General features: G+C 36.7%; 6 protein-coding genes across 8 annotated transcripts; 3 read left to right on the forward strand and 3 right to left on the reverse strand.

The window, feature by feature from the left end:
• Window positions 1-24,414: 24,414 nt before the first annotated feature.
• On the reverse strand, window positions 24,415-28,364 carry LOC110605285. The gene is made up of 2 exons (XM_021743735.2): window positions 27,840-28,364; window positions 24,415-24,942 (listed from the first exon to the last, which is right to left on the reverse strand). Exons 1-2 carry the CDS (start codon window positions 28,200-28,202, stop codon window positions 24,730-24,732), a joined length of 576 nt encoding a protein of 191 aa, XP_021599427.1. The 5' UTR covers window positions 28,203-28,364; the 3' UTR covers window positions 24,415-24,729.
• A 7,926-nt stretch (window positions 28,365-36,290) lies between these two features.
• On the reverse strand, window positions 36,291-40,064 carry LOC110608847 (MA3 DOMAIN-CONTAINING TRANSLATION REGULATORY FACTOR 2). Its single transcript, XM_043954490.1, has 4 exons — window positions 39,628-40,064; window positions 39,111-39,212; window positions 37,170-38,988; window positions 36,291-36,428 (listed from the first exon to the last, which is right to left on the reverse strand). Exons 1-3 carry the CDS (start codon window positions 39,876-39,878, stop codon window positions 37,176-37,178), a joined length of 2,166 nt encoding a protein of 721 aa, XP_043810425.1. The 5' UTR covers window positions 39,879-40,064; the 3' UTR covers window positions 36,291-36,428; window positions 37,170-37,175.
• Window positions 40,065-44,086: 4,022 nt separating this feature from the next.
• LOC110602999 (tRNA pseudouridine(38/39) synthase) lies at window positions 44,087-52,852 on the forward strand. Of its 2 annotated transcripts, none has more exons than XM_021740639.2 (15): window positions 44,087-44,316; window positions 44,453-44,512; window positions 44,604-44,682; window positions 45,774-45,846; window positions 46,318-46,363; window positions 46,624-46,734; window positions 47,948-48,035; window positions 48,817-48,910; window positions 49,003-49,063; window positions 49,194-49,324; window positions 50,142-50,259; window positions 50,981-51,104; window positions 52,182-52,307; window positions 52,387-52,458; window positions 52,614-52,852. In XM_021740639.2, the coding sequence occupies exons 1-15, from the start codon at window positions 44,248-44,250 to the stop codon at window positions 52,667-52,669; spliced, it is 1,308 nt and encodes a 435-aa protein (XP_021596331.1). In that variant the 5' UTR covers window positions 44,087-44,247; the 3' UTR covers window positions 52,670-52,852. The 2 variants fall into 2 exon arrangements, with proteins under 2 accessions (XP_021596331.1, XP_021596339.1); XM_021740647.2 differs by having other exon boundaries at window positions 44,133-44,316; window positions 44,449-44,512.
• Window positions 52,853-56,389: 3,537 nt separating this feature from the next.
• Window positions 56,390-62,144, forward strand: LOC110609564 (probable F-actin-capping protein subunit beta). The gene is made up of 8 exons (XM_021749225.2): window positions 56,390-56,749; window positions 57,671-57,741; window positions 58,427-58,540; window positions 58,928-59,013; window positions 59,092-59,165; window positions 59,301-59,420; window positions 61,375-61,470; window positions 61,700-62,144. The coding sequence occupies exons 1-8, from the start codon at window positions 56,621-56,623 to the stop codon at window positions 61,778-61,780; spliced, it is 771 nt and encodes a 256-aa protein (XP_021604917.1). The 5' UTR covers window positions 56,390-56,620; the 3' UTR covers window positions 61,781-62,144.
• A 144-nt stretch (window positions 62,145-62,288) lies between these two features.
• On the forward strand, window positions 62,289-65,208 carry LOC110606279 (pentatricopeptide repeat-containing protein At1g34160). Its single transcript, XM_021745030.2, has one exon. It carries the CDS (start codon window positions 63,373-63,375, stop codon window positions 65,089-65,091), a length of 1,719 nt encoding a protein of 572 aa, XP_021600722.1. The 5' UTR covers window positions 62,289-63,372; the 3' UTR covers window positions 65,092-65,208.
• Window positions 65,209-65,594: 386 nt separating this feature from the next.
• On the reverse strand, window positions 65,595-70,503 carry LOC110608482 (very-long-chain aldehyde decarbonylase GL1-9). 2 transcript variants are annotated; one of them, XM_021747723.2, is made up of 3 exons: window positions 70,357-70,503; window positions 69,436-69,793; window positions 65,595-66,439 (listed from the first exon to the last, which is right to left on the reverse strand). In XM_021747723.2, the coding sequence occupies exons 2-3, from the start codon at window positions 69,664-69,666 to the stop codon at window positions 65,897-65,899; spliced, it is 774 nt and encodes a 257-aa protein (XP_021603415.1). In that variant the 5' UTR covers window positions 69,667-69,793; window positions 70,357-70,503; the 3' UTR covers window positions 65,595-65,896. The 2 variants fall into 2 exon arrangements, with proteins under 2 accessions (XP_021603415.1, XP_021603414.1); XM_021747722.2 differs by having other exon boundaries at window positions 70,168-70,503.
• Window positions 70,504-71,282: the final 779 nt, after the last annotated feature.

Below are 71,282 nucleotides of genomic sequence, written 5' to 3' on the forward strand. Positions count from 1 at the left end.
ACCATACCCCGGGTATTCGATGGGAAGTACATCGGATTACCCCAGTTTTAATCATTACCCTTCTCACATGCCATACCCACCTTTCTACCCACAGTATCCACAGTACCCTATGTACCCACCTCCATCCTTCCATCCAGGCACGGCAAACCCTATCCCAGGGGATGTCGCACCACCACCACCAGCAGAACCCACAGTTCCAGAAACCCAAAGACCTCAACCTACCTCATCTAGAGGGAGCAAGGCCAAGATGACCGACTACATGAAGTTGGGTGCTCCCCAGTTTGATACAGGTGATGATCCGTTTGTGTACCTGGAGAAGGTCAAAACAATTACAGATGAGATAGGTGCTGATGACAGCAGAGCCATTCAGATGGCTGGTTTCACCCTGAAATGCAAAAAGGCCCGTGAATGGTTCAAGGGCTATGTGAAACCGAGGGTGGACAATCTTTCATGGGAGGAGTTCGCGACTGAGTTCGCAGGTTGGGCTTTCCCTGACAGTTCAAGGGAGTTGAAGATGATTGAGTTTGAACAGCTGAAACAGACAGATGAGATGGGTGTCGATGAGTACACCGATAGATTCTTAGAGTTGTTGCCGTTTGCTGGGCAACATCTGGACACAGATTCGAAGAAGTCGAGGAGGTATACCATGAGGCTCAATTCCAGGTATTCCTCTTTGATTCAGTCAGCCGATAGAGAAAGTTTCCATGCCATTATAGACATGGCCAGGAGAATGGAGGCTAGTGCCGTAATAGAGGGAAAAGTTAAACAGTCAGTGGCACAACCTTCTGGTTCTAAGACCCCAGGTGGGGGAAGGATAGATCCTTCATCCTTGAGTTCAGCTAGTAAGAAGTGGAGCAGTACCACTAAGAAACCAAAGAAGAATAAGTTCTGGAGCAAGATCAAATCAGGTCTGGGACTAGGAAGTGGCTCAAGCTCTGGTGCTGATAATGCAGTGTGTGCACGGTGTGGTAAGCTACACAGAGGGGTATGCCGTTTTGGGACAACAGCCTGCTACAGGTGTGGGCAGGAGGGACACATGTCCATGGAGTGTCCTAGAGCAGTTCCTATGGCACGGCCCCAGCAGACTACTTCGGGTAGTGTGGCACAGCCAGCAGCTTCAGCCGCGACACAGGCCAGTGGCAGAGGCCGAGGGAGAGGGTCAGCCTCTTCTTCATCAGCTTACAGAGGGGAAGGTCCGTCAGCTCCAGCACGGATCTTCACTATGACACAGCAGGAGGCAAACGCATCCAACACCGTGGTGTCAGGTAATATCATCATTGGTTGTTCAGATGCTTATGCCTTAATGGACCCGGGTGCATCCCATTCTTTTGTTTCTCCGAGAGCGGTCGAGAGGTTGGGTTTGATGGTCTCTGGGTTAGAGTGTCCCCTATGGGTTAGTGGACCCAAGTGTGACCCGTCAGTGGCGGAGTCAGTCTGCCAGTACAGTCCAGTTTTCATAGAGGGAAGATGCCTATCCGCCGACCTTGTGGTTCTAGACTTGACAGATTTTGACGTCATTCTAGGGATGGATTGGCTATCTACCCATGGTGCTACCTTGGATTGCAGAGACAAGGTAGTTAAGTTCAGATGTCAGGATGGGTCAGAGGTTGTCTTTAGAGGAGACAGGGGGAGTACACCTAGAGGTTTGATATCAGCCCTACAGGCTCGTAGGCTGCTCAGGAGGGGTTGTCAGGGTTATCTAGCTCATGTGAGAGAGCTAGACAGAGATGTCAGAGAGCCCGCCTCAGTGCCTGTGGTTAGAGAGTTCTTAGATGTCTTCCCAGACGAACTGCCAGGTTTACCGCCTCCTAGGGAGATAGAGTTCGAGATAGAATTGATGCCAGGAACCAGACCGATCTCTATCCCTCCCTACAGGATGGCGCCAGCAGAGCTGAAAGAGCTTAAAGAACAGTTGCAGGAGCTGGTAGATAAGGGTTTCATCCGACCGAGTACCTCACCCTGGGGTGCTCCAGTGTTGTTCGTGAAAAAGAAGGATGGATCCCTTAGACTTTGTATCGACTACAGACAGTTGAACAAGGTCACTACCAAGAACAAGTACCCGTTGCCTAGGATCGATGATCTATTCGACCAGCTAGCAGGAGCAGGTTGTTTCTCCAAAATAGATCTGAGATCTGGGTATCATCAGCTGAGGATCAGAGATGAGGACGTGCCGAAGACAGCTTTCAGAACCAGATATGGGCACTATGAGTTCCTAGTGATGCCGTTCGGGTTAACAAACGCCCCTGCAGCATTCATGGATCTCATGAACAGAGTATTTAGCCAATACCTGGATCACTTCGTTATTGTCTTCATAGATGATATCTTAGTGTATTCCAGGAATGCAGAAGAGCATGCCCATCATCTGCGGTTGGTCTTGCAGACTTTGAGGGAACATGGCTTGTATGCCAAGTTCTCTAAATGTGAATTCTGGCTGAGGAGCATTTCGTTCTTGGGGCATGTAGTGTCAGAGAATGGTATTGAGGTGGACCCCAAGAAGACAGAAACTGTGGCTAACTGGCCTAGACCCACTTCAGTGACAGAGATTAGAAGTTTCTTGGGTTTGGCTGGTTACTACAGGAGGTTCGTTCAGGACTTCTCAAAGATAGCAGCTCCTCTGACCAGGTTAACCAGGAAGAATCAGAAATTTCTGTGGACCGACCAGTGCGAAGAGAGTTTTGAAGAACTTAAGAAGAGGTTGACTTCAGCACCAGTTTTAGCTCTGCCATCTGGTGATGAGGACTTTACAGTCTTTTGTGATGCGTCCCGTGTGGGACTGGGTTGTGTACTGATGCAGAATGAGAGGGTGATTGCTTATGCTTCTAGGCAGCTGAAGAAGCATGAGTTGAATTACCCCACACATGACCTTGAGATGGCAGCAGTAATCTTTGCACTCAAGATGTGGAGGCACTACCTCTATGGGGTAAAATGTGAGATCTTTACAGATCATAAGAGCCTGCAGCACATCCTGAGTCAAAGAGATTTGAATTTGAGACAGAGAAGATGGGTAGAACTGCTCAGTGACTACGATTGCAAAATCCAGTATCATCCGGGTAAGGCTAATGTAGTAGCTGATGCCTTAAGCCGGAAATCACTCGGCAGTCTATCCCACATCACGGCAGAACGAAGACCAGTAGTAAAGGAGTTCTACAAGCTCATCGAAGAAGGGCTACAGTTAGAGTTGTCGGGTACAGGTGCCTTGTTGGCTCAGATGAAAGTGACACCCGTGTTCCTTGAGCAAGTTGCTCAGAAACAGCATGAGGACCCCGAGTTAGTGAAGATTGCCAGGACTGTTCAGTCAGGCAATGATAGTGAGTTCAGATTCGACAGTAAAGGGATCCTCCGCTATGGGAGTCGATTATGTGTACCAGACGACATAGGGCTAAAAGGAGACATTATGAGAGAGGCTCATAATGCAAGATACAGCATTCACCCCGGAGCCACCAAGATGTATCAAGATTTGAAAAAGGTTTATTGGTGGCCAGCAATGAAGAAAGAAGTGGCACAGTTCGTGTCAGCCTGCGAAGTGTGTCAGAGGGTGAAGCTGGAACATCAGAAGCCAGCTGGAATGCTTAACCCGCTACCTATTCCAGAATGGAAATGGGAAAATATAGCTATGGACTTCGTAGTAGGGTTACCAGCGGCGTCCAACAGAGTGGACTCCATATGGGTGATTGTGGACAGACTCACCAAATCTGCTCACTTCATTCCTGTCAGGAGTGGCTATTCTGTGGACAAGTTGGCGCAGGTGTATGTGGACGAGATCGTCAGGCTGCATGGGGTTCCCGTTTCGATAGTGTCAGATAGAGGGCCCCAGTTCACCTCCAGGTTTTGGCGGAGTCTGCAGAATGCCATGGGTACTAGGTTGGATTTCAGTACTGCCTTCCACCCCCAGACTGATGGACAGTCAGAAAGGACCATCCAGACTATCGAGGATATGCTCAGAATGTGTGTGCTGGACTTTGGCGGTTCTTGGAGGCAGCATCTACCTTTGGTGGAGTTTGCCTACAATAACAGCCATCATGCTAGCATCGGGATGGCTCCATATGAAGCTTTGTACGGAAGGAAGTGCAGATCACCTGTTTGCTGGGAGGAAGTTGGAGAGAAGGCCTTGGCAGGGCCTGAGCTAGTAGAGATTACCAGCAGGGTGGTACCCATAATCAGAGAAAGAATCAAGACTGCTGCAAGCAGGCAGAAGAGTTATACAGACTACCGCAGAAGGCAGTTAGAGTTTCAGGAGGGGGATCTGGTATTGCTCAAGGTGTCTCCAATGAAGGGAGTGGTTCACTTCGGGAAGAAAGGTAAACTAGCCCCACGATACATCGGACCCTTTGAAATCTTGCAAAAGATTGGGAATGTGTCGTACAAGCTAGATTTACCTGCTTCAATGGCAAGAATCCATCCGGTCTTCCATGTTTCGATGTTGAGGAAGTTTGTGTCAGATCCGAGCAAGGTTCTTAGTGAGCCTGATGTGGAGGTCCAAGAGGATCTCACCTATGTTGAACAGCCAGTACGGATCATAGACACGCAGATCAGAAAGTTAAGAAACAAGGAAATCCCGATGGTGAAAGTCCTGTGGAACCACCACAACTTGGAAGAGTGCACTTGGGAGACACGGGAGTCTATGCTCCAGCAGTACCCTCAGCTCTTTTAAGGTTAGATCCCTATGTGTTGATGTGCTTAGTATGTATGTTATATGTTTGCCATGTTATGTGTTGTTTGGTGAACATTCGGGGACGAATGTTCTTAAGGGGGGAAGAATGTAATACCCGGCTAGACTCCGGTATCGGAATTCCTACCGTCCGGTGGAATCTCGGATGTCGGAAACCTCTAGAAGGGTAAAACCATGTTTTATGAAATGTTTTTAATGTATTTTATGTTTTAAACAAAAAGGAAATTGAGTTTTTGAATGAAAAAGACCAAAGGAGGCTTTGCCAGGTTCGGCCGCCGAAAGTGAGGTTCGGCCGCCGAACATGGTGGGGTTTTGGGAGCGCTTTAGGCCTCCGAAAGCCTTGTTTGAAAGACTCAAGGTTCGGCCGCCGAACCTCATGTTCGGCCGCCGAACATGCATGAGATGTGGGGGCACGTTAGGCCGCCGAAAGGTGACAGAACCTGCCCTATAAGAGACCCCGTGACCGAAACAGGCGAGGTTTTCTCTCCCATTTCGGCCGACGGTAAGCTTTAGCCCTCCTATGATCATTTTAAGTGTTTTCCCTCAAATCCTTTAGATCTTAACAAGTTACATCTTGTTTTTGAAGAGTTTTAAAGTTTAAGCAAGTTTTGGAGCTTTGAGGTTCAAGAACTCGAATCTCCCCATCTTCGAGCTAGGATCGTTTCTCTCTCGATCTTCAAGAGGTAAGAGCCGATCTCTAGTTCTATATGTGTTTTAAGTAAGTTTTATGCAAGTTTTTGGGGTAGAAATGCATGAGTAGGCTTGATGAGTTTTTATGAAAAATCCATGGTTTAATGTGTGTTTATGTGCAATGTGGCTTGCTTGTGTGTTGTAGTTGGGGTTTAAGCTTGTTGGAGGCCCCTAGGAGTTTGTATGCTTGAGTATGATTGTTGTAGAATAGGTTTATGCATGATTGGTTGTGTAGGGGGTTGTTTTGGGCAAGAGGAACCAAGTTTCTGCCCTTTGGCAGAAACCAGGTTCGGCAGCCGAAGGTACTTTCGGCCGCCGAACCAGCGTGGGAGGCAGCTTTAGGCTGCCGAAGCCTGCCCCCGAAAGTTTGAGTTTCGGCTCTGTCCGAGACTTTCGGCCGCCGAAGGTGCCGCCGAACATGCATGAGTTTCGTCTCTGTCTGGGAGTTTCGGCCGCCGAAGGTGCCGCCGAACCTGCCTGACTTTCGGCTCTGGAGGGACTTCCGGCCGCCGAAGGTGCCGCCGAAAGTGCCCTTCCCAGCCTTTTCTTGCATGTTTTCTAGGGATGTTTTGAGGTGTTTTTAGGAAGTTTTTGGGGGTATGTTTAGAGTTATGTTCTTGTTGTTTGGTGCCTCATTTGAGTCCACCTGTGTAGGTTCGGACCCGAGGACCCGAGACCCCCGGTTGTGAGATAGTCTTTCAGAGTCCGTCGTTAAAGCTTCGGTCACCAGGTGAGTGGGATTATTCCCTAAGTTTTTAAGTAATGAATGAATGAACAAATGAATGAATCTGATAGCATACTCATGCATCATTAATGCCATGTGATGTTCAGGATGTTTGCATTAGAAATTCACGAATATGTTGCATTGCATAATTTGATGTTGATGTGGATGGTTATTGGGTGATCCATAGTCCTCTAATGTTATGTTATGATGATATGTTATGGAAGACCAGTGAGGCCCATTCTACGCCCCTGGCACTATGTAAGAGAAAGACCAGCGAGGCCCATTCTACGCCCCTGGCACTTTGGAATGTTATGATATGTATGTTATGTAAGAGAAAGACCAGCGAGGCCCATTCTACGCCCCTGGCACTTGGAGATGTGAGGACTAATGGTGACAATACCATCCTTTATGTGATTAAATGTGATGTGTTGCATTTCATGAAAGCATGTGAAGTAAAAGTTAAGTTATTTAATGTTAATAATAAAATGAATAATAATATACCTAAAAAGTGTGGAACTAAATCAAATGATAATAATAATAAAATTAAGAATAAAATACCTAAAAAGGGAGGAATTAATATCATGTTTTTTACTTTTTACTCACTGGGCTTTTTAGCTCACCCCTCTCCCCTAACCCCAGTCTTGCAGGTACTGTGTAGATAGAGAAGTCAGCAAGAGTAAGAGAAGTCTCTGTAATAGCATAGAAGTGGACATGGTTTATTCATAATGTAAAAGTATGTTATGTAATGTAATGTAAGTTATATAGTGTGCTTGACTAGAGTCTGTTGTAATCCCTTGAATACATGAGATAAATGTTTTATGATGTTTATGTAACCCAAGCCTGATATATGTTATGTACCCCATTGGAGTATTTGTTGAGAACTCCAATGAGGGGTTTATGTTATGGTTATGCTTGCACAGGCTAGGCTGGGTAAAGAAATGTTTAAATGAAAGAAAAGTTTTAATTTTTATGTATGTTTTGGTTCATGTATGGGATTGAACAGGTTCACAGGATGTATGTTTGGCTTGCTACGGGTTCCGGCGGCCTTAAGCCGACCTGAATCCTAGCGCCGGTAGCGGTCCGGTTTCCGGGTCGTTACATAAGTCATCCGCTGATAACTTGTCTTTTGTCAAGAACCTACATATTGGAGTCATCCATGTGTCTACTGCCTCAATTGGCATGATCTCTTCTTATTCCATTGTTGGAGTGTATAATACCTCAATTGGCACAAGCTGGGTCAAATGTTGCTCTCCTGCCACTGGAATCTTTGCCAGAGAGTTGGTGTCTCTATTTTCTCCCCTGGCTACTTGGCGGAGCTCACAATCTCCCTGCCTATTCTCGATTTTGGTCATTAGAGTTTGGACTTTTTCCTCATATTTAACGAGACTCAGATCTCGAACCTTGAATTATCCCTAGCACTAATTAACGACTAACTGAGTCATTATAAATAATTGAGTTGCATATATTTATTTCTTTAATGATTATGAGTGCCATGATCACTGCCTCATACTCAGCTACATTGTTCATAGTGTTAATGCGAGCTTTGCTGCGTACCGCAATTTAATTCCCGTATGGCTTTGCAAAAGTACTTCGATCCCAGAACCTCTAGCTCCACAGGCTCCGTCTGCCCATAAATGCCATTCATCTATTGTGGGTTCGGAAACTTCAAGCGATGGAGTCATTTCTACTATAAAATCAGTTAAGGCCTGGGCTTTCATCGCACTTTTCGGAACGCACCTAATGTCATACGCTGATTAACATGACGACCCAAGTGGACAGTCGCCTTGAGAGTTTTGACCTGTGGAGCACCTTTCAAAGAGAGAAATTTTTCCTTACCTTGATAGTGTGGGACTCAAAATAAGGTTGTAGTTATATAGTCGACATTATGACTGTGAAAGCCAACTTCTCTAGAGGGGAGTAGTTGAACTTTGCCCCTTTTAAGACTTAACTGGCATAGTAGACCAGACTCTACTCTCCCTTGTCTTCTCGTACAAATATTGAGCTTATTGTTTTCCGCGTTATAGACAAATACAAAACCAAAACATCGCCTTCAATAGGCTAGCTTAGGGAAGGGATGACAAAAAAAAAATTTCAAATTTTGAAATGCTCTCAACACACTCCCCCCCCCCCACCACAAATTTATTTTTTCCTTTTAATGCTATAAAGAATAGGAAAAACCTCTTGGCAGATCATTATATGAACTGCCCCAAGGTTGTGACCCACCCATTTAATTTTTGAATATCATTTACGCACTTAGGTGCCTCCATGACTTATATTGCTTTAATTTTCTCAGGATTAGTCTCTATGCCTCTTTTAAAAATTATATATCCTAAGAATTTACTAACTTTTACCCCAAAAATGCATTTTTTCAGTATTGAGTTTTATATCTACTTTATTCAGTACATCGAAAACCTACTAAATGTCGCCTGGGTGGTCTTTCAAGGTTTGACTTTTTACCACCATGTCATTAACATACACCTCAATCATGGTTCCAACCAAATCTTTAAAAATTCCGAACACAAGCCTCTAATATGTTGCCCTTGCATTCTTTAACCCAAAAGACATTACCTTATAGCAGAAGTCTCCTTCATCTATGATGAAGGCGGTCTTCTCTGCATCTTTAGGATATCTATAAGGATATGGTGATATCCTAAAATGATATCAAGGAAAGAAACCACTGCATGACCTGAGGTAGAATCTACTATAGGGCCGGGCAATACGAAGTCCTATGGTGCCCATAATAGGGCCGGGCATGGAGTTGAGGGATTTTTGAATCAGTCCATCCGTGGTGTGATTTGTTTGCGCAGTGACGCATTTCATGATAGCATGTTTTAAATATTCCTTTTTATAGTTCTACTCACTGGGCATCTAGCTCACCCCTCTCCCCTAACCCCCAGGTTTGCAGGTACGGGATAGATAGAGAAGGCAAGAAGAGAAAAAGAAAGTCATATGCATGTAATAGTTAGATTGTGGACATGATAATTGTATTATGATGAAATGTAAAAATATTCAGTATGTTATGTAATGAGGTTATTGAGGATAGAGTTGTGCTTGACCATAGTATATTGTTAATCCCTTTTGTATGTACATGATCTTATGTTATGATGTTTATGTAAACTAACTCAACACAGGTTGTTTTGCCTTTAAGGCTTGATGAGATCCCACAGAGGGACTATGTTATGTATATGTTCAGAGTATGCACAAGTTGAGTTAGTTGGTGACAGTATGTGTGAAGAAAAGTTTTAACTTTTATGCATGTTGTTGATCATGTATGGGATTATACGGGTTCACAGGTTTATGTCAGGCTTGCTACGGGTCCCGGCGGCCTTAAGCCGATCTGGATCCTAGCGCCGGTAGCGGTCCGATTTTCGGGTCGTTACATGGATAATGATCCTTTGGGCATACTTTATTTAGGTCGGTGATATCTAAACACATTCTCCAATTTCTGTTTGACTTCTGAACCAGTGCCACGTTGGCAAGCCATATGGAGTACTGGACCTCTTTTATAAGACTTGCACTTAGGAGTTTGTTAACTTCTTCCTTAATTATCTACTATCTCTCAGGACAAACTTCCTCTTCTTTTGTTAGACTGGTTTAACTGAATCTTCTATGGACAACTTGTGGGTTATTAAGGTTAGGTCTCACTTGTTACATCTTCTGAATACCATGCAAAGGTTGTCATTCTGCATTTCAGTAGTTTAACCAATTCATCCTTTACTATATTATTTAATGCATTCCTAAATCGTAGCTTTTTATCTGCCTCTAGAAGGACCTCTTCCAGTAGGTCTACTAGTTCTGATTTTGTGTGGGAATCTGGTTTTTCCAGTAAATGAATTGGTATTGTTGCTTTTTCGAGGCTTTTGGTAAAGTGTTTATAGTACTCTTGCACCGACTTTTGACTTCCTCATACCACCCCAATCCACCTGGAGCTAGCAAATTTAAATACAAGAAGCCCATGTTAATTACAATCTTGGGGAAGTTTAGGACCGGGTGCCCAAGTATAACATTGCAAACCAGTGAGATACCTATCATTACAAACTTTGCATATATTTTTCGCTTGTGTTTTTCATCCTCTAACACAAGAGGGAGGTTTATGGTGCTAAAAACTACCACAATTTTGTCTCCTAATCCCACTAATGGGTAGGAGACTTTTGTCAGATTATTTTTATTTAGGCCTAACTTATTATATACTTCAAGAGTAAGAAGGTTGATGGAACTACCTTTGTTTGCAAGAACTCACATCATACATGTTTAACCAGATGCTTATTACCAGCGGGTCATTGTGCAATGTTTCAGTCATCCTGTCCCCTTGTTCAAATTTCACCTCCTACCTCGTCCATAGCCCTGGCTCCACAGATAGAATGTCTTCAGAGGTATGCTTGTTCTTTCCTTTGCAATCACTTAGTGCCCTTATGGTCACATGTATGACCCCAATATGTACATTTTCATTAGAGTTTTTCGGTTTCTTATCTCAAGTTTGGGCCTCCTGTCTTTTCTGAAAAACTTTTAAAGGGTGTCATTGTAACGACTCGAAAATCGGACCGCTACCGGCGCTAGGATCCAGGTCGGCTTAAGGCCGCCGGGACCCGTAGCAAGCCTAACATTCATCCTGTAAACCTGTTTAATCCCATACATGATCAGCAACATACATAAAAATTTAAAACTTTTCCTTCAAACATCCAACTCAACCTGAACATACATGTACATAGTCATGATCATAATCATGATCCCTCTGTGGTATCTCAACAATGCCCCAATGGGCGATACAACATGAGATGAGTTGGCTTTCATGAACATTATAAAACATTTTTTATCATGTAATAAAAGGGATACCTCATACACAATGTCAAGCACAATATCTAATCCTCAATACCATTACATGACTGAAACTGTACTTTTACATAACATTAATACATTTATCATGTCCACACTATCTATTACATACATCAGACTTCATTACTCTTGTAAACCTCCTGGTCTACCCTGTACCTGCAAACCTGGGGAAATTGGGAGAGGGGTGAGCTACTAGAGCCCAGTGAGCAGAATAATAAAAACATTTAAATCATATGGATCATGGAATGCATCACATCACAGCTAATCACATCAAGGATGAACTTGTCACCAATAGCCCTCTACATGGTCCAACTGTGCCAGAACGTAGAATGGGTCCTGGTCTTTCCCTTACATATCATAACATAACAGTGTCCAACTGTGCCAGAACGTAGAATGGGTCCTGGTCTTTCTCTTACATATCATAACATAACAGTGTCCAACTGTGCCAGAACGTAGAATGGGTCCTGGTCTTTCTCTTACATAGTGCCAGCGAACGTAGAATGGGTCCCACTGGTCTTACTTTCCGTACCGTACATATCACATCATCATATCATAGATCGAGGGCTATGGATCATCCAACATTCATCCACATCAACATAAAAATATGAAATGCAACATATTCGTGAATTCTAATGCAAGCAACCTAATTCATCACATGGCATTCATGATGCGTGAAACATGCTAAAAAGTTCATTCTTTGCTTTAAAACATAATAAGTTATTCCACTCACCTCTGGATAGCTCTGACCAGACACTGGGGCAACAGACTCACTGCTGGGGTCCTCGGTTCCTCGGGTCCGAACCTACACAGGTGGACTCAAATGAGGGACCAAACATACATGAACATAACTCTAAACTATCCCCCAAAAACCCCCTAAAACATCATAGAACAATCATAGAAAAACATGCAAGAAAGAGCTGGACAGGGCACTTTCGGCGGCCGAAAGTCCCTCCAGAGCCGAAAGTCAGGCAGGTTCGGCGGCACCTTCGGCGGCCGAAACTCCCAGACAGAGGCGAAACTCATGCATGTTCGGCGGCACCTTCGGCGGCCGAAAGTCCTAGACAGAGACGAAAGTCAACTTTCGGGGGCAAGCTTCGGCAGCCGAAGGCTGCCTCCACAAGCATGTTCGGCGGCCGAAAGTTCCTTCGGCTGCCGAACCTGGTTTCGCCCAGAATGGCAGAAACTCAGCTCCCCTATGCATTTATGCCTCCAAAACTAACCAATCATGCATAAACCTATTCTACAACATTCCCAAGCATACATAAGCAAACATACAAGTTCCTAGGGGCATCAAACCATCAAAAACCCCAACTACAACACACAAGCAACTCACATTGCTCAAAAACACATATAAAACCCATAAACCTAACTATGAGCTAAACATGCATTCTACCCCATAGATCTTGCATAAAACTTACTTTAAACATAAAATGAGCTTAAGATCGGCTCTTACCTCTTGTAGATCGAGGGAGAGACGTCCTAAACTCGGAGGTGGGAGGTTTTGAGTTCTTGAACCTCAAAGCTCCAAAACTTTGCTCAAAGCTTGAAAATCTTCAAAACCAGATAAAAACTCATGAAAATCGAGTAAGATGGGAAGGAAAGAACTCAAGATCGGTGAGGGGCGGCGGAGAGCTCACCTTGGCCGGAAATGGGGAGAAAGCTCGCCCATTTTCGGCTAAGGGACCCTTTTATAGTGGCTGGCCAGGCCACGTTCGGGGGCCGAACGTGCCTCCGCATGCATGCCATGTTCGGCGGCCGAACTTGAGGTTTGGCGGCCGAACCTAGACTTCCCTCACTTGTGCTTTCAGGGGCCTAAAGGCGCTCCCGAAGGCATGCATGTTCGGCGGCCGAACTTGAGGTTCGGCGGCCGAACTTGAGGTTCGGCGGCCGAACCTGAGTTTTCCTTCAAGGTTGTTTTCATGCAAAAACTCATTTCCACTTTACTTAAAACCATGAAATACCTTAAAACATTTTATGAAAACATGATTCTACCCTACTAGAGGCTTCCGACATCCGAGATTCCACCGGACGGTAGGAATTCCGATACCGGAGTCTAGCCGGGTATTACATTCTCCCCCCCTTAAGAACATTCATCCCCGAATGTTCCTCAACTAGCACATAGCATGGCATAAAACATAACACACATACAAAGCACATAAACACAAGGAGATCTAACCTTAAAAGAGATGAGGGTACTGTTGGAGCATGGACTCCCGTGTCTCCCAAGTGCATTCCTCCAAGTTGTGGTGGTTCCACAAGACTTTCACCATCGGGATTTCCTTGTTCCTTAACTTTCTGATCTGGGTGTCTATGATCCGTACTGGCTGTTCAACATAGGTGAGGTCCTCTTGGACCTCCACATCAGGCTCACTAAGAACCTTGCTCGGATCTGACACAAACTTCCTCAACATTGAAACATGGAAAACCGGATGGATTCTTTCCATCGAAGCAGGTAAATCTAGCTTGTACGACACATTCCTAATCTTTTGCAAGACTTCAAAGGGTCCGATGTATCGTGGGGCTAGTTTACCTTTCTTTCCGAAGCGAACCACTCCTTTCATAGGAGACACCTTGAGCAATACCAGATCCCCCTCCTGAAATTCTAACTGCCGTCTGCGGATGTCTGCATAACTCTTCTGTCTGCTGGCAGCAGTCTTGATTCTCTCTCTAATTATGGGTACCACCCTGCTGGTGATCTCTACTAGCTCAGGCCCTGCCAAGGCCTTTTCTCCAACCTCTTCCCAGCAAACAAGTGATCTGCACTTCCTTCCATATAAAGCTTCATATGGAGCCATCCCGATGCTAGCATGATGGCTGTTATTGTAGGCAAACTCCACCAAAGGTAGATGCTGCCTCCAAGAACCGCCAAAGTCCAGCACACACATCCTGAGCATATCCTCTATGGTCTGGATGGTCCTTTCTGATTGTCCGTCCGTCTGTGGGTGGAAGGCAGTACTGAAATCCAACCTAGTACCCATGGCGTTCTGCAGACTCCGCCAAAATCTGGAGGTGAACTGGGGCCCTCTATCTGACACTATAGAAACAGGAACCCCATGCAGCCTGACGATCTCATCAACATACACCTGCGCCAACTTGTCCACAGAATAGCCACTCCTGACAGGAATGAAGTGAGCAGATTTGGTGAGTCTGTCCACAATCACCCATATGGAGTCCACTCTGTTGGACGCCGCCGGTAACCCCACTACGAAGTCCATAGCTATATTTTCCCATTTCCATTCTGGAATAGGTAGCGAGTTAAGCATTCCAGCCGGCTTCTGATGTTCCAGCTTCACCCTCTGACACACTTCGCAGGCTGACACGAACTGTGCCACTTCTTTCTTCATAGCTGGCCACCAATAAACCTTCTTCAAATCTTGATACATCTTGGTGGCTCCGGGGTGAATGTTGTATCTTGCATTATGAGCCTCTCTCATAATGTCTCCTTTTAGCCCTATGTCATCTGGTACACATAGTCTGCTCCCATAGCGGAGGATCCCCTTGCTGTCGAATCTGAACTCACTGTCATTGCCTGACTGAACAATCCTGGCAATCTTTACTAACTCTGGGTCCTCATGCTGTTTCTGAGCCACCTGCTCCAGAAACACGGGTGTCACTCTCATCTGGGCCACCAAGGCACCTGTACCAGACAACTCCATCTGTAGACCTTCCTCAATGAGCTTGTAAAACTCCTTCACCACTGGCCTCCTCTTTGCCGATATGTGGGATAAACTACCGAGTGATTTCCGGCTTAAGGCGTCTGCCACAACATTCGCCTTACCCGGATGGTACTAAATCTTGCAATCATAGTCACTCAGTAGCTCCACCCATCTCCTCTGTCTCAAATTCAAATCTCTTTGACTCAAGATGTACTGTAGGCTTTTATGATCTAAAAATATCTCACATTTTACCCCATAGAGGTAGTGCCTCCACATCTTGAGTGCAAAGATTACTGCTGCCATCTTCAGGTCATGTGTGGGGTAATTCAACTCATGCTTCTTCAGCTGCCTAGAAGCATAAGTGATCACCCTCTCATTCTGCATTAGTACACAACCCAGTCCCACACGGGATGCATCACAAAAGACCGTAAAGTCCTCATCACTGGATGGCAGAGCTAACACTGGTGCTAAAGTCAACCTCTTCTTAAGCTCTTCAAAACTCTCCTCGCACTGGTCGGTCCACATAAACTTCTGATTCTTCCTGGTTAGTCTGGTCAGAGGAGCTGCTATCTTTGAGAAGTCCTGAACGAACCTCCTGTAGTAACCTGCCAAACCCAAGAAACTTCTAATCTCTGTCACTGAAGTGGGTCTAGGCCAGTTAGCCACAGTTTCTGTCTTCTTGGGGTCCACCTCAATCCCATTCTCTGACACTACATGCCCCAAGAACGAAATGCTCCTCAGCCAGAACTCACATTTAGAGAACTTGGCATACAAGTCATGTTCCCTCAAAGTCTGCAAGACCAACCGCAGATGATGGGCATGCTCATCTGCATTCCTGGAATACACCAAGATATCATCTATGAAGACAATAACGAAGTGATCCAGGTATTGACTAAATACTCTGTTCATGAGGTCCATGAATGCTGCAGGGGCGTTGGTTAACCCGAACGGCATTACAAGGAACTCAAAATGCCCATATCTGGTCCTGAAGGCTGTCTTCGGCACATCCCCATCCCTTATCCTTAGCTGATGGTACCCCGATCTTAGATCTATTTTGGAGAAACAACCCGCTCCTGCTAGCTGGTCGAATAGATCATTGATCCTTGGCAGAGGGTACCTATTATTGGTAGTGACTTTGTTCAACTGCCTGTAGTCGATACAAAGTCTGAGGGATCCATCCTTCTTCCTCACAAACAAGACCGGAGCACCCCAAGGTGAGGTACTCTGTCGGATGAAGTCCTTTTCTACCAGTTCTTACAACTGCTCCTTCAACTCTTTCAACTCGGCTGGGGCCATCCTGTAGGGAGGGATAGAGATCGGTCTAGTTCCAGGTACCAACTCTATCTCGAACTCTATCTCCCTAGCAGGTGGTAAACCTGGAAGCTCGTCAGGAAAGACATCCTGAAACTCTCTGACAACTGGCACTGAGGCAGGCTCCCTGACCTGACTACTAAGCTCTCTCACATGAGCTAAGTACCCCTGACATCCCTTCCTAAGCAACCTACTAGCCTGAAGAGCTGATATCAAACCTCTAGGTGTGCCCCTCTTGTCTCCCCTGAAGACGACCTCTGACCCGTTCTGATCTCTGAACCTGACTACCTTGTCCCTGCAGTCCAAGGTAGCACCATGGGTAGATAGCCAATCCATCCCTAGAATGACGTCAAAGTCTGTCAAATCTAGAACCACAAGGTCGGCGGAGAGGCACCTTCCCTCAATAAAAACTGGACTATACTGGCAGACTGACACTGCCACTGACGGGTCACACTTGGGTCCACTGACCCAGAGGGGACACTCTAACCCAGAGACTATCAGACCCAACCTCTCAACGGCTCTCGGAGCAATAAATGAATGAGATGCACCCGGGTCCATTAATGCATACACATCAGAACACCCAATGACGAGATTACCTGACAGCACGGTGTTGGATGTGTTAGCCTCCTGCTGAGTCATGGTGAAGATCCTGGCTGGAGCTGATGGACCTTCACCTCGGGAACCAGAAGAAGAGGCTGCCCCTCTCCCTCTACCTCTGCCACTGCCCTGAGTTGTGGCTGGAACTGCTGGCTGTGCCACACTACCGGAGGCTGTCTGCTGGGGTTGGCCCATAAAAGGCGCTCTAGGACACTCCCGAGCTATGTGTCCCTCCTGTCCACATCTGAAACATGTATTAGTCCCAGCTCGACACACTCCCCTGTGCGGCCTTCCACATCTCTGACATTCTGTACCATCTGAGCCTGAGCTCGAGCCACCGCCAAATCCCAGACCGGATTTCAGCTTATTCCAAAACTTATTCTTCTTCGGCTTCTTGGTGGTGTTATCCCACCTCTTCTTACTTGAGCTCTGAGAAGAGAAACCTGGTCCTCCTCTGCCTGGGGTCTTAACCCCTGAAGACTGGGTCACTGACTGCTTCACTGACCCCTCAACTATAGCACTCGCGTCCATCCTTCGAGCCATATCCACCACAGTGTGGAAACTTTCTCTCTCAGCTGACTGAATCAACGAGGAGTACCTGGAATGTAGCTTCATAACATACCTCTTGGCTTTCTTCGTACCTGTATCTAGAGCTTGCCCTGAAAAAGGCAATAGCTCCAAGAATTTATCCGTGAACTCCTCTACACCCATGTGCTCTGACTGCCTCAGTTGCTCAAACTCAATCATCTTCAGTTCTCTGGAACTGTCTGGAAAAGCCCATCCAGCGAACTCATTCACAAATTCCTCCCATGTCATGCCGTCTAGTCTCGGGTCCACATAACACTTGAACCATTCCCGTGCCTTCTTGCACTTTAAAGTGAACCCTGCCATCTGAATGGCCCTGCTATCATCCGCCCCTAGCTCATTAGTTATTGTCTTCACCACTCTCAGATACTCAAAGGGGTCATCCCCTGACTTGTATTTGGGAGCATCCAGCTTAAGGTAATCTGTCATCTTTACTTTGCTCCCACCGGCTGAGCTAGGTCTGGGAGGTTGAGTAACTGGGGCTGCTGGTTCTGTAGGTGGTGGAGGTGGGGGTGCAGCATTCCCCGAGGTGGGGTTTGCCGGGTTTGGATAGAAGGGTGAGGGTGGATAAGCTGGGTACTGTGTATAAGGTGGATAGAAAGGTGGATAAGGCATGTAGGTAGGGTAGGGGTTAAAGCTGGAGTAATCCGATGTACCTCCCATCGGATACCCTGAACCCTGTGGAAAGGGTGGATAATGGGGTGGAAAACCATACCCCGAGGCCTGAACGCCTCCCTGAGACTCCCCTGTCCCTTCTTCCTCCATGCTCACATCCAAGTTCCCATCCCTCCTCTAATCCTCTTCCATAACCTCCCTCACATCTGCCGAACTTCCTCCTCTATCTGTCCCCCTTCTACTAGCATCAAAAGACCTTCTAGGGTCCCTTGACACTCTTTCTCTGTTGGCTCTACATGACATTGCCCTAGGCAATGTAGGAGGACGGGCGCTCGTGCCCTCATCCTCAGGTGGCACTCCAGTCAATCGTGCAGATCGACGAGTTCCTCTCATCCTGTTTTTCTGAAAAACAGTACACATCATACAAACATTAGCATCATATGGTTCATGTGGGCACACATGAACCCTCATCACTTATACATCATTCATATCATAGCATTAATGCACATGTATACAATCATGGCATTTCACATCATCATACAAGACAGGACTCAACATCCTATCCTAGTGGACATGATTTTTCCTATTGTGCTTGACCTTCTAGAACATCTATGAGCCCGACACTCTAGGTCCGATCCAATAAACCTAGGGCTTTGATACCATTCTGTAACGACCCGAAAATCGGACCGCTACCGGCGCTAGGATCCAGGTCGGCTTAAGGCCGCCGGGACCCGTAGCAAGCCTAACATTCATCCTATAAACCTGTTTAATCCCATACATGATCAGCAACATACATAAAAATTTAAAACTTTTCCTTCAAACATCCAACTCAACCTGAACATACATGTACATAGTCATGATCATAATCATGATCCCTCTGTGGGATCTCAACAATGCCCCAATGGGCGATACAACATGAGATGAGTTGGCTTTCATGAACATTATAAAACATTTTTGATCATGTAATAAAAGGGATACCTCATACACAATGTCAAGCACAATATCTAATCCTCAATACCATTACATGACTGAAACTGTACTTTTACATAACATTAATACATTTATCATGTCCACACTATCTATTACATACATCAGACTTCATTACTCTTGTAAACCTCCTGGTCTACCCTGTACCTGCAAACCTGGGGAAATTGGGAGAGGGGTGAGCTACTAGAGCCCAGTGAGCAGAATAATAAAAACATTTAAATCATATGGATCATGGAATGCATCACATCACAGCTAATCACATCAAGGATGAACTTGTTACCAATAGCCCTCTACATGGTCCAACTGTGCCAGAACGTAGAATGGGTCCTGGTCTTTCCCTTACATATCATAACATAACAGTGTCCAACTGTGCCAGAACGTAGAATGGGTCCTGGTCTTTCTCTTACATATCATAACATAACAGTGTCCAACTGTGCCAGAACGTAGAATGGGTCCTGGTCTTTCTCTTACATAGTGCCAGCGAACGTAGAATGGGTCCCACTGGTCTTACTTTCCGTACCGTACATATCACATCGTCATATCATAGATCGAGGGCTATGGATCATCCAACATTCATCCACATCAACATAAAAATATGAAATGCAACATATTCGTGAATTCTAATGCAAGCAACCTAATTCATCACATGGCATTCATGATGCGTGAAACATGCTAAAAAGTTCATTCTTTGCTTTAAAACATAATAAGTTATTCCACTCACCTCTGGATAGCTCTGACCAGACACTGGGGCAACAGACTCACTGCTGGGGTCCTCGGTTCCTCGGGTCCGAACCTACACAGGTGGACTCAAATGAGGGACCAAACATACATGAACATAACTCTAAACTATCCCCCAAAAACCCCCTAAAACATCATAGAACAATCATAGAAAAACATGCAAGAAAGGGCTGGACAGGGCACTTTCGGCGGCAGGTTCGGCGGCCGAAAGTCCCTCCAGAGCCGAAAGTCAGGCAGGTTCGGCGGCACCTTCGGCGGCCGAAACTCCCAGACAGAGGCGAAACTCATGCATGTTCGGCGGCACCTTCGGCGGTCGAAAGTCCCAGACAGAGACGAAAGTCTCCTTTCGGGGGCAAGCTTCGGCAGCCGAAGGCTGCCTCCACAAGCATGTTCGGCGGCCGAAAGTTCCTTCGGTTGCCGAACCTGGTTTCGCCCAGAATGGCAGAAACTCAGCTCCCCTATGCATTTATGCCTCCAAAACTAACCAATCATGCATAAACCTATTTTACAACATTCCCAAGCATACATAAGCAAACATACAAGTTCCTAGGGGCATCAAACCATCAAAAACCCCAACTACAACACACAAGCAACTCACATTGCTCAAAAACACATATAAAACCCATAAACCTAACTATAAGCGAAACATGCATTCTACCCCATAGATCTTGCATAAAACTTACTTTAAACATAAAATGAGCTTAAGATCGGCTCTTACCTCTTATAGATCGAGGGAGAGACGTCCTAAACTCGGAGGTGGGAGGTTTTGAGTTCTTGAACCTCAAGGTTCCAAAACTTTGCTCAAAGCTTGAAAATCTTCAAAACCAGATAAAAACTCATGAAAATCGAGTAAGATGGGAAGGAAAGAACTCAAGATCGGTGAGGGGCGGCGGAGAGCTCACCTTGGCCGGAAATGGGGAGAAAGCTCGCCCATTTTCGGCTAAGGGACCCTTTTATAGTGGCTGGCCAGGCCACGTTCGGGGGCCGAACGTGCCTCCGCATGCATGCCATGTTCGGCGGCCGAACTTGAGGTTCGGCGGCCGAACCTGGACTTCCCTCACTTGTGCTTTCGGGGGCCTAAAGGCGCTTCCGAAGGCATGCATGTTCAGCGGCCGAACTTGAGGTTCGGCGGCCGAACCTGAGTTTTCCTTCAAGGTTGTTTTCATGCAAAAACTCATTTCCACTTTACTTAAAACCATGAAATACCTTAAAACATTTTATGAAAACATGATTCTACCCTACTAGAGGCTTCCGACATCCGAGATTCCACCGGACGGTAGGAATTCCGATACCGGAGTCTAGCCGGGTATTACAGTCATCCCTAATAAACCTTTCAATTTTATCCTTTAACTATCAGCACCCTTCAATTGTGTACCTGTGGTCTTTATGAAGCGAGAATACTTTATCTTGTCTCACCTGCTCACCTTATCGAGGTTAAGCTTTGCGAGCCATCTGACGTCGTCGTCATTTTTTCCTGATTCACATGAGAATATGCATGTGTGATTCATTTAAGGGTGTATAGTTCCTATATTTACCTCGATTGTCTCTCCCACGTGACACGAGATAACTCTTTTGATCCCTTTTATAGCCTCACCTCTCTGATTTTTGGGTTTTATTCTTGGTCAGCTTTTTATCTTTCCTCAACGCCTGAACTTCATCATCTAGTCATATGTATCTCTGAGCCTTATCTATCAGCTACTGATAAGTGGCTAATGGATTCTTAATTAAAGAATGCACAAATTTTATATTTTGCATTCCTTTCTTTAAGGCTTCACAAGTTATTTCGTGGTTCGGCTCCTTTATCTGTATTGCTTCAGCATTGAAATGTGAGATAAAACTCCTTAAAGACTTGCCCTTTCCTTGACGAATTTTTCTACAAGTCTGAGGAGAGATTTTCAAGAGGTATGCATGTAATAAATTTAGACTTAAAAAGTGTAGCGAGCTGAGTGAAATTATTAATTAAACATGGATTTAGGTATTGGTACGATTTCTAAGCTAAATCTGCAAGAGTGGATGGAAAGACTCGGCATAACACGAAGTTGTTGACATCCTAGAGTTGCATTGTGGTTCTGAAGATGGCCAGATAGCTCCTAGGATCTACCGTTTCACGACGCCAGTGGAAAGTCCGAGGTGGCAAGAGGCCAGGCGAGGGATAGCCCTGGGCCGTGAACGGTAACAGTGCCGGGGTTCACGTCCGGGCTGTTACAACCGTCCCATCGTACTTGTCTAAATTGGAAAGCTTGAACTTCGTGGGAAAGATTTCTGTCAATTTTTTTTTGACAAGTGTGAGGCATCATCCAGTCCATAGTCCTCTTCTTACTCCTTCTAATACCTTTGAACAACATGTATCAACTTCCAATACCTTTGAACAACATGTATCAACTTCCAATCAATATCCTTTGGAGCTTCATCTGACAATTCTTCATCCTCAATCTTGGCCTTCCCCTTGGATTGTGTATGCAGTGCTTCTATCCAAATCTTTGGTGTCTCGAAGGAGGCTTTTTCGATCAATCTGAGGGCTATGAAAAAGGCTTCCTTTCAAATCTTATACTGCTCAAGAGTTGCCTACAATTTTGTAATATACTGTATCATTTGTTCATTATTCAGATTATTAAGGTTTGTCTCAACTACCATTGGAGGGGTGTCTTGTTTACTTCCTGGTGTGGATGAGACGATGGCTCCCCTGTTGACAGCGGACTTGGCTATTGCTCATGCATTTTTAGCCATTTAGAAGTGAATACAGAATTTAAAACGAGTAAGAAGGAAATATTATTAGGTCGGATTTATTCCAAATGAGCAAGAAAATCAATGAAATCCTAATAATAAAACTAAATGACGTTGTCGAAAACAATTTGTATGTGACCTGGCAACCTACAAAAGAAAAAGATGAAGTGGTTAGCGTCTAATGATAACCATTCCAACGCTCAAATCAGTAATCTTTATAGACGGGTGAGTGTAAATGAAAAGTTTGAGCTACTTGATTAGAGTATTATATTACATATCTTAAATTCTGAAACTGATTTATTTTTATATTATAATAAAATAAAGTTAATTAATGATTTCACTACGAATACGAATCAGACTAATATCAGCTAGGGGATAATAAATCTCATAATTATTGGTATTCTATAAATTTATATTATAATATTCTTTAATGATAATAAAATGTTCTGTCGGTTCTACAGGGCAAGCCATCGACAAACCGATCATCTTTTATCCACTTACCCTAGGTTATAAAGAGTTAAGTAGTTGTAAGGGTTCTATCACGTGGGCCAATTTTTGAGGATCATAAATTAACAACACATTATTCTCTTTAAGGGAATATCAGTGATATCATAAATAATTAAATATTTAATAAAATAAAATTAATTGAAATTCTCATCATTAAATGTTGAATTTTATAAGTAACATTAGATTTTTTAAAAATTTATTATCTAATTACATAAGTAATTTGATATAAATAAAAAATTATTGTAATATTAATTAAAAGTTATTTTTTATTTGAATAAACATTAAATTTTCAACATCAGACATGACTGCTTTCTTTTTATTTCACTTTATGAAAAATATTTTATATTTTAACTTTTGAGATATTTAAAATTTTTAATCTTTAGCAAGTCTTTATTAATTAAAGAAGAGTAAATTAAAACTTTAAAGGTAATTCTTATTTAATTAATTTACATTATTAATTGAATAAAATTTAAGATAAAACAATAATGTGAATAATGTAATAGTAATTAAAGTATTAAATAATTTATTAAATAATTGTTTTATTTAAGATAAAATAATTTTACTAACAATTATTTTTTAATTTTTAATATAAAAATGAGAGTAATAAAAAAGAAATAAAGTAATATGGGATAAAATATCTAAAACAATTATACTCATTGTAGTAAATTGTAAATATGTTAGAATATGTTAAAATTATTTTTAAATAAAATTTGTATTGGAATTATTTTATTAAAATTAATTAAATTTATGAAAATTAATTAAAGTCAAACATCCAATTCATGAATAAAAATTACCCAGCCCTTGAAAATGTTTTGATCAACTTTTTTGGGTAGGGATCATGGATTATGTAAGAAGTCAATGGGCCCCGGGAATATTTATTATTTTATTTATCCCATAAAAATATTATTATATAGTTCTATGGAATCTTTTATCCTTTTACTGCTTCTTATTTTATTTTTTCATTTAGAGTGTGCTTATCTGGAATTTTTTTATAATATGAAAATTATTATTATGATTTATTTATATTTTAAAATCAGTCAAGATCGGTTTAATATTGTAATTTTAAATATTTTTAATTTTTAATTTATGTAATTTTATTTATAAATATTATTTAATTTCTTTGACTAATATTAAAATAAATTAATTAATAATTGTGTTATCAAACAGTTTAATTTTGTAAAATAAAAAATATTTTAATTTAGTGATTTTAAAAAATATTAACAAATGAATAAATTTCTTAAAAGCTTTACAACCTGATATTAATTCTTTTTTTAATTTGGCATCTATACTATGGAACATAAAACTACTGTTACAAGAAAAAATAGAAATTTTTATTTATTTATCTAATAAAGCAGGACTAGGGCCAAATAATTAGTTAAATCTATACATGCATTCTTTGTAATTAAAATAACCTAATTAGTATGACTCTTGATTATGGAAATTATTCAATATAATTGATTCTCTTATATTCAATATAATTGATGTGAAAAATACTTTTTAAGGAAATATTTTTTATATTTTATTATATTTGACACATTAAAAAAATCGATCAATGAAAAATGAATAGAAAATATTATTTTTCACATTTTAAAGATCTTATTAATATAAATTTATTATTTTTTATTATTTAAATACAACTAAAAATTAAAAAATAAATTATTTTCTTGAAAAATATTTTCCAAATATAATTTTTTACCCTGAACAAATGGAGCCTTTGCCACCCAATGCATGATGAGAGTTATGACTGACTAATGATTAAAATGAAAAATATCATATCATGCAACTTAATAGAACAATAATAGAATATAACAACTTTGCAAGTTAGATTTCACTATCAAATTCAAACCACACAGCCGAGAAAGGAATTCAACAAAAAAATTCTGTAGCAGTTGGAGAGACATTGATGGTGGAAGTATTTGAACCTAATTATTTCTGGCTCTATTTATGATTTATAAATGAAGTCTTCAATTATCTCCTCAAACCATAATGAAACTGATGCTTAGTAATATTGTTTTCACATCTATCATGGTTTTTCTATACTGAAATTCACTTCAAGCACACCCTCTCCCCAACCCACACAAAAAGGAATGGATTTACCAGCCTTGCTTCTTTAAGAAGTCGCTAGTTCTCTTCCTCATGCGAGTAAAAACAATAACTGCACAAGCAAGGATCCATGGGGAGAAGCTTCCACCGAAAAAGTTTGATTTTTTGATCCATTCAGGAGGATCTTTCACTGCCATTGTTATGAAAAGAGTTATCACTGCTACCCCAAACAGTATCTTGGTCACAGGTTTGATCATGGAGTCCTGCAGTTGCATAAGTATGTTGTGTTAAATAAATAGAACTTCAAAGTTCAAATGATTTGTCAGCAAAAAAGTACAACGTGAAAAAACCCAAATATGCAACACATGCAAAGGATTCTTTCTTTAAGAGCATAACTTACATCAAATGCAATCCTTTTGCGAGATGGTTAAGCATAAAATATTACTATTAGAATAGAAAGTTCAGTTACACACAAGGGGAAGGAGTTTAAGACAGAAACAGCGGGAACATGGTAGTCCAAACAAGATTGGACAGGCCGGCAGATCAGACCTTTAATCAGAAACAAGAGCAGTGATCCATCCAGTTAACATATGAAACCCCTTTTTCAGGTAAAACAAACTCAAACTTGGCAACCCAGCCAGGTATGTCAACCAGGCAGGCTATAAAGTTGAAGCTTACCATAACAAGCGCATTCAATCCCGAGATCATAGAGAGAATGTTCAAGCTTAGTATCATTGACATGCAATTTTGACTTCATTTAATTTCCTTCCAATCAATATATATATATATATATATATATATATATATATATACACATATATATAACAACTACAAAGAGAAATGAATGTTTCTTCAATTCCTCGACTTTTTGTTAAATTGTGACTTAACTAATTAATGGTGTTAGTAATTTATTGAGAAAATTACTATTTAGCCCATGTGATTTAGTGAAACTAACTATTTAGTCTTTCTATTTTCAAAAACAAATTAGTTAGTCCATATTTTGCCAACCCATCGACTATTTAATCCATCCTATGAGTAGGAGAGACTATATAATTATGATTTTAAAATTATAGGAATTGAATAGTTGTGATTTTGAAATTGCAGGTAAAAATAGTTATGTTTTGAAATTGTAGAGACTAATTAGGGACAACAAAGGCATCTTAATCATTTCACACATTACCAACCGCTTAAAAGAATGGAGTAAATAGTGACAGTTTGAAAATACAAAAATTAAATAGCTAACAATTGGAAAAGTCATTAACTAATTAATGTGTTCATAAAATAAGGAAATTAAGTAGTTCATTTCACTAAACCATATGAACTAAATATTAATTTTTTCTCATTTATTTTTCGGGTGTATTAACTTGAATTGTTAATTTTTTGTTTCTATGTTATTTTCTTTTACATATAAACTTTATTTGCCTATTGTGCAACATAAAATTCATTCATTATAAATAAATTACTATTATGAAAATTTTATTTTAAGTATTCCTTTATTCTAAAATGTTATTATTTAAAATTTTAATGAAAAATTAAATGATTTTTGAATACAAACATTTTACTATCAAAATTTAACTAGATTTATAATATTAACAACAATAATAGTTTAAAATATATCAAACTACTAGCTGTAATAATATATTATAATTTATTCAATAATATATCAGTTACTTCCTAGTTAAATTTTAAATTCTTAACCATTTATCTTCACCGGTTAAATGATTGGGTTTGAAAGCGTTGAAGGAACAAGAACCACTAGGAATTACTTGATCATAGTAACTTTTATCAGGCACATATGACAATTATATGCAAGACAAATTTGAATAGGTTTTGCAAATTTAAATGCTCACTATTGAGAAAGGAAAAGTTTAAAAAGTGTGTGCATGCATGTATCAAACTGGTTTAATCATGCAAGGAAAAAGAAAACCAAAGAATCCAAGCAAAATGAAGACTGAAATGGAATTCATGCAATGTGCAGCCTTCATCCATTTGATTAAAAACATCCCTTTTGCTCATATCTTCTAAGAAATCAATTTGAAAACGGAGACAATCTTACTATAGTGCAGTAGCCATTTGGAGAGAATCTTAATAGAAAGCATGAACTCTAATATACACTTTCTAAAGCTGACTTTTCCTCCAAAAACACATAAAATTCACAGCTTTTTACTTAAGAAAAATAAATGAAAATTTACTTTTGGAAACTCTTAGAACAGTAATAAATGAAGAATCCTAGAGGAGATTTGTAGCAGCTAAAATCATAGCTGGCAATCTTAAACAGATTAATAAATCCAACAGATATGTGAGGAAGAACTATCAAGGCCTCTTGTTTATTTTGTGTCATATGCAAATCTCACATTGAGACAATGGAATGAAACAAAAATTTGATCTAACTTGTTTACCATCAGAGAAACGAGCGTTTGGAACAGAGCGTTCATTTGGCCCGAACCTTAATAACCTAGGGCACTATATCACTCAAGCTTGCATGTAGTGACTGTTAATGCATACTTCAAAAGAGTGATGCTCCAGTAAATACACACAATACTTCCTATATATAAATACAGATCTTCCAAACTGATCGGGTAAATTCATCCATACCGCATTCAGTGGCTACATTAGTTCATTGTTGCACATTAACAAGTGGGAGAATGGAAAAGGAGAAATAAATCAAAGAATATACCTTAACTTGTACCATATTTATGTTATCTAGGATCAAAAACTATTGAAGACAGAAGAAATTGCATAGAAGGAACTAAGAATAAAGAAACTTTGCCCTGCTCAGTAAGATTTGGCCATCATCGCCGACTGAGGTTTGCAGTCTACAGTGATGGCTAGTAATTGTCGACTATCAATCTTAGTTTCTCCTACTAATTATAGAAGAGCTTTAATTAGGCTCTTTGTGTGTTCTTTTCTGGTTTTGCACACTACGCATCTACTGGAGTGGCACTTAGGAATTAACTTAAAAAATGAAGAGAGAACAGAGAAAGAACTACCTTCTAACCGAGTCCTTACACATCAATATACATCTCATCATCTAACTCCTTTTCCTTCACTTTCCCACAAACCAATTAGAAACTGAATGGATTCCACTTCCTCATTTACCAATTAAACAACCAGAAAATAATTTATCGGAGCACCAATAAAATTTGACGAACTAAATTACCTTTGGCTCTCCATCAATGCAAATCACGGATCCATCTCTATATCCAATCATAGACCTTCCATTCCTCCGATTGAACCTGATCGGAGCGGCCCTGCCGGAGGCAGGATTGAATGCATAGACCGACTTGAACCCGTACTTCTCGAGGATATCTCGAACCTCCAGCTGGTCCTGGTCCCACCCTCCCAAACTCGCCTTGAACACGTCGATAGGACCCTTGCCTCGTCGGTAGAGGTGGATCTCGACCTCCGGCACCTTTGTCCTGACCGTTTTAGGTTTCGGGCCCGGATTCGGAGCATTCTGTGAAGATTCTTTGGGATTTGGGTTCGTCTCTTGGATTTCTCTGATTTCGCTGCCCGCCTCCATTTGGCTGCAGACTGAGAGCCGGGCTTCCACTGCACGTATCAAATTCAAAAGGCGAGAGTGTATTTATCTTGCGAATGATGCAAAAAATAATTCTTCCAAGTAAAACTTAGAAGGCCGGCCTAAGCTCCACCACGTTTATAGCTTGAGCTGCATTTTGCTCTTATCTCTGCCACTTTAATTGATTTAAAGTTTATAGGATCTTTTTTTTAGATCATATAATTTTAATTGAAAATTTATTATTTATTTTTTTAGTTTAAAAAATACATTAAACATTTATTTTTTTAAAAAATTATTAGCTCATTGTCATTAATATTAACTATTTTATTATTTAACTTCTATAATATTTTTTTAAGAAAAAAAAAAATCAAACCTCGTTGATCTAAATTAGCACACATGAAGCTCGTGGTGGGTTATATCCCCACACATGAAGGTCCGAGGCTTTAGAGATATATTTAACCACAAAAAGACAATCTAACTCAATAATCACTTTAAACTTTTCTCTTTTTTTAATCCAATTAAGAGTTTCACAAATGGCTAAGGGCTTCTATTGTGATTGCATCAATAATCCTCTGAAATTTTCGCACAAAACTACCAACAAATCTAACACTTGCATCACAGAATACTAACTCCACAGGAACCATTAGAATCAAACGTATCAACATTTACTTTGATCCACCCATCATTCGGTTTTGACCAGGCTGCTCCAATAATCTGCTCAGCACTAACTCCCACCTCCTCACGCCTAATCTCCTAAATATTTTGCCATGCCTAATGCGAAGTAATTGCATACCCTGTGACCACTATAGCTGGAGAATCTTTTTGCTCCCACGCTACTTGATTTCGGTACTTTCAAACACTCCAACAAACTGCAGCAATCAATCCCCATCTCTCTTGAACTACATGTTTCATAAAAAGGGCAAGCCAATCTTTAACATTCTCGTCATTATCAGCTTTCCACCCCAAACTCGAATAATGCCACATATTTCTAGCAAAATCACAATAACACAATACATGTAAAGTCGATTCACTAGCTTGATTGCAGAAAAGACAAGTATCTTCCTCCACTATATGCCTCTGCTTGAATTTGAATTTCGTGAGAATGCAATCAGTGGTTGCTCTCCATAAAAAATTAAGCATCTTCGGCATTACTCTGATCTTCCAAATGTTGTGCCATAAATCAGAATCCCCCTGCACTACTGGTAACTGGCTATTTGATCTCAAGATTCTATAACCATTTTTAACAGTATACAAACCACTCTTCTCATCTAGCCAAGTCCAACCATCACACACACTACGCATACTCAAAGGGATACATAAGATCAAAGAAATATCTCTGTCATTAAAAATAGCTCTCACCTTATCTTCATCCCAAGCTTTGGAGTCACCACGGAGAAGATCTGCTACACATAAATCTGGGTACTCAGCTCTTATATCAGTGTTGATTTTACCGTCAATGGGACACGACAGCCAAGGGGAATTCTAGACATTAATTTCTTTCCCGTCACTCACACGGACTTGACAGCCTTTCAACAACACCACCTTTGATTGCTGAAAACGCCTCCATATCATACTTGGACTCCCTCCCGTATTTGAGTTAAGAAAGTTTCTCCTTTTAAAATAAATTGCTTTAATAACTCGAGTCATCAAACATGAATCATTTGTCATTAATCTCCATCCTTGTTTAGCTAATAAAGTAAGATTAAAGTCATGCAAGTCCCTAAAATCAATACCACCCTTGTCTTCCATTTTATTTTACCCCACCAGAAATCGTTCATAATTATGTGCAACTCAGTACAAATTTGCTATGGAAGCAAGTACAAGCTCATAGCATAAGTGGTTAACACTGAGCTATCCTTTTGAGCAAAATTTCTTTCCCTACCTTTGAAAGGCTACGACCCTTCCACCTCTAATTCCGGCCTTTATCCGATCCTTCAAATAAGCAAAAACTTCACATTTTTTCCTCCTCACAAGCATCGGCATCCCAGATATTTGGCCATATCATTCTCTTCCACTATACCCAACTCATCACAAATAATAAACTTGTCATTTTGCGATACATTTTTACTAAATCGGATTGATGATTTAGAAAAATTAACCGCTTAACGGAAGCTCCATGATACACTTCTAACAATCGCTTAATAACCAAACATTCCTCCTTTTTAGCCTGAAAAAATACATAAGAGTCGTCTGCAAAAAATAAGTAAGTGTGAGATCGTGGGAACTGACCTTGCCAACTGACACTCATGTACTCATATTTACATATCAATGCAAAAAACCCTTTAGCTCCAATAATAAATAGGTAGGGAGAGATTGGATCTCCCTACCTTAGACCTCTCCCAGGCAGAATAGGACCAACTATATCCTCTCCAAATGGAATAAAGTACTAAGCAGTAGCAAAACACATCTGCATTTTTGCTACCCACCCCTCATAGAGTCCAATTGACCTCATGCCTGTAGTTGTAGTTAGATAGTCCCACTCAATTTTATCGTAAGCCTTAGCCGTGTCTATCTTTAGCGCAGCATAACCAACCAAACCCCTTCTCTGTCCCTTCATAAAATGCACCACCTCATTTGCAAGAACTATGTTGTCTGTTATTAGTCTTCCTGGCACGAAGGCACTCTGCGTTTCTGCAATAAAGTGAGGAAGAACTAACTTCAATCTATTAGCGAACATCTTGAAGACAATTTTATAAATGACGTTACAGAGGGCTATAGGTCACATATCACGAATGGACTCTGGATTATCCTTTTTTGGAATAAGGACTAAATTTGTGTCATTAACCCCAGCTGGAATCACTCCCTTCTCAATCCACTCCAAACAAGCTTTAGAAACATCTTCTCCCACTGTGCTCCAAAACTTTTGAAAAAAATCCGAATTAAAACCATCCGGACCCGGGGATTTATCCTGGTGTATAGAATCAATAGCTTGTTGTACATCATCAGTCGTGAATTCCTCCATTAGCAGTCTATTATCTTCATCAGAAACTTTCTTCTCAACTGCAACAGTAACTTCACTATAATCAGTAACTTCATGAGTGAATAAGTCGGTGGTGAAATACCTACAGATATGCTCCTCTGATCCTTTTCCACTCTCTTTCCATTCGCCATTATCATCTCTCAGAGAAGTGATCTTGTTTTGACGAGCATGGCCTTTTACAGCAACATGGAAGGCTTTTGTATTGAGGTCACCTTCTTTAAGCCAAAAGATCTTTGCTCGCTGTCTCCAGAACTCCTCCTCCTGCTTGTAAAGTTTCTGAAGTTGGCTTTCAGCATCATTTAATTCATTAACCTGGTCAACTCCACACCAACCCTTCACTTTATCAATGCGCTGCTTTTGAATTTGAATCTGCCCTTGAAGCTTTCTAGAAAGTGCTTTCCCCAGTTATCTAAATCTCCTCCACATTGCTCCAATCTATCCCTGGATCAGTAAACCTCCAGATCTGCCTCAACTTTCTTTCACAATCCTACCACATTCCTCTTCCCTACTCCAGAAATTTTCATATTTAAACCTCCTCCTATAGACTTTAACGAAATGCTTAAGTTCAAGCAAGATAGGTAAGTGATCAGAGAAGGAGATATGAATATGTACCACGCGAGATTGGTTGAATCTCTCTAACAAAGACTCTGATGTAACTGCTCTATTAAGACACTCCTCAACCCAGTTGTGTAAGCCACGCCATTTCTCCCACGTAATTCAGTGACCAACAAAACCAAAATCTTGCAATCGGTAGTCATCAAGAGCATCATTAAACTTGTTACACAGATACAAAGAATGAGGCAGACGACCTCTTATTTCATCTGGACTGAGTAACTTATTAAAGTCCCCCACTACTATCCAAGGCAAGTTAGATTCATGGACCAGTTGGCTCATGAGAGCCCAAGAAAGGTGCCTAGAGCCTCTACTAGCATACCCATAGCAAACCGTCATCCTATAAGGATCTTCTCGACCCACCTAGACCTCAACATCAATATGATGGTCTAAAATACTTCGCACTTCAACTACGACATTCCCCTTCTAAAATAATGCTAAACCCCCACTCTACCCACCGAAACAATATGATCGTAACCGATGCGAGTTTTTATTTCATCACACTTTGCAACATCACAAATCGTTTCAATTAAAAAAACAAACATTGGCTTTTTGTCCCGGATTAAATCCATAAGAATAGGAATTGCCGACGGAGAAGCCACTCCATGACAATTCCAATTGAGGCAACTTATGAACCTATGATCCCACTAATTGCAGACTGGACTGTAGGATTCTCACTCCCCACAACCTCCTTAGATTATGGCATGTTAACATTCTTTCCATCCGAAGGTTCAAAGGAAGTCAGCGATACTTCCTCGGCTGTGCCCGGAGCTCAGGCCCAAAGTTACGAACACTGATGCCATCCGGGTTGTTGTAGTTCAGCTGACAGAAATTTTCACCGTGACCCAATATCCCACATTGGAAGCAGAACGTAGGAAGCCTCTCGTACCGAATTGTAACCCATGCACCGTCACCACCCTTACCCCTTTTTAAACATAACTGCTTTTTCAGAGCTTTATGAACATCCATTTTGACCCGAACCCGCATATACTCTCTTAGGACCCGAGAAGTTATTAGGATCCCCCTCAATTAATTTACCCACTCTTTCCCCAATACACTTTGCCACAGATTCTGACATAAAACCTGTTGGTAGATCATGAATTTGAGTCCACAAAGTAATCGCATTGAGTTCAATCTTCTCCAGATCATCCCCCTGCTTAACCCTCTCAAAGAGAAAAGGGTGGTTATCATAAGCCCAAGGGCCTCCTTCCATGATTCTCCTTATATCAGCTTCATGGCCGAATTGGAATAGGAATCTCTGAGGTGAGATCTCCTTAATTGTACCCCCCATTCCAGGTCTCCAGTTTGCACCCAAGACTTGACTCATTTCATTAACCCGAATGAATCTTTCTGTCAAGAATCTACCCACAAAAGCATACTGCAAGTCATATGTTTTCTGGGTCACCTCAATATTAAGAAGGTCCATATCCAGAACATCATCTTCTTCTTCTTCTTCAATACTCACTTCTGCCACCTTTTCTGTCATATCTTCAACTACTTCACGTATGTTTTCATTTGAGGTTACCATACATAAAAGACTAAAAGAAAAACCACGTAAAAATAACTAAAGGAAAAATAACAAATAGACAAAAGCACAAAGAGACAAGAGAATGAGAAACTTTAATGGGAAAAGGACAAAAGAATAAAAGACAAAGAAACTTATAGAAAAGAGCTCTCAACAAGCATTTCTTAAATTTGTAAAAATATTATTAATTAGTGGGTATTTTAAATTTTTTATAATAATTAATAGTTAAAATTAATAAAGAAATCAATGAATAAATTTTTTAAATAGTAAAAATATTTTAATATATTTTTTAAAATAAAAAAATTAATAAATTAGTTTTTACATAATATAAAATTAAATAATTAATTTTTTATTTTAAATTGTACATATTGATGAATAATTATTAAAATAAATAAATATAAAAATATTATAAATAATAATTACATTAATTATAATGCTTATTGTTATATGATTAAAAATATGCATATACAGTGTGACAATCTTCAGCCATGGGCAATCCTTGGCTTAGAGACGAGTTTGGAGCTGTGGTTTCTCAAAGTGTTGTGGCAAATGTGAGAATTAGCAAAAGTTTACATGAGTTCAATGAAGTGCACATGGAAGCTAAGGACAGTGGTGAGAATGAGAACAAAGATGCTGGATAGGAGGATGTGGTTTATTTAGAAGATTGTAACAAAAGACCAAAAACAGTTTTCGAGTCTTCCTCACAGAATGCAGGACAGTCCAGTTCAGGTGATATGCTTCCTGCTAGTGATATTGTGGTTATACCTGAGTCTTCTTTATCGGTGAGTCTCGGCAATCAGACCCGCTGGAGCCATGATTTGTTTAAGCTGGAACTATCGGGGTTTTGATAATCCCCGAGCAGTTCGTGTCCTAAAAGATTTTATTATTGCTAACAAATCTAAGGTAATTTTCCACTGTGAGACTCTTGATTCATAAAAATAAAATTAATAAAATAAAAGTTGGTTTTGGTTATGATTGTTGCTTCTCTGTTGATCGTTTGGGTTGTAGTGGAGGGCTTGTTGTGTTATGAAATAATTCTTACTCTATTTTAATTATTGGTTATTCTCCTCATTTTATTCTGATATGGGCCTCTAACGTATAACTGGCTTTTATGGGTTCCCTGTAAAAGGCATAAAAGAAGAAAATCTTGGAGTATCCTAACCCAATTAGCACAAAGACTCTCAATACCGTGGGTTTGCATATGAGATTTTAACGACATGCTTAGTGTGAACGATAAAGCAAGTGGCTCTATTCACTGTGATTACCTCCTTCATGGGTTTTGAGAAACCATTGAGAAATGTCAGTAGCAAGACCTTCCATTATCTGGCTATGTTTTCACACGGGAAAGAGGAAGGGGATCTAATAATTGGGTTCGTGAAAGGCTTGTCAGGGCCCTTGTTAATCAGGCTTGGTTGGATTTATTCGCCATTGTCGTTTATCTAATCTTGTTGATTCAGTTTCAGATCACTCTCCTATTCGCTTAAAGACCAGCTGTCTTGGATGGAGTATAAAGGTTAAACATTTCTGGTTCGGGAACCATTGGTAGATGTTATCAGTGAAGTTTGGTAGGATTTTCAGGAGGATAATCTTCTTCTCAGGCTTAAGTCTTGTATCCAGAGACTACAGGTTTAGAGTAAATCTTTCCATGGGAATTCAAAAAAAAAGTGATAAGGAAGCCCCAGCAAGAGTTGACAACCATCACAGGCAAGAATAATGATGTCTCTGCTTATGTTGAGATAGGGTTGAAACATGACCTAAATCGTACTTTGACTGAGGAGAAAACTTTTTGGAAGAAGCGTTCAAAAACCTTCTGGCTTTAAGAGGGAGATAGTAATACCAAGTTTTTTCATACTCAAGCCTCCAATAGGAAGCGCACTAATAGGATCGAAGCCTTATAAAACTCCGATGGACAATGTGATGATTGCTTTTAAAATCATCCACTGCATGAGAGGGAAGAAATAAAAGGTGGCTCTTAAACTTGAAATCAGTAAGGCTTATAATTTTCTTCGATTGGCTATACTTAAATTGGATTTTGCTACTCGTTGGGTGCACTGGATCATGCCTTGAATCATAAATATCATCTATTATCCTGCAAAAAATCATGAACTACAAACCGGTGAATACAAATATTTTAATTTATGTTTATCTATAATATTTTAATACTATCGTTTTCATATAATTAGTATTTAATATAATTATATATATTTAACACCCATTTTACATTTTAACTATATTTCCAAAAATCAAAAAGCAAAACTTTTTCCCCACTTACACTTATTACCATTTGTGGCATTTGGGATTGGTTGCATGATTTTGTTTTTGGTTATCTTTTTTGTGAGTTACAAATTCGGCATTAATACCCATATATATAATTTTATGAAGTTATTTTGAAAGATTATAACCCTCTATACATATCACCAAAGAATACATTCCTTAATAAAGACATTTTTTTTATGGCACGTAATTAGGTTAATCCATATAGATGCCACATTCTAATTTCCTTAACACCATTCACACTGTAGGTTTTAGGGGAGAAATTATAGTATATCCCAGTTATTCTATATAAGGATAAATACACAGTATGGCAACTCAATTATTACATGACACTTAAGTAAAAAAGTAGTTATAATTTAAAAAAAAAAAAAAAAAAAAAAGAAAAACTGTTTTGAACGCATATACAAAACTGAATTTAGTAGAACCATTTACACATATTTGTTGTATTCTATAATTTTTCGTATCAGGTTCCCTTCTGTTTGTTTTGTTATTCGTTGAGGCTATGGGACTGCTGTTTTTCCCTAACATGCTTTAAATTATCAACAGCGTATTTTAGTTAAAGCCATTATAGAGAAATGATGCCAACTCAATCAAATTCACAAATGATGTAAAGCTCAATTCAATAAGATTAAGATGCAAACTACAGCTTCCACTATATATTGTCCGTAATTTTTTCAAATACATTAATATTATCACCCCATGAAAAAAATACAGCTACGTATCTAAAACTCGTCAGTGCTATAAAATGGTCAAATTATCTTCTTCTTTGGCACAAAAAATTCCTCCAACCGAGCACGCTTTAAATAAAAGGGGAAGCATATTAAACTATCCCTGAATCCTGCAATTGAAGATAGAATATGAGAAACCAAATGCAACCTATCTGGTACTATTCACTGGTCTGACATGATCAGGGAGTTGCAGAAAAATATGAGGAGAACAACAGCATAACCTGCCATTTCATATACCCGTTGTTTGGCATGAATTATTTTACAAGAAAAAAAATTAAATGAATTCTGGTAAAATTATTCATAATTTTATTTTCATATATAATTACAAGAAAAAAAATTAAATGAATTCTGGTAAAATTATTCATAATTTTATTTTCATACATAATAAAAAAATTTCAAGTTAAAAAATTTTAAATTCTTTTATTCCAATAAATAATTTTATAAGAAAAGAATATAATTGAATTGAATTTCTATAAAATTTTTATTTCAAACGAAAGGATAAAATGTATTGATTAAAAGGTCAATAATTTTATATATTCTATATTTAAATTGATTCTCATTAAATTCCGACTGCCTGTACTTCTTGAAGAAATTATACCTATAATGGTTATATGTATAATAGTTTTATTATAATTACTGACCATGGTGGACATCATATGATCATATCATAATCGATATCTAATATACTATGGTCGTATATAATAATTTTCCTGGTATAATGGGTTGAAATTTAAGTTATGAACTTGTGATCACGAGGAGACTCCCTAGCAGTAAGTATTTAAACTTTCTATCAAGATGTTTGAGGTAATTCGATGGTGAAAAACAAAAGAATAAAGGTTATAAAACTTTACCCATTCTCATGGACAAGTGCCATTAGCTATAGCATTTCCTGATTTGTCGAAACAAAATGAGGAATCCAACCACCCTGCAACTTTAGCTCTCTCAACACAATGTGCAAATTGTTTCTTAGCATCAGGCACATCCAGAGCCAAGTCATCGAGAGATTCTGCTACCCTACTGAAGCCTTTCATCATTTGGTACGGAGTTAGGAGCCCTGAACAGAAACCCTCTTTAAGTAGTCGCCATATTCTTTCATCCTTTTTCTCAAACATCCTCACTAATGCTTTTTTGATGACCTCATGGTGGAAAAATGGCATGCCTAGTTCCTTTATGCAGCGGCAAGCTTCCCTGATATCTCCTCCAGATTCATACTCCTCCAGCAACTTTCCAATTTTATCCTTGACATCCTCAACTGCCCATCCAGGTCTACTGCTACCTCCTCCACCCCAACACCTTAGGATTCGCTCCCCAGCAAGTCGAGCCTTTAGCGATGACTGCGCCATTCGAAGGACCTTGCTTCCAATTGACTCTAGACCCAAGAATTGGCTTTCAATTTCCTCCATGTGTTGTGGGGCCAACACTTCATCCACAACTGCTCTGGCTAAAAACATTGCAAGATCCTCTACAACTTCTGGAATATCCAAAGCTGTGTCATCTGCAGATTCTATCAACATAACAAATCCATTCGAGACATCATCTGCTGGAAAGCACAAAGATGACAGCAAAACAGAAGCCATTTCCTTTTCTCTATTTTTTCTATCCATTGCTAGAGTTATTAATCTTTTAACAAAGATAGCATTCAACTCAGCGGAACTATTACCGTTGTCTGATTCGAGACACCTACTGACCTCTGAAATATCACCAGACAAAAAATATTCTTGAATAATACATTGAGCCTTTTTCTTGAAAATCGTAGCAGCAGAATCTTCTAAAGGTTGTTTCACCGGTGCAAATGAGAGTGACTTCAAAGATGAAGCACTCAACCAACCCTCTGAAGAAGCCTTGGAAATTAAAGACTGCAATATGCCTCTTGCATTTGGGATGTCAAGGGACAAGTCATCCACTGCATCTATCATTCGGTTAAACCCTTTCGTTATCTGGCTTGTGTTAAGCAACCCTTCTTCAGCAGCATCCTTCAGCAAATCCAGTAGCCGGCCTTCAGCTTGCGGCCTTTCCATTGCCATTGTAACTGCTCGTTTAATTATTTCATGATGAAAGAAGGGAACATTTAAATCCTTGATGCATCTGAATGCTTCTTTCTTATCACCACTCAGTATATACTCTACTAGCAAATTGTTTATATTAGCCTTCACATCCTCAACTGTTTTATTCTTGCTACCTCCCCATCGGCGCTCAATAATTTCAGCATGAAGAGGCGCTGCTAGATAGCCCTTTTCAGCTCTTTTTAATACATCAACCCCCTTTGATTCAGCTGGTAAAGAATTCATTTGTTTTTTCAAAAATGCAGGTGGGAGTATGTCATCAACCACAGCTCTAGCAATGAACAGAGCAAGAACATCAACTGTGTCAGGGATATCTACAATTAAGTCATCTGAAGCCTCTACCAATTTACTAAATCCTTTGTAAACTTGTGAAGGATCAATGATGTCAGCATATAGAGCAGATAAAAGAACAGCAGCCATTTCCTTCTCTTTATCATGTCTGTCCATAGCCATAGAGACAAGTTTCTTTACAAAATAATAGTTGTAACCGGGCATTCCAATTTCACTTAATTCATTGGCAGTTGAGACAATGTCATCATTTGCAAAATACTCCTCCACTATTACTGTTGTCTTCTTCTTGTACTCCTCAAAATCTACTGTCAGTTTTCTCCCAGTTCCACATTCCTACAACCAATAAGATATGAACTTAGCCCTTCTAATGCTCTTGCACCTTTTTCTGATGCTGAAAAGGTATTTCATGAAATAATAATGTGTGTGTGAGTGTGTAACAAAAGGTGGGATTCTTTAATTACCTCACTGCTATCATCCTTTGGGTCACTGGGATCAAGAGAATAATTGCATTCTGTATCTTTACCACCTGAAAGAAAAAGATAAATGTGATAATATAAAGCTAGAAATCACTCTAGAAATCACTCGTTCACTAACAACTTTGAGTATTTAATCTGTAAAGGGTGTAGGTTCCAATAAAAAGCATATACAATTAATAAAGGGTAAAATGTGTATGTTTCTCTCAGTCAACAATTTTGCTTATCATATCTTCCTTTCAATCAACCATATATATGGGAAGTCTACAATGATAAGATGGAATTTAACATGCTCAGGCAGCTGCTCTATCTACGGGTTTCCAGCATGGTAACTGCAAGGTCACTAACTTTTTGTGTTGTTTAATAAAAAGTCTCTAGTGCATATTTCATAAACCTATACGTAATAAAGTAAAACTCAGAAATCTAGACACTATATTTAATATGCAGAACACTTGCCATTTTTAGGGCGCCCGTCTATCAGAGAATGCGAATGTCTATCATACATGAGTGGGCTCCCCTTGCTTGGGCTACCTTTGTTTGTGCCAAATTTGCTATGTGCCTTTGGGGACCTGGGCGAGGTTGGGGGCCTTGGTGAATTTGGTCCTGGTGATTTTGGAGACTTCGTATTCACTGAGATCTGCAATGGAGAAACCGAAAATGGATCTGCGTTCTCTGAAGCAGATTGTGTAGACCCTTGGTGCTCATTTGATACAAAACTATCACCGAACTCCATTACCCAGAAATTGTACTCCGTAAACCAATCACTGGTTCAGAGAGACAAATTAGTATACCATCAATTTGTATAAACTAATTTACAAAGTCAGCAACTCTGGCCAGTGGAATCCTCCGTCACGCATCGCATATTTTCTTAAATCAGTAGACGTAGTAGACCCTTGAATTTTTTATCCACTTGCTCCAGTTCTATAAAAATCTTCATAAACTTCAAAGACAATTAAAAATTACTGCATTAATTATTTGAATTGGCAAAAATTTGTGCATATCAAAGAAAACGAATAGAGTTACTAGATAAGAGTGTTTTTCATAATCAGCTAAATAAGATTTTTCCGTTGGCCATATAGCAACAATATGATAAAACTTACGAAACAAAACTTACAGGCAGAACACTTAAATTTCAGCAAGTTTATATTACACAATAAGAAAGAAAGATAATAAAAGCATCTTATAAAAAAAAAGTTGTAGATCATGCGCCTCCAAAATCTAAAGTTAAATGACTTCTGGGAGGCAGGAAACACGCATTTTATAGATTCTTTTCAAAGAAAAGCACTAACAGAATGCAAATTTCAAATTAAAATTTCAATCCTCGAACCTTGATCACAATTTATGCAAGAATCCGTTGTTACTATCAGAAACAGGAAGCAATTCCTAGATTCATCGACTTTCTATATAACCTTCAAATCTTAGTGATATTGCTCTTGGAAAATCTTTCTTCAATATTCACTTTCAGAAATAATAACGAACTGTATAGCTAAAATGATAGAAACAATAGAAAATTTATCATTTATTCGTTCTTATTTGAATTCCAAAAACCTCAAGGAAACTTCTTTGCTCTGTGTAACAGTAGATAGTGTATAGACCGAACCAAAAACGCCTCTAAGAACCAGCACTCAACAATTTCCTACGCAATTAAAAAGAGAAGCACTAAACCATGGATCATTACCTCGAAGTAGAATACCAGGAGAGAAGTTCGCCAGAGCGACAGTGCGCGCCGGCGATCGGAAAGTGGTAAAACGAAGGTTGCCGGATTTAGGAAATTAAATTTGGTGTGAAGAGGGAAGAAGTGATTGCTGGAAGATAAAGTAGATAAAATGGTTAGCAAAGAAGGCGGATCTCGATAGAAGAAGCTCCTCCTCATCTAATGCTTCACACCACCTTCAGTTTTGCCTTCTGAAACGGGAAAAAAAAGCCCGGGAAAATCGTTATAGTAACTGAACAATTTGTTTTTACTTTTACTTTTACTTTTTTTTTTTAATTAACTTTTCTACACAATCTTTTGAAGCTTTTAATATTTAGTAATTTAACTAATTAATTTTAAAAAAATAAATAAATAATATTATATAACTTCACTCATTTTTATTTTAAATTTTTTTATAAAAATTATTAAATCACGATGTCATTAAAAAATAATTAAATCGCACTCACAATTTAACTTAATAATAAATATATTTAAATAAATAAGAGATGACATATGTTCCACTCTCTATCTTCGATTCTTAATTTAGGTTTAATCTCAAGATTTTAAAGCAGCATGAACCCATTTAACTGTTTTGAATTTTATATGAGATTTTACGAGCTCCAAAATCTCATATAATAAATATTTCATTTATTTTTTAAATTTAAAATAAATTAAAAAAAAAAAGAATAAAAAAAAAAGGTTACTATCCTTCTTCTGATCATCGTTTAGCTTCAACTTAGATGCAAAATAAAGTTAATTAAGAAATTAAAAAAAAATTAAGTGGAATGAAAGAGGGCTAAATTAAGTTTTGGCCAAAATTTATTTAAACTCATGGGTGAAATTGTGACTAATGTCAAAATTTTAATTTAATTGTAAATAAAAAAAATTGAAACATAAATATAAATTTAAAAAATATTTGAATTATTTTATCTATAGCTCTATTAGATATTACTAAATCAACTTTATTACTTCATTTCATAAAAAAAAATTCTATTTAAATCATTTTCTAATAACTTAATGGTTTCACTACCAACAATAATAATAATAATTAATAAAAGTATTATTATTTTTATTTATATAATATGAAAAAATATATTAAAACAATCATAAAATTTTAAAAATTTATTAATTAATCCGTTTATTAATAACTTCTGCTTAGTCTCTCTTTTATTTTTCTACATCTTAATTTTCTTCTTCGATGAAATTGATCTTTTCATTTTATAATAGTTGGATTAATTAATAAGTTTAATTATGTTATTAAATTAAAGTTGAAATAAATTTTATGTTGTAATTTAAAGTTTATGTATTGTGGAAAGATGCAAGAGAAAAAGGGATTGAACTACTCAGGTAAGAAATAAACAAGCGAAAGGATATGTAGGTGAAGGGAAAAATAAGTGAGGGTTATTATGGGTTTTTCCTTTAAAAATTTGATTTAAAATATATTTAAAATGTATTAAAATGAAGCCCAATTTATTTGTAAAAAATAATTTACATATATATATAATATTTTTATTGAAAAATAATTTTTAAAAAATATTTTTTTATTATTGAGGTGTAATGTAGAAAAAATGGATGATATTAATTAATTTATATATTTATATTAATAAAATTCTTATAGTTCAAAGAAGTGTTTTTTTTTAATTTTTAAAAAATAAAAATAACATAATTTCCTCTTGATTAGATAATACTGACAATATCTGAAGTGTTTTAAATGTCAATATATATTATATACATATAATTCCAATTAAATGAATGAAATCTGAATTTTTAAATAGAAAGCCGAAAATTATAAGTGAAGCGGAATTCTTATATTTCCTAAAATAATATCAAAGAGTTTAAATTACAATGACGACTGAGTGAAAATTTATGTTTATAATCTCTAAAAAAAAAACATTTGTTTAGTGTGAAAATGGATTAATAGAGCTAATAAATCTTAAATGTTAATTTTTTTTTTTTGAAATAGAAATTAGAGATTGAGATAATAAAATAGGAGATCTCTCAGATTTACTCAACTTATCACCAAATTAAACCTATGAGAATTTGAACTTCCTAATCTTATTGTAAATCTGTATTCTCTCATCTCATTCGAATAAAAAATTATATTATGTGTCGCTTCTTGCGAGAGTGAATTTTCTCTTTCTATCTCTAAATCAGCTATATATTTTCTTTTTATTTATTTTGTTAGCAGATTTATAGATATTCTTGAAATATTAACTTAGATTTGTCTTTTGTTTATTTTTTGATATGGTTTTCTTTGGTTTATTCTTGCATGCATTAGTGGCTTCTCAATCGCGCATTCTTTTTGGCCCAAATTCGTGGGCGATGCAGCAATAGTACCTCGTGGAGCTTAGTCTCAAAAAAGACACGAGTGAATCGCTGAAGAGCACACTCTCCACTCTCGACGGCATTCTCTTAGTTGTTAAAGCTTACCTTAACTTTTCGCTGGTGGCCCTTAAGGCTTGGCATGCTAATTGGTTTTCTAACTTCAATCTAATGGTTTTTAATTGATTTCCATCCTAACACCGTTTCACTATTCTTCTAGTTGTTGTTTGCTTTCCTCTCTCTCGTTGTTCAGTCAATTTTCTAATGGTCTCCATAACTACAGTAACTTGGAAATTACAGTATCATACTCTTGAAGCTGATCTCTCTAAATTGTCCGCAGAGTGCTCATACTTGTTGAATTTCTCTTCTACCGAATTGATTTCTATGGGTCATATTCAAATTTCTAAAGTTGGACTTTTTTTTTCTTTGTATTTGCTTTGTTCTCTAAATGTTTTCATGTGTTTATGATCTTGATGTATTGCTGTTAAATTTTTTCTTTGTTAATGATATTCCGACGAGAAAATATATATATATAAAATTAAAAAAAAATATTATTTAATTTTTATATTATAAAAAAAATTTTTAATTAATTTTTTAATTTTAAAAAATATATTGACACATCATTTTAAAAATTTTACTAATTAATTATTATATTAATTTTAATTTTTAAATATTTTATTATTTAATTTTTATAATTTAAAAAAATTATTAATTATTTTTCTATATTTATAAAAAAATTTATTAATTAATTTTTTATAATAAAAATATTTCTAATTTTTTAATAATATTTAATTATTAAAATTAATGAATGAATCAAATAGTAAATTTTTTAAAATAAGTTGTAATGTATTTTTAAAAATAAACAAATCAATTACCGAGTTCACCTTAGTGCTTAAAATTAAATTATACCAAACGACTTCCTCCAAAACAAAACCCCCAAACGACACAGTATTAACTTATTGTTCTCGGGCAAAGCAAGACTGGAGTCTGGAGTTCGCTCGTCGCTTCGTCGTCTCCCGTCGGCAAGCAAAACAAGCTACCCGAGTACAGAGCGCTGTAACCAAAGCCGCCGCCGCGCTAATCAATCATGTCAGTAGAAGAAGAAGCTGTGATCAATTTGCAATCTCAAGTAGCTTCTCTTCGAAACAGAGTCAAGGTGCTTTCTGCTTTTCACCGTATAAAATGCTACTTCCACAAGTACCAAATATCTTTTTTGTTTGCTTTTAGTCGACAAATGCCTTTTTTTTTTCCTGATTGCGATTTTCTTTCTAATTTTTATGCTCTTAAGCCAGGAATTGGAGGCTGAGAATGCTAAATTATCCGCTCGGCTCTCAAAGTGTCGCTGCAATGAGGTTCTTTTTTTCATATTTCAAACCATTTCTTTAGCCATTTTGATTTCGTTTAGTTTGCAGTTGTTATTCTATTATATAACTTTTGCTGCAGACGGAGGAGAAGCTTCATAGAAGAGAGAGTGGGGAAGTAAATCCTGGAGGGCGTGAGACTGCTAAAACGAAAACAAGAGGTGAAATTTCAGGTCCCTTTTAAATCCTAGCTATTTTTTTTTTCGAAACATCCAAGCTATTTGTTAGTGTTAAAAGGGGAAAAAAACATCATCAACATGGGTTCTGTTAGGATTTTTCTGTGCAAGTGATTCAGTTTGAAATCCTGTGATTTGTTAGCATTTTTCGAATAGGAACCTTTTTGGTAAGCACGATAATAATTTTTTAAGGCAGTAACTTGTTTTAACCTTAGTCAGAGATACTAGGATAGATACTTATAGGGACTAAATAATATATATAGTTAAATTATGATGACTAAACAATATAAATTTTTAAAGTAAGTTGACAAATATTTTATCTGATGGAAGAGGGAAATTTTAATTGAATGATTTAGAAATAGGCACTTAAGTAGTTAATTTTGACAAAACACAGAGACTTGATAGTAATTTACCTTTATCTTTTTTCTTGGGGTTGGGAGTTGCTTACAATTGAATTCTTTGTCATTGGAGGTGGGAAAGTTATATATATTACTAGTTGATTATTGCAGATATATGGATGTTGGGTATATGGTTGTATGCTATTTTCTGTGGTTGCTTCAACCACATTTGTTTACTTTTGCCTAGACTAGCCAAATTTTATATGTATTTTTTGCCCATCTGTGCTGTATCATGGAATTGGCAATTTTCTCTGCCCTTCATGTTTCAGTTGCCATTACAAACTCATACAAATGAAATGATCCATATGGTCAACTCTAACTAAATGAGTATTAAGGTTAAGTTTAGATGAGTATTGTAAATTTGTATATGTTGAAAAAAGAAAATTTTAAATATAGGACGTGATCATGAGTGAGATCAATGAAGGGATTATATTTACAGGATTTTCTTATTTTTTGTGCATGATCACTTAAGTTTGCTCCACTTTTCTGTACTCCACATTTTTTGCTGAATGGCAATCAAGCAAACACTGGTTCTTTATCTAGATGTATATCTGCTTGGGGTACAGAATAACACAAGGCTTAAGTTTGCTCTACTCTTCCGTATTCCACATTTTTTACTGAATGACACTTAAGAAAACACTTTTTCTTTATCTAAACGTGCATCTGCTTGGTGAACAGTATATGACACAGGGTCCATGAATCACCTTCAGAAGAGATTTGTAGCTTTAAAACTCATGTATTTTGGTCAAAGGTACTTAATCTGGCTTCAATTCTATGTTGATTCATTTATTTTGTTATTTTCAGGATAGTGCTGTATGCTTTCTTTGCACTTGTTGTCAATTTCCAACAAATGGATTCCGAAACTTTAATATTGGTCCAATTTTTGTTTTATTAACATGTAGCTATCTGAATGCGTACTCCCTTACTGGATTCCCCGATATATATAATTGTGCAAAGATCACCTATTTATTTATTTGAAGTGGGCAAAGCTCATAGATGAAGTAGATATTTCACTGGCTTAGCTATGATATCCAAAGTTCATATACTAGGTTTGCTTTTGGCCTTTTGGTGTATTATTTCCTTTTCTTTAATCCACTTTATTGCTTAAAAAGTTATTCTACTCTTCTAGTAATCATTACATTTAGAAATCAGGAGAATCCACTTTGTTTTTTAAATAACAGGGAAGAATGAAGAGCTGGTAACTATGTGTGCTTTATTACAGGTTTTATGGGTTTTCTTCAGAAGGACAGATGGATCCAACTATTGAGGTGTGATGCCTTTTTCCCCCTTCCTAATTATAGAACTTTGGAATTCTAATAAAGAATAGAAAGAGGTAGTAGGCAACGTTGATTAGTTTTCCTATTTTTTCACTTTCCTTTTCCGTTTTTATTTTTTGATGCTTGGGCCAATAACAGATATTATTACATTGTAGAAATCAGCAAAAATTAATGCTGTATAAAGTAATTTTCTCAAAATGATTTGTCGGTATATCAAGTGATAGTTTTCAATGCTTTGAGTTTTCTTGCAGTCTGAGATTTTCAAAGCTCTTGAAAGGACAAGACTTTTAATTGGTGATAAGAAGGATATAAAGTATTCACGATGTGGTAGAACAGACAAAGGAGTTTCTGCTGTTGGGCAAGTAAGGATGACTTTGGATTGGGTTTGCCCCATTGAACACTGATATATTCTTTTGCTTTAGAAAAATAGTAACATGTGAAACAAGATGGTGCTCATACAGACAACTGAAGGTGCTGTTATGCTTGCACGAGGATGTCAGACCACTGTTTCTCATGAATATCTTCTTTGCTATTTTGTTGGACAAAACTATACATCTGTCTGATTTTAAATAAACCACGGGATAACAGTTTCAATTGCATGCTAGAGTATGGTTGTCATTCTTTTTTGCAGGGATATGCTATGCTAATAAGGAGAATAAGGGGTTGCTCTTGTATGTGAGGCTGGTCTGTGGTAGTTAGCTGAAGAACAGAGGTTGTTAGGGAGGTTATATTGGCGGGAACAGTTATAGGAAGTGCTGCTAGCTGTACAAAAAAAAAGGCTATTGTGACTGGAGAAAGATTTTCTGAAAAATATCAAGAATCTGTCTAATTCCTCTCTTATTCTCTTTACTTCCCTGTCTAAGTTATATTTATCTGTAATTCTGCCCTTCTCTGGAAATGAGAATCCATAACAGGATATAACCTATTTATTTATTTTAATAGATACATATCATGCAAGCAAGTAGTGTGAATGCGTGTCGGGACTTAATGACCTAGATTTTTTGAAGATATTGTCCAAAATCAGGTGGCGTGGAGGAAATGGATCCGTATAGTTGTCAAGAACAGAGACTAAGAACAGAATTTAGAGGTGAGAAGTGGAAGATTAGAATGAGATGAGAGAAAATCAGATTAGATGAGAGAGAAAAGAATATATAGAGAGAATAGGATGATCTTTATTATTGATTCATCATGAATAATCGTTGAGTAATTGTCAGCTGTTATTTATACATGAGAATAGTATAACTGCCTTGAACAAACTCTAACTACTAGGTTGACCTGTGCAGAACTTCCTTCCAAATCTTACTAACTCATAACTGCTTTTCCCTCCCATTCATCTCTTAACAACTCCTTTCTTCTTCTTTCTATAATACGTGACAATAGTCAACTCTAACTAGTTTAGGATTGAGATGTAGTTATCTTTTAAATACATCTTTCATGCCAAAACTGTGTGTGTCATGCTTCTTTGATTTGTGTATACTCCTCTGCTTTCAACTTGGCATAGTTAGATGGTGAGTACAACCCCATAACAAAAGGAAAAGAATTGAAAATTGAAAGCATGGAAAATGTTCAATGCAGGTGATTGCTTTGTTTTTGCGATCCAAACTCAAGGACGTTGATGCAAACAACAAAATTTCAGGGGAAATTGTTTCAGAAGAACATAATGGTCAGTCTCATTATACTGTTCTGGAAACTTTAAGATTGATTTCTGAGCTCTTATTTGATACTCCTCTTATATTAGGTGAAACTTTTTAGATTTAAAATAGTTCAATGCTGATTCTGTCCTCCCTTTTAAAAAATTTCATTTATTCATATCCATCATTGTTTTTGCAGCAATAGATATGGTTTCATGGCTTAAAGTCATGTTTTGACTTTTGCATTACCTAATTTTTGAACAGTTTCACAAAATAGGTTATGAAAGGAACAAAAGCGAATACGACGGATAAATGAAATCATTTTTCATCTGATAATTGCTGCATGTATGGCATGTGAAGTCTTTTAGCAATGGACGCTTTTCTTTAAATATATTAAAAATAGTTGTTGCTTCTTAGCTGATGAAACTACATAACAAACTTGAGCTCATCACTTCATTTGAAAACTAATTAACCAATTTTGAACTGTGGTTTGAGTTTGACATTAAACTTAATCATGAGTTGAACTTGAATTAAAACTAAGTGAAGCTGGGATCAACTCAGCTTGATTCCAATCCTAAAGTATTAGTAATAGGGCGAAGAAAGTAGACAGGGGTATGTGGACGAAATGGGCATAAGTAGGACGGAGCAGCCAGCCTTTCATATTGCATACAACTTGTCTTGATTGAGTTTGAGGAGGATATTTTCTCAAATGAAATATGTGAATGTGATTCATTCTAAAATTCTAATTCCTGAACTTAATTCGACAATTAGTGTAAATATTTTCTTCTCTTTATTTTTCCATTTCCTTTACAGGAGAAATTGATTATGTGGGAGTATTGAATCGAGTCCTTCCAAATGATATTCGAATTGTAGGCTGGTCTCCTGTTCCAAATGATTTTAGTGCGAGGTTCTCCCAACTGGCTCCATCAACTGTTACTTTCATGTTTGTAACTTAGTTTCACCATGTGTTAGCATAATCAGTTGTTTTGATTATGACAGGTTTAGCTGTCTCAGTAGGGAGTATAAATATTTCTTTTGGGTTGACAAACTGAATCTCTTGGTATGTAGCTATTTCTTTCTTCTTTTTTTTTTTTAAATCCCATAGTTTATAACTTTTAACAAATTTAATTTTGCTCATCACAATGTAGAAACAGAGCCAATAACTCTTTCATCATTCTGTGTTTCACCAGGCTATGGAGAGTGCAGGTAAGAAATTTATTGGGGAGCATGACTTCAGAAACTTCTGTAAGATGGATGCACTGAACGTGCACAACTACAGGAGGCACATAACATCATTTGAAATCTCTCCATGTGAAATGAGGTATCATAATTGACTTGTTTTCAGTATGGTTTCTATTCTACTGCCATTGGATGCAGCAAGGCGTGGACCTTGTAGTTGACTGATGTGAGCATGCTGTATATTAATATGAGGCATGTTCATGTATGTAAAAAAACTTGGCTTTTTATTCCAAAACGTTCATCATGTTCAATTAAGATTTCATTTCTGATATTAAGTTGAAGAGAAATAATGTTTTTGGTTGAATGTGCAACAACTATTAGTCCTTGGGTTTTATCTGAAGTGATAAAGCAGTTGATTGGTTTGCGATAGGTCGTCGAGTCAGTTCCTGTCAATCTAAAATTTGAAGAAGAATAAAAGTTGAAAGCTTAAGCAACCAATAAAAAATTGTTTGGTTCATATGTGTTACTTTCGGGAAGTGACTTAACTAGGATGGGGTAAGTAAGTTACTTCTCCTCGAAGGGAAGAAAAACTCTTGACTTCCCGGGAAGTCAAGAAAAAATGCCAACCAAACAGAAATATTTTTTACACTTTCTGGGAATTTCAAGTTTCCTAACTGAGTTACCACCAACCAAACAAAGGCTAAGTTAAATTGTGAAGCATACAAAAATTCAACACTGTGAATCACCTGATCATTTCTTAAATTCAGGAGTTTGTTGCTGTATAGTTGTACTAATAGTGGTTGGAGTTGTTGAATGGATGGTTTATGGATAAAGAGGAAATTAAGCAAGTGAAATGGATCTAGTTGATTCAGTGTAAATTCCCGTGTATCACGATACAATTTTCTGTTTTGGAAATGCTAGTTGGAGTTTATGCAACTTGAATTTTATTCCATCTGCAGGTCTGAAGGCAATCAACTTGGTGCAATAAAAATTAAAGGTAGTGCTTTCCTGTGGCACCAGGTCCGGTGTATGGTTGCTGTGCTATTTCTGATTGGCCAAGGTCTTGAATCCCCAGATGTGCGTACCAGTTGTCATCATGAGTGTGATTTATCTTGATAATTTAACTCTTCAAGAAAGGAAGTCTTTCATGCATAACTATGGCATGTAGGCCCTAAATTTTTTTTTTCTTTGGTTAAGATGTCCAGTGTCCACAAATGAAAATTTACTCCTGAGACATCATGAGTACATTTAGAATGGCTGAGAACAAAATACTGATAAGTAACACCATGAAATACATATAGACATCAACAATAAAAGCTCGAATGCATGATTAGAGCAGCGACAATCTTCAATGAGCTTTGTCATACTTGTTCCCCAAATCCTCCTTGTAGTTTTGCAATTAACTTTCCCACCAGGCACCAAGGTTCCAGTAACAATAATAGCTTTTTTTATCATAATTTTTCAGGTGGGAACCATTTGGAGGCAATACTCCTTGCTTGCTCATATACACTAGTAAGCATGGTGATCCTCTAGGTGAGCTAGAATTTCCTAAGTTCCTAACTAATTAACAATCTGATGGTGGCATTTACCTGTTGATTTTGTTCATAAATTTGAGTGAATTCCTCAAGTTTGAATTCTCACATAAGAGATGTAGAAAAAAACAGAGCAAGAATTGGCTTGCAAGTCCACATGATGCATCATAGTTTCAACATTGGCCACATTGCATAATCTCTACTTCTTCATGAAGAATTCATCATGTGCCATAAAAGTAACTCATTTTAAGTACTCAAATGTACAGGTGATAGATGTATTGCTGGATATTGATAGGACAACAAGGAAACCCCAGTATCCCATGGCTCCGGAAATTCCCTTGGTTCTTCATTCCTGTGAATTCGGAGGTCTCAAGTTTACATGTTCAGCAGGTACTAGAAAAATGAAAAGTAGATTATTAGCATATTTTTTTAATGTTTACTAGAACATTGAATTGAGGTTTGATCTTTCATTAGGTTTTGTATTAGGCCGTTCCTGTTTAGGATAAACATGTGTCTTCAACTTGTGGATTTATAATTCTTCTTTTTCCAGGAGAAATTTGGATTATAATGCACTGTTTCATTTTTCTCCATGTGTACAAAATGGTTCTGTGTTGGCATCTACTAGTTCTTGCAAAACATGATGCATATGTACTATTGTTTTGTGATTAATGATTGACTGTTAAAATTAAGTAAATTAGGGACTTTGTTTGGTGCAACAATTGAAGGCTTGGGCTTTTGCATTGACACGTGATTTTCTTGAGTTAAGAGCAGTCGCTTCATGCAAATATGTTGAATCATGTGATTTTCTTGAGTTCTGTCCCAGGTACTGACTTCAGTAGGACAATACAATCGGGTAATAGTCAAGATCAGTGTTATTAGAATTGTACGATTCACATTTATTTTCGGTCGTTCACAAGCCCACTCATTCAAATCTAGTGGGTGAATCAAAATTATTCAAGAACATGACGTGAATTGATCAAATTGGATGAGAATTGTCAGAATTGGTAGAGTCAATCTATTCACAAACCAGTGAAAATAAAAGCGGAGCAGAACACACTAGACCCCAACCTAATCCAACAAGGAAAAGACGTTAGGTTCACTTTGATTTTGTATTTAGTACATGATCTAGAACAGAAATTGATATAAATACATTATTTTGCAAATTGAACTTTTAATGTCTTCTGATAAAATTATTAGGAGATATATATATACAAATTTTGTAACAATTCTTACTATTCAATCCTCGATTCATATAATGAGGATTTCAATTTGTCTGTTGAAGCTACTTCCTAGGCCCCTGCTCTTTTGAGCTCAATACTGCAATATTATGATCCAATTGTAATCTCTTAGACAAGCTTCGCATTTAAAGTGTTCACATCCTTTTTCCACATGCCAGTTCAATTGTTAGTTAATTTCAATTGCACTATTCGAAATAGTTTTCAATTGTTGTTGCTGAAATTGTGATAGATGCTGGGCGAGCTCTGCGCACTCATTTCAAGAATGAATGTCAGCTATACCAACTCCAAGCTGCTATCTTTCATGATGCTCTACTCAGCTGTTTGCCTTTGTCAAAAAGTGCTGAAGACAATTCTGGTACTCCATTTTGAAACTGTACTGTCTTATTAACTTGCTTTTGTGGACTATATTTACTCATTCCATTATGACCTTGCAGATAAGAGCCCATGGAATGAAACAGACAAAAAGAGAGCTTCCCATGTTCTTCTCATGTCAAGGCCAACTGAGCGTAAGTCCTACTCCGAACCCCATATATTAATTGTGTTCCTTAATAAGTGGTTTGCTTTTTCATGGATTTTTCACCATGTGATGAAAAAGATCTAGTACAATTATTTTGGACAGCTTTACATTAAAATATTGAGGTCTCTACTTAACTTATACCAGCATCTTACAAAGAACGGCAGGCAAAACTGGAAAATATGAAGCCAAGAGCTCGTTGATGCGCGGAAAGTGTTTGTTGTTGTGGAAATTTGGCAGCAACATGTTTTTTTACATGTTTCATTATACAAACGAATTTTTATACTTGACATTTGACAAGCCATGTTATTGGCAATGTTGCTTGGGTAAGTTGAAAAATAAATTCTTGTTTCGATGCATGCTTGAAGGCAGTTGGTTTGCTGGAAGCCTGGTTGTTGTTTTTTGTTCTTGTTCTTGTTCTCTCTCTCTCATAGGGTGGCTGGTTGCTTGGGTGTTGAGGGAAGGTGCACCTAATTGAGAGTGTGTTTGTTTCCGTAGATGTGTAAATGTGATCATTTGATTGAAGGATAAACAATTACGGTTAAGGATTCATTTGGTTGCCAAAAATAATTTGTATTTAAAAAGTACTTTTTATATGAAAAATAATTTGAAGGATGAATAATTGATGATTAGGATTTCATTTTTTTATGAAAAATAATTTGTTAAGTATTTTTCATGAAAAATATTTTTTAAAAGATAATTTATTTTCATATTGTGTATTTGTAATATTAAAAAATAAATAATATTAATAAATTTATATATATAAAATTCTATAAGTTCGGAACATGACATTTTTTTTAATAGAAAGATTTATTTTTTTTCCAATAGAACTATATTTTTTGTTGAATTCTTTAAATATTGAAAAAATTGTAAAAAATACTTTTTAGTAAATGAGAGTGTAACGGAGGCTGCACTTGTCAAATATTCGAGCCCTCCAACTTTGAAGATTTGCATATTGAATACTATACGTGTTAAATCTCCACAAGAAGGCGAGGTTTTTGGTGCAATAACCACCAAAACTGGGTTGAAATCTCGATTTTTAATGATAAGGTGTAATTATTGATCACTAAAATTGATTTTAAAAACCAAGTTTGTTGAAAATTTTAAATTTAGAAATGGGGTTTTCAGCTACTCAACAAAATAGTGGTTAAACTATACCTCTTAATATAAATGCCTTATCAGGCTTTTGAATTCAAATTTCCAAAATTTGAAATTTGTTTTTGTAAAATATATATTTTTATATTTATATTTTAATATTTTTATTTATTACATATTTTAATTTAATCATGATTTAATAAATATTTAAATTTTAAAAATATTATGTTGAAACACCTCAATTTTTAAAAAATTATTTTAAACACTTAATTTTTTATAAAAAAATCCACTTTTAAATACAATTTAAAAAATTATAAATTTAATCATAAATTTAAAAATTAATTTTAACATTATAGATTTGGTAAAATTATATAAAAATAATAAATTTTTAAATTTTAAATAGTTAATAAATTATTGATAAATAAAAATATTAAAATATAATTATATAAATATGTATTTATTCTTTTGCTTTTCATACGAAGGTGAAAAGTCCTAATGTCAAGTTTTCAATTTCAAAATTTTTATATTTAAATAAATGGAAGGATAGTTTATGCAATTCAAAGAAAAAAAAGGGAAGTTTCACATTGTATAGTGCTATATTTAAAAATTTTGACAATAAAAAAAAAATCAACATCAAGTTAGATAATATGACCTAAATCTAATGATTGGGTCCCACCACCATGATACCTAATTAGGTATCACTATTTTTTTTCATCAATCAATAAATTTGCTCACCTAATTGATGATTTGTCCTCAAGATACATATTACCCACCAAAATATATTAGTTATGTTAATTAAATATTGAAAGAATATCTATGAAAATAAAATATTTACATATGTGATGTTGGCTTTCTGTTGTCTGAGCCGCATACGAGCTCTCGTAAAAAAATCAGATCTAAATTTATCAGAATTCATTATGCAAGTTTTTTCATTAGTATAAGACTCAAATCACATTCGAATAGGTAGGACAACCTGAAGTTAAACTGAATAAAAAGGATTCAACTCACCTAATTTGATGGATTAAGGAGACGGATCTATTTACGGCCATGATTTAATCAACACAAGTGGCGGAAGAAATAGGCGTCTGACGATGAAAAGAGAGAGTACGTTCATATATACGTCTCTATATGATAATCACAGATGACACTACAATAATAAAACGGTTATATATTATTGAAAAATAAATAAATAAAAGAAAAAAGACGTAAACCTTTCATACCAAACCCATTCGCCTCGAAATTCTACTCTTTTTTAAATATATGAATATGTCTTTGGATAAGTAGAGGGAGAGAATAATATAGGAAGAAAAATAAGCCAGAAAAAGTAAGTTATGGAAAATATTTTTTTTTTATTTTTTTTATTTAAAAAGAGAAGGGAATAAAAATTTTATTTTAAATCTATATTTATACTCTTTTCACCTATAAAAAACTATTAGTTAATAATAATAACTAATTTATGAACCCAATAAATTAATTATAAAATAAATTTAATAAAACGGTAAATGTGATTTTATGAAAATGATAAATATTATGCATAGATAACAAAAGTAAGAGTAGCTTTAAAAAAGGAAAACAAATATAATAGTATAAGGATATTTATGTAATTTTCCTAAAAAAGTACCAAAAGAAATTCAAGTTATTTTTCATTCTATGTTATTTTCTTCCTTGTTTCCAAACAGAGAAAATATCATTGCACTTTATTTTTCATAAGTGATTTTCTTTTTCCTCTCTCTTTCCTATCATCCAAACAAGGTGTTAATACTATTTAGAATTAATTTTTTAAATATTTAAATTATAATAAAAATAATTGAATATTTGAATTTATAAAAGTAATACCAATTAAACATAAATCAGTTCTACAACTAATGATTTATTAAAAAAATAATATTATTTATTACTTATGAGACTCGAAATTTTTTACAATAATATTTTAAGTTTTTATAAAATAATAAAATTATTTTTATATATATTCCGAGTAATTTCTTTATTTTATAAAAATTGAAAACAATGTTAGTAAAATTTAAAATACAATAAATAACAATTTAATGTCATTTTTTTTTACTTTTACATGGCTAAATTGTTTTTGCTTTTATAACTTTAGATATTTAATAAATTTTAATTTTAGTAATTTAGTTAAATGTTTAATTAATTAATTCCAAATAACATATAAAAATATTTTTATGTATATATATTATTTGATATTGATTCATTAAATATTTAAAGTAAGCATATAACCTATTAAATATTTAAATTTAATAAAAATTAAAAATTATTTTTTTTAAAAAAAATTTATATGAAAAAGCTGTTTGGTGGCTTCAAATCAACTCCTTAATTTTCTGTCCAGAATTGGTTGGATAAAGAAAGGTCCACTTTGGCACTTTTGTAACATGCACCTCTACTCATCACCACCACCACTCAGCCTTTTTCAAATTATCTCCATCATCACCCACCAGAAAAATAAAAATAAAAAAAATAAATAAATGGGAAAAAAAAGATAATAATAAAATAATTATAAAATGTTAATTATAAATAAAAAAAATGAAAAATTTACTGTATTATAAGAGTTAAAAATATGAAATTTTATTTTTTAAAAAATTTATTTTTAATTTATTATTAAAATATAAATAAAACTAAATAAATTAAGGTAAGTAGCCGTTGCATCTTATAATAATTCGGATTAAATTAAAAAAATAATTTTACTAATTTTTAAATTTCACATTTTATTTAGGTTATATACTTAATTTTACTAAAATAAAGGCATAAATCATTTTTTTAAAAAACAAATCTAAAAAGATGAAAAATATTTGCACGAAGATATAGAGCCAAGCGCCAAGCGGCGTGCAAAGGCAAAAGGGAAAAGTAGAAATCGAGACGACGAGGAGTAAGGGAGTGGACTTCAACAATACTGCACAGTAGTGGTTCCCGCAAGGGAAACTCGGATCAAACAACGCGCCTCTTTCCGCTTTTTGGTTTTTGAAGAGAATACAGTAGAAGAATTAAAACCTCTCTTTGATTTGTTTCCTTTTTGGCTGTTTTTCCTGTGAAAGTAAAGGAAAGTGATGGAGGCTGCCATGGGGTTGATGAGAAGAATACACCCTAAGCAATCGGAGACTGCTCTTTCTGCTCTTATTAATCTTCTGCCACATCACTCCTCCGATCTCCTCTCCCAAGTCGATCAGGCACTCCAGGTGTTTTTACATTTTTTCTACTTTTTTTTTTGTTTTTGTATATTTGAAGTTTCGCCTTTTTTCTGATTTTGTTTGGGGCTTGGTTTTTCTTTGGTTAAGTTGTGCTAGTTGTTTGTAAGGTTGATTGGTTGCGGATTTGGTTTCGGTGCCTTTTTTTGTTAGGGTTTGGTACATGTATGTTTGGCTACTGAGAAAGAGGAGGAAAATGGGATGAAGCTAGGGTTTCTTTTCTCAGAATTTTATCTACCTTGTGAAAATATTGAAAGTTATAATACTTATGTGATGAAGTGAGAAAATTGGGTGCTTTTAGCATAATTTGAGTATTTCAATGTATAAGAACTTAATTGAACTAAAAATACGGGAAGTAGGTTTATTTGACCTTATGCATCCTTAACATTAACAAAATATATAATAAATTTGAAATTGGACTTCTCCTGCTATGTTTTTGACTTGTAAACAGTAGATATGTATGTGTCACCATGTCCACCCTCAAAACTGAAGTGGTAGGTTCACTTCTTGGGCATTATTGAGGACAAAAATATTCGTTTTTTACTACATGTCAGTTTTGAAACTCTAGTTTGTGTTATATTTCAGATTTATCCATTCTTTTGGCATGTATGATTTAGTTTATGTCCTGGGATAGCTTTCTTTTTTTCCTTTTTTCCTTTTTTTTTCCTATTAAATGAATACAAAGTAGTTGCCTTCAATCTGAAAGATATGTTACATGGATTAGTTTGTTCTTTCTATTATCTATGTGGAAAAATAAATTACAATATTTAAGTATGTCTTGGTTTTGAATGGGCAAACAACATACACGGCAACTTCAATTCAATGTGAACAGAAATTGTGTCCTGCTTTTAAAATGTTTTTGTATAATGTCAAAGATATCCTTTTAAGTTGTAAATTCCTTTGAGCAAGCAGGTGTTATGCGATGTGGATTGTGGAAAGGAGTTCATATTGTGTGAATACAACAGAGATGCCGACTCTTACAGGTAACTTCTTGACTGAATCCTTTATTGAAGGTTGTGGTCGTAGCATGGTGGATTTAATATCTAATGTGCTAGCTTTTATTCAGTTCTCTTAGTGCATATGCACCCTCTCTCATAATTCTGTAGAGTCTACACTCCATATTACAAGGAGGGCCCACATTTTTGTGACGAGGAACACTGTTTTTTATGTGCTCTGGGAGCGTAGTATAATTTTCCATGATATGCCTAGAAGGTGATTGAATTGTGTAGATCTATTCTCATTGAAGAGATTGTCTGAAGTGTGAATTCATGGTCATGGATATAAAATTTATCAATATGGCTGCTCCAGGGGCTTTTTCTGAGAGAACAAAAGGGAAGGCATTTTTTGGAGTTCCATTGAAAAAAGTAAAATTGTTACATTATAATCCTTAATGCTTTTACTCATATCTTTCATATGTATATGCTTTATCTCTTCCACTACTCATATAATATATTTATTCATGTATTTCTTTCATTCTAGACTTGTGCTATTACTGAGGTCAAAGTTGCATGGCATATGTTTTCCCGTAGTGCACACAACTGCAATTTCAGTTTTCTTAGGGTGTTGATTTTGTGCATGTATGCTCACATGCCTGTATTTGAATGAGTTTTCTCCAATACAAATTGGCCTCAGTTGTGAGTTGTGACCGATTTTGTTTTCTTCTTGTAGGTCACCGTGGTCAAATAAATATCATCCACCACTGGAAGATGCACTATATCCATCGTTGGAGTTGAGGAAACTCGAAATTGAAGCAAATGAAGTCTTTGCCGTCTATCGTGACCAGTGAGGTCCTTTACTTACCTCGTCTTTGAGTCAGTATTTTTTTTATTGTTTCAGTTGTGATTTTGGTACTGAAGAGTTAGTAAAGATTTTTCCCCTTTCTAATTGACTTCTTTAATCTTTTAAGTGACTGTTGTTGTTTTCTTGATGATTTTGGTGTAGAGGAAAATCCAAAACCTTTTTCCTTTCTATTGGCTGTTACTAGTCTTCGTTGTATGATCTAGGAATATAACAAATCAATTCTCTGGATTTCTGCCCTTTCTAATCAACTGCTTTTCAAAGAAATGGTTCTATCATTTCCTAGTAAAGTTTTTTTTTTCTCTGTCATTATCATTTATTTACACTGCCTAAGATATATAGCAACAGTCTGATCACCTCGTAAGCTGATAGGTATTATGAAGGTGGCATCTCATCTGTTTACTTGTGGGAAGATGATGATAATGAAGGTTTTGTAGCATGCTTTTTGATAAAGAAAGGTAAGCTTTTCTGCCTAAGTTAGGACTGAGAGTGTGCAGAGTATCTTTCTAATGGATTGCGTTGCTTTGAGGATTAAGATGGCTCAAAGACAGGGCATGGCAGAAGAGGTTACCTGCAGGAGGGAGCATGGGAGGCCATTCATGTTATTCAAGTAAGCTCGTGCTTAGACTGTAGATTTCATGTGATAAAGTTTTCTCCTTTCCTTTCTTTTTTATCTTTTTCAATTTTCTTTATAAGTATATAACTTGTTATTCCGCTACTGCTGAAATTTTAATATGTTATTTAGGTGGGGCCAGAAGAAGAAGGAACAGCTCATTATTGTTTAACCAGTACTATTATGCTGTCTTTGACTACAAATGATGAATCATCTGGTACATTCAGTCTCTCAGGGTCTATTAGACGACAGGTATGTTACATGTCGTGTTCCTGTCTCTTCCCCTGCCCCCTTCATCTCTCAATTTAGAACAGAGAATTTCAGTTTTTTTTTGGTTGATAGAATTAGTTAATTTACTTGCTTGATGAAACCTCCCCCCCCCCCCCCCCCGCCCAATCAGATTGCAGAAAACTCACACATATATATGTAAGGGTGAGCAATCAGTAAGTTCAGTTCAAAACCGAACCGAACCGAAAAAACCAAAAACTGAAATAAATATGAAAACCTAATCAAACTGATTTTTTCTATTCGAAATCAGTTTACTTTTTCAGTTCCAAAATTACCCAATGTTTTTCCAGTAACTCCATTGTTTTTTTTTTTAAATTTCTCTCTAGCCAAAGAAGATGGAAGGGAGATAAACAAAATTTACACAAGGAAATACAAATCAATGGAATATTTATAAATCCGTCTTAGTATTAAAAGTAACACAATATAAGAAATACAAATATCACTGCACAAGGATCTCTTTGACAAAAAAACACATGCACAAGCCCAAGGATCTACAAATTGAAGCTGTGACGCTGCGATGCTGAAGCTACGATGTGGACCTGGTGACGCTGTAGGCCGCCTAGAGTTACGATGCTGCCACGTTGGAGGCTGCCTGGAGCTGCGACATCGGTGATGCAAGAGGCCGCCTGGAGTTGTGCTACTGCGATGCTAGGAGGCCTATGGTGTTGCACGCTGAATCCTTGTTTTTTATTTCAACAATGGAGAATAGGTTGCTAATATTGGGAAGAGAGAGAAGATGAAATTGGAGGAGAAGGAGGAGGCGGCAACAAAGAAAATAAAGAGAATATAGCTAGTGTTTTTCATCTTAAAATAATGTATATATACATGAAATTGACGGCTCAAATTTAATAAAAATGGATGGTTAGGATTTATAGTTGAGAGAAAAAAAAAGGTAAAAAAAGGCTAAGGTTACTAAATAAACCGAACTGAATTATTGAACTAAATCGGTTCGGTCAGTTTTTTCGGTTTAAACCGAATATTGCTCAGCCCTATATATATGTGTGTGTGTGTGTGTGTATATATATATATATCGAGAAAGAACCCTTTTACTAATCATGAGGAATGCATCCTTTCACTTTGAGTGCTATCTTAAACTTTTTTTGACATTTTAATTCAAAAGAAGTTGATTTTTTAATAATGCGCTTTTTATCCTGAGTTTGGATAGCTGAATCATGCTACTTTTCCCGTTTAATTTTAATGGGGGAGAGGTGTTGTATAGAAATTAGCTATTGCTTTCTTGTGTGCAATAGACGTCAGCTTTATCTTTGTGGATCTTATTCTTTCTCATTTATTAGTCACAGATCATACTGTTTTTCTGTGTCTTCATGAAAACTGAATTTTTCCTCCTATTTCGATCACAAGTGACATCTAACCTTCATGTGCCATTACTGTTTGCATCTTTACAATAGTCATAATTTCCCTTGTATATTTGATTTAGGGACCCCTGGTTTGGAATCAAGAATTTCACAAGAATTGAATTCAATTGATTTATTTTCTATCATTTCTATTATTTGGAATGAAAGATCCAATTCCTTTCAACTTAAGAGAAAATTTCATTTGAAAAAAAATCGGAACCATGCATAATTTTGTAAGAATTTTTTTGAATTAATTTTTCTTTTGCAAAATAAATCATTCCAAATGGAGCCAAGAAATAGAAATGGACTGGAAAAATGAACTTAATAAAGATGATTCAAAATTCTTAACAATGTATGGTTCAGCAGCATTCCTTTTTTGCAAGAAATTATGATGTTCATACTTCTGCTGTTGATCTTGTAAGGTAGCAATTTTAGCAACCTTTCTCATTTTAAATGATGACAAAAACGCAGGAATACGGCTATTGCATGTGTATGTGCATGTATATATTGATCCACTGTTGATTGAAGTGTGAGGTTAAATTTTCTAATTTTATCTTGTGTAGATGAACATGGACCTAGCAATAGCTGATGGTCATCTGTGTAACATGGGAAGAATGATAGAAGAAATGGAGGGTAAGCTTAGGAACTCGCTTGATCAGGTATGTGGTTCATACCTTCAGATTCTAATTCTCAATTACCATGTAAGGTATCTAAATATTTAGGTACAACTTATAACCATTTGAGCTTATAATTTGATGGTTAAGTGTTTTCCCTAAAGTTTCAATTTCTTGCATCCTCTGTCCATTCAAAAAATTAATTAAAAAGAAAAAACGAGGTTGCAGCTACAACAAATTATGTGTTACCTAAGCAATTGTAGTCCTATTACAGGTTTATTTTGGGAAGACAAAGGAGATGGTTTGTACCTTACGACCCCCAGCTGAAGTAGTGATGAGACTGCCAAACAGCTGATCATATGATGATGGCAATAGAAGTTGCATTCGGTTTGTCTTGGAAATTTGTGTTAAGAGTGTGATTGCTGGAGGATATCTGTAGATTTCCTTTGTCTCTTTACCCTCTCCATGAGATCTGTCTTTACTTGAGATCAGTATATGTTCACAGCTTGTATTCTTGAGGTAGCTCCCTTTGCACAGGATAGAGATCCTTTTTGTGCTTTTGCCAAGACTTCATTTGAACCAGTTTTCAGTGGTTGTTGCAATGTATTCTGATATGACCATCGCTACTGTTCCTTTGATTCCTGCTGAGAAATTATTGTGAAACAATTACAAGCTTTTCTTTGTAAAATAGAATTTAAAACTTCTCTTTTGCCTGCTAATTTACGATCATAGGCCCCGTTATTCACATTCTATAATAAGGCTGTTGAGGAATTAGATGGCTGGTAGTTTGATGGAACTCGACAAACTTTCTTCCAGCATCTTAAAGGAACTCCATACGATAGGACTTGCAATGCAAAATCATTTAAAACTCATTTCTCATAGTTTGTCTTAATGCTTTAACTGTTGTATCCATGGTAGGAAAAAAAAAAGATCATTAGAATAAACTGAACAGGGCAGACTCCCCCAATAGTAGCCTTGCTCTCCTCCATATGCTGCAAGTAAATCCTTGATTCTTACCCGGTGAAACAATGCCCAAAGAACGCAAAACTGGAAATGAAATAAACAGAACATACATCCACATTAACTTTTGCCTAAAAGATCAAGACCCGCTAAACTTCATCGGATATCTTATCTCTTCCAGTGGTTGCAGTTGCAAAGAAGACAATTTTCCCTTCGAATATCCTGCATCAGTTAGGTCGACAGTGATGAACATCAGTTTAAAACTCTGGGACCATTTCACAGTTGAAGCTATTAAAAATTGTTTATATATTTTTTTGTCTGACGTAGTCTAATGATCAAGGCGCTAAACTCACTATGGCGGAGTCCGGCTTGAGCTATCCCAACCTCCATTAAAAGAAAAAAAATTCTACATTAAATTTATCTTTTTTAGTTATAAAAAATTAAAAACAACTGAACGGCTTCTTTAAATTACCTTTTTTTTTTTTTTTTTCTAACATCATCTATTCCAACCTCATCCTAGGGATGTTTCACATCATTCATCATATAAATTTCTCCAGTCTTTGTTTCTGAACAAGTTTGGCACAGCTTGTAGCCTGTTTCGGATTGGCATTGAGTTTGGGCTAAAAAGTGCTGTTGGAAAGGTCTTCTTATTTGTAAATTATGTTAAAGATAATTTTAAATTTTAAATATTAAATTATTTGTTAATATTTTCTAGATGGTATATTTAAAACAAAATATATTTCTCCGACTGCAGCCAAATAACAATAATGACAAACAAACCTTATTTTTTTATATAAAAAAAATTTCTATTTAATTTTCATATCTTTAGAGTTTATTGATCTAATTGTTTTATTTTTATTGGTTGATCACATTTTACCATGTCTGGGCCTTATTCAGCCTCTGTTCCAAGAAAAATGAAACATCTTCCCTCTGTTTTTCTCTCTATTATCAGAGAGAGAGGTGACTCTTGCAGCCCAGAGTAATGGGATGGCCTCCTTGCTACCTAAACACACCTCTCTCTCGCACGCTAAGCAACTCCAAGCTCACCTCATAACCACTGGCCAATTTCAGTTTCCAATCTGTTCTTCTCGCTCCAAGCTCCTAGAACTCTATACTCTGTCTCTCGACAGCCTCTCATTTGCTATTTATACCTTCTGCCAGATCCTTACCCCTTCCACCAATGACTGGAATGCCATCATCCGCGGCCTCATCGGAAGCCCTTCTCCTACAGATTCTTTTCTTTGGTACAAAACTATGGTTCGTGGGTACTATAGAGTTGATGCCCTGACTTGCTCTTTTGTTTTAAAAGCTTGTGCTCGTGTTTTAGCTTTTTCCGAGTCTGTACAGTTGCATTCTCATATTGTGCGTAAAGGATTCTTGGCTGATGCTTTGTTGGGTACTACGTTGTTGGACTTATATGCAAAAGTTGGCGATATTTATAGTGCAGAGAGGGTGTTTGATGAAATGGTGAAGAGAGATATTGCTTCGTGGAATGCGTTGATTTCTGGTTTTGCTCAAGGAAGTAAGCCTACTGAAGCTTTGGCTTTGTTTAAGAAAATGGAGATTATGGGATTTAAGCCTAATGAAATTACAGTTCTTGGCGCGCTTTCTGCATGCTCTCAATTGGGAGCTTTTAAAGAAGGTGAGAATATTCACGCTTACATAAGAGAGGAAAAGTTAGATATGAATGTACAAGTTTGTAATGCAGTTATCGACATGTATGCCAAATGTGGGTTTGCGGATAAGGCATATTCGGTTTTTGAGAGTATGAGTTGTAAGAAGAGTCTTGTTACTTGGAATACAATGATCATGGCATTTGCAATGCATGGTGATGGGTGTAAAGCTCTTGAGCTTTTTGAGCAAATGGGTCAATCTGAGGTTAACCCCGATGCTGTATCTTATCTTGCACTGCTATGCGCTTGTAACCATGCGGGGTTAGTAGAAGAAGGCTATAGGTTGTTTAATTCCATGGAGAAGAGTGGAGTTACACCTAACGTTAAGCACTATGGGAGTGTGGTTGATTTGTTGGGCCGAGCCGGGCGGCTTCAGGAGGCTTATGATGTTATCAATTCTATGCCAATGGTGCCTGATATGGTACTCTGGCAGACTTTGCTTGGTGCTTGCAGGACTTACGCTAATGTGGAAATGGCAGAACTTGTTTCTCAGAAGCTGACGGAGATGGGATCTAACGCTGATGGGGATTTTGTTTTGTTGTCTAATGTCTATGCGGCGAAGGAGAGGTGGGCTGATGTGGGGAAGGTAAGGAACGCCATGAAGAATAGGGAAGTGAAGAAGTTGCCTGGAGTTAGCTATGTTGAAGAAAAGGGTGTGATTCACAAGTTTTACAATGGTGATAGGAGTCATGAAAGTTGGAGGGAAATTTATGCTAAGTTAGATGAGATTAGATTCAGGATTAAGGAATGTGGGTATTTGGCTGAGACAAGCTTTGTGTTGCATGATATAGGAGAGGAAGAGAAGGAGAACGCATTGTATCATCACAGTGAGAAATTGGCTGTTGCTTTTGGTCTGATTAGCACTAGCACTGGGATGCCAATTCAAGTGATTAAGAACCTTAGGATATGTGGGGATTGTCATTCGGTGATCAAGCTCATATCAAAGATATATGATCGAGAAATTATTGTGAGGGATCGAGTTAGATTTCACAGGTTCAAGCAAGGTTCTTGTTCTTGCAGAGATTATTGGTGAAATTGACTTTTTTTTCATGTATTTTTTAAGTTTGTCCTTTGCAAAGGAAACCTTATTGTATTTGTATTTCAAAGAAAAATAAGTTAAATTAAAATTTAGAAATTTATGTCATGCAAATTATAGTTGTGATATTTTCATAAGATAATAGCAGATTACGGAATTTCAATTATAGTTAAATTGAAGTCTAGAGAGTTCTATAATACAAATTGAAACATTTATACAATCACTTAAATTTAGAGATAATGAGTGAAATTAATTTAAAGATATATAAACCCCTTTGAGAATATGACAGCTTTGCAATTGTAAGCAGGGGATTTTGGAAGAAACCTCTGTTTGCAAGATCTAAGAGAGAAATAAAATGGTGACTGTTTGGATAACTGGTATTAATTAAAATATTGAATGAAAAGGATAATGAAGGCTTCTTTCAACAGAATCATCAAAGTTTAGGAGCCTCATTTTTAGATGGTTAAAAGCCATGTGGGAGGTTGACTTAACAAAACATCTACTATTAATAATTTAAAATTTATAGGCATTTAAATTTAAAGTACTTGTGTATTTGTTGCTACATACAGAACATCACAATTACAATCCATTGGGTAGGTTGGTAGAATTACCAACTAAACAAATGCACTGTCAATCAACAAGAGAAAAGGGATGAACACCCAAAAGAGCTATCCTGCTAAAAGCCTAAGACATAATGCGTCAACAACCAACTCTAATTCAACTGCCCAACAAGAAAAGGAAAAGAAAAAATCCTCTGTTAAAGTAATAACATGAAATGACATAGCAAGTCATCATATTTGAATTAATCTTTCACCAGCCTTGCCTCAAAACCGCCTTCTGCTCGCTTTACTAGATCGTACGGCATATGGGTTCCAAGAAGTTTATCCCATATTGAGAAGAATGGCTGAGAATAGTTGTACTTTGTGCCTTGGAGTTGATGATGGATATCATGATAAGCAGTATTGTTTTGGAAAAAAATGTGAAAGAGATTGCCAGGCAACCAAAGTCCACAATGATCATCCACAGTTTTAACCACAGCAAAGCAGAAGAAAATCACTCCTGTACGTGCAGTCATTCCTGATACCAGGAAAGAGATGGCCCCACCTACTGTATCAAGCAAGAGACCCTCCAGTGGGTGATTATAGAGGGCCCCAATTGCATAAGGGACAACTAGCCTATGATGTTGAGAGTGGATGTGGCGGTATAGGAATTTGTTTTGATGCATATACCGGTGCACAAAATACTGCCATGTGTCCATGACGAACATAGCAATTATAATCTGCACAATTTGAATGGGAACGGAAGGCTGGATTGTTATCCCAGATGCATCTGCTGTTGAGGTCAACTGCAGCAAACCACGGGTGAATTAAAAGTTATAAAGATTGATAAAAGAACATTAACTGGTAACTGTATTCAAATATCTCAAGATCCTGACAAGACAAATAACACTAGCAACTAATTGATATCCTCATCATCTATATCCTACCGACTTCTCTGTGATAACTTCATGTCAGATAAACAAACTACTTGATTTATTCAAGATCAAACAAGCTGAAAGGATCTCCATCATGAATTCTTTGATTACATTCAAGGAGCCAACTAATTTGCACTTCCTCTTCAGAAACTAATACAACAAAGAAGTAAATGCAAGAGAGAAACAGTCTGCAGTTGAAATGAGATGCACATGCAAGGGGGCCAAATGTAGGATTTTAGTCATAAAATATATGACACAAACAATGGAAGAGATTTTGCCAGAATGATGCCCATCTTTTACCAAAACAAAGATGGTGGCTATCAAGCTGGGGGAGGTTCAGTGACGTCATTTCAGGTTCACTTCATGTTTTAGGCGGGTTCAGGTTAGCTAACAAGTTGAGCTTTGGGTAACCATTTCAGGTAATTAAGGTTAATTAGGACACTTCTTTAACAACTTTATAATTTTCTGTGACCTTTCGATGCTTGGGTTCTATTTCCTATGCAACTTTCTTGGTTTTCTTTCATTTAGGAACAGTTGGGTTTCAGTCTATGTTTTGGATGGGTTCTAATCATATTTTTTGGGTTGGGTCAAAATTTGCCATATCTGAGAATGTGTATAAACTTAGAGTGGAGAATGACAATCATGCACAATACCCTACACAAACCACCAACTGTTATATTATGTTTATCATCTTCAAGTTATCATAAAAGCTACAAGAAAACTCTATGATATTTAATAGAACACAGATGAAACACAATCCATGTGCTCCTAGCTGAATGAGAGTTTTAAGGAAGACAAATTCTGAAACAAGAAGAGAAAGGAGACAGAACATAGAATAGCATCAGAAGGAAGAGATGGTAGAATAAGATAAGCTCTTTTGAGAAAGCAAGTAACCCGCCACAAGAAAAAGGTTAAGTACTTCAAGATTAGTACAAAGGGGCCAATATATTCATGTTATCGTTACCATGGTTCAAACCTTTTAAAGCTACAAGCAACCAAAAGGAACTTATTAGATCACATGGGATTTTGTGAAGAAATTAGCAACATCACAGTATGCAAGAATTCTAAGGCAGTAAATTAATAATGAAGTTCAATCAGAAGGTTAAAGCCATCAAGAAGAAAATTAGGCATGCCATTAGCATTGAAATGGTAAATTGGAACAATTATCCATTTTTGCTTTGGGAGAACATCTTACAAACATCAAAGAAAACAATCAAAAAATGATAGAAACACAAATGTATAACATATAATACTTATTAGAAAAATGCCCAACACATGATTGAAATCAACATTTTGTTGAGTTGAACAAGAAGAAACCAGAGTGAAGATTTTCCGAGAAACAAAAACTTCAAAGGAATGTCTTAAATATCCATGCTAAACATGATCATATAACATGAGCATTTATACAGATTTTAACAGGACTACTACAGAAGTCACAAAAGTCTTACATCTGCTTGTAAAGTAGCCAATTTTGGTAACGCTATTATGGAAAGCAACTTGGGCTTCTTAGCAACAGCCCCTCAAGTCTCCTTTTTCTTGGTAAGCAAAAAGGGTAACGAAAATAAAATGATAGAAATGAAAACAAATGTATAACATAAAATATTTATTAGAAAAAATGCTCAACAAATGATAGGCAGAAATCAAAATTTATGTTGAGTGGCTTCAAGAAGAAACCACAGGGAAGTCCAAAAAAGTAACTTCCAGGAATGTCTTACATATCCAGGCTAAACAGTCATAAAACAGGAGCATTCATACAGATTTCAATAGAAGACATAAGAGCTCTAAATCTGCATGTTAAGTTGCCAATTTTCATACTGCTATTCTCATGAGCATCTTAGCAACAGCCCCTCGTATCTTCTTTTTTATGGTAAAAAAAAAAATTAAGCAAAAGAAATGATAGAAATGGACACAAATTTAAAGCATATAATTTTTATTAGAAAAGATGCCCAGCAAATGATAGGCTCAAATCAAAATTCAAAAAGTGAGCTCCCTAATGAAAAATAAATTTTGAACTCATATAATTTTTTTTGCCTTGCCAAGCTACCATACACATTGCAAAGAAATCCCCCCCTCTATGGTTGAGTTCTTCTAACAACCAGAATATTCCATAACAATTTTACATAGTTCATCCCATTAAGAATGGAATTCCAGAACTCAAACAGAAAAATGCATTTTTAACCAAGTCAAAACTCATATCAGCAACAAATAGAAATAATGTGTTTGAAAACTTGATTATGACCAGCAGAAAATTCATACACAGTTGTAGGTCAGAGCCAAATTCACATCCAGATCACCTGAAGCCCCTTCTTTCCAACCTCTTTTTAATTGTACTTCAAAGCTTTACGCCAAAACCTTCCTCAACAGTGATGTATGTTTGGTCATTGCCATTTTCTTGCTGTGTCAGTTATTAGTTAATGCTCATCTCCTATTGTTTGTATCTCTCATTGCTATTGTAAGGGGCAAAAAGGAGTCCTCCCCTTCAACCAAAATTAATTGATACCCTTCATAGAGAGATCATCACCCATGCTTATTGGCACGTTGCACAAAGAAAGTTCCCAGGTGGTACAGTGCAGCTGCGTTTCTAACCTCAACATGTTCACATAAAAGAGCCACTCTCAATGGCCAAACATCTCAAACCAGAAGACTAAAATATTGTTTACTTGATATTACTTCTTTGTGCATCAATCCATCTCCGTCTCCTCCATCTACTTAAACATCATCTACTCTGTAGCTTGTATTTCTTCACATAGATAATATATTTTAAGTTTTATTAAGCCACATCCAAAGCAAGAATCATCATTTCATGACAACATAACGCATAACACAGACAGCAAATATAAATTACTCTAATAGGTTCAATTACTTACCCAAAAGAGAGCATGAGCAACTACAGCCTGAACTAGCTGTTGAAGCAAAACACCCTTGACGACCTTTGCAAGTGGTACCAAGTTCTTCTCTTCCTCCTCTTTTCTAGTGTGCAACCGGTATTTATCCATTGGGGGCAACATCTGATAAAACCCAGCATACAACCAATAAACCACAATTGGGGCAAAAGTGCCCATTGCTTCATCACTTGCATAAACTTCCCAGAACACCATAGCTGATTCAATTTACAAGGTGCTGTATCACTTATTACTAAAACTTCGAATTCAGCTTCAAAAGTCTCCAACTTTGAAGCCGCATTAAAGTTTAAAGATCTACAAGTAAATGAGCATTCCACAAAACCTGAGGACATGGGAAAGAGGAGGGCGGAATGAAAAGTCAAAATTAGAAACTTCGAAGATGCATCGGCGCCAGAAAAGTAAGCACTAGTAATAGAAAATGACAACTCTAGTTCCACATTTCTTTTATATAATATTCCTTTATTAAAGTATCACATTACCATAATGTCTAGATAACATAAAATTAACCTCAAATTACTTTTATTTGAAGTTGAAAAGGCCATACAAGTTCAAATTTGACATGAATCATTTTTTTTTAAACATAAATAAATAAAACCTAGAAACCTTTCATTTCCTTTTTCCTCCATTTCTGAGCAACCAAACAAAACAGAAACGATACAAAATTCAAACAAGTAAAAGGAAAACATAGAGACTTACAGAGAAAGAGATCGTTAATAGAAGTCAGATCTACCTCGTTAGTGACAGTTACAATTCATAGTTATCAGACGTTGAACATTTTCTTTTTCAATTTTTGGCTGTTAAAGAAGGCAGGGCTTAGCTAGAGAGAGAGAGAGAGAGAGAGAGAGAGAGAGGCGTTCACTTAAAGCCGTACACTGTTGAGTTTACCTCAGTTGCCCTTCGCTGTAAGTATCTTAATTAAATTTAATGTTTGGAAAGCCAGAAAATGATTGGAATTTTGGATACTCTGTCTTCAGTTTCTCTCTGATTTTCATTCCTTTTTCTTTTTCTTTTTCTTTTTTCTATTTTTCTTTTCCTTCTCAGCTGGCCACTTTTTGCGGGCACTGGCGCACGTGGTGCTTGATATTTTCGTCAACGCTTATTTCGTTCAACTCATTCTCTTCTCCTTTGGCAACTCATCCTCTTCTTCAACAAGAAAAAAAAGTCTTAGACAAAAAAAAAAAAAAAAAAAAAAAAAAACCAACAAAGGAAGTGAGTAGAAAATATTTAAGAATTAAAAAAAAAAAGCTCTTCTATTGGTTAAAATAAATACTTACCCATTTGATCTATTGACAATTATGTTTTATGATTTACTATTTTTTCTTTATTATTTATTTATGGCTTTCTTAAAGATTTTAATCATATTAAATTTATTACTTAATTTTAAAATTATTACATGAGTTCAACCTTAAACAATATATTTATAAATATTAAATAATTTAAAATTGCAGATAAAATATTAAATTTTAAATATGTACACATTAAATGGAAATTAAAAATCAAATTTTAAAATAATTTAAATAAAAATAACACATTGTACATAAAAAAAGAGCAACCATAATTATTTTTTTCCATTTTAAAGAGATAAAAAATTTTATTTTAATATTATCTATGCTCCTTCACTCTCCCTTCCATCTCTTTACAAAAAAGAAAAAAAATAATTAAAAAACAGCATAATTGTAAAATAATAAATTACATTTTCTGCAGAATTTTATATGAGATGTATTTTATTTTATTAATTATTTGAATTTTAATATTAATTTGAACTTTTATTCTCACAATTTCATACTTTTATTAATATAGAGAATAAAATA

This window comes from Manihot esculenta, chromosome 2 (assembly GCF_001659605.2).
Source record: "Manihot esculenta cultivar AM560-2 chromosome 2, M.esculenta_v8, whole genome shotgun sequence".
In the NCBI taxonomy this organism is placed as follows: Eukaryota; Viridiplantae; Streptophyta; class Magnoliopsida; order Malpighiales; family Euphorbiaceae; genus Manihot; species Manihot esculenta.

Coding starts and splice junctions, on each gene's coding strand:
- LOC110606279 (XM_021745030.2), top strand. CDS start 63,373: ATGGCCTCCTTGCTACCTAAACACACCTCTCTCTCGCACGCTAAGCAA.
- LOC110602999 (XM_021740639.2), top strand. CDS start 44,248: ATGTCAGTAGAAGAAGAAGCTGTGATCAATTTGCAATCTCAAGTAGCT. Junction 44,317..44,452: donor CTCTTCGAAACAGAGTCAAG/GTGCTTTCTGCT, acceptor CTCTTAAGCCAG/GAATTGGAGGCTGAGAATGC. Junction 46,735..47,947: donor GAGTTTCTGCTGTTGGGCAA/GTAAGGATGACT, acceptor TGTTCAATGCAG/GTGATTGCTTTGTTTTTGCG.
- LOC110608482 (XM_021747723.2), bottom strand. CDS start 69,666: ATGGTGTTCTGGGAAGTTTATGCAAGTGATGAAGCAATGGGCACTTTT. Junction 66,440..69,435: donor TTGCTCATGCTCTCTTTTGG/GTAAGTAATTGA, acceptor GGTTTGCTGCAG/TTGACCTCAACAGCAGATGC.
- LOC110608847 (XM_043954490.1), bottom strand. CDS start 39,878: ATGGAGTTCGGTGATAGTTTTGTATCAAATGAGCACCAAGGGTCTACA. Junction 39,213..39,627: donor TATGATAGACATTCGCATTC/TCTGATAGACGG, acceptor TTATCACATTTA/TCTTTTTCTTTCAGGTGGTA. Junction 38,989..39,110: donor ATTAAAGAATCCCACCTTTT/GTTACACACTCA, acceptor TGGAACTGGGAG/AAAACTGACAGTAGATTTTG.
- LOC110605285 (XM_021743735.2), bottom strand. CDS start 28,202: ATGGAGGCGGGCAGCGAAATCAGAGAAATCCAAGAGACGAACCCAAAT. Junction 24,943..27,839: donor GCATTGATGGAGAGCCAAAG/GTAATTTAGTTC, acceptor ATGCAACTGCAG/GACTCCATGATCAAACCTGT.
- LOC110609564 (XM_021749225.2), top strand. CDS start 56,621: ATGGAGGCTGCCATGGGGTTGATGAGAAGAATACACCCTAAGCAATCG. Junction 58,541..58,927: donor TTTGCCGTCTATCGTGACCA/GTGAGGTCCTTT, acceptor GTAAGCTGATAG/GTATTATGAAGGTGGCATCT. Junction 61,471..61,699: donor TTAGGAACTCGCTTGATCAG/GTATGTGGTTCA, acceptor GTCCTATTACAG/GTTTATTTTGGGAAGACAAA.